This window comes from Theropithecus gelada, chromosome 12 (genome assembly GCF_003255815.1).
Source record: "Theropithecus gelada isolate Dixy chromosome 12, Tgel_1.0, whole genome shotgun sequence".
NCBI classification, from domain to species: domain Eukaryota; kingdom Metazoa; phylum Chordata; class Mammalia; order Primates; family Cercopithecidae; genus Theropithecus; species Theropithecus gelada.
The window spans coordinates 25711671-25777181 of record NC_037680.1 but is presented as its reverse complement, the minus strand read 5'-3'; the positions used below and the strand labels follow the sequence as shown (position 1 = coordinate 25777181).

General features: G+C 35.0%; 2 protein-coding genes and 1 pseudogene across 2 annotated transcripts in view; 1 reads left to right on the top strand and 2 right to left on the bottom strand.

The window, feature by feature from the left end:
- Window positions 1-23456: 23456 nt before the first annotated feature.
- Window positions 23457-25482, bottom strand: LOC112636455 (annotated as a pseudogene).
- Window positions 25483-31242: 5760 nt separating this feature from the next.
- Window positions 31243-37702, bottom strand: LOC112636688 (protein PET100 homolog, mitochondrial-like). Its single transcript, XM_025405505.1, has 2 exons — window positions 37534-37702; window positions 31243-31329 (listed from the first exon to the last, which is right to left on the bottom strand). Exons 1-2 carry the CDS (start codon window positions 37697-37699, stop codon window positions 31262-31264), a joined length of 234 nt encoding a protein of 77 aa, XP_025261290.1. The 5' UTR covers window positions 37700-37702; the 3' UTR covers window positions 31243-31261.
- A 26874-nt stretch (window positions 37703-64576) lies between these two features.
- LOC112636525 (non-histone chromosomal protein HMG-14) overlaps window positions 64577-65511 on the top strand; it is a 1202-nt gene continuing 267 nt past the window's right edge. Inside the window, exon 1 of the mRNA XM_025405251.1 lies at window positions 64577-65511. This exon is cut by the window's right edge and continues 267 nt beyond it. Within this exon, the coding sequence (XP_025261036.1) occupies window positions 64685-64987 (303 nt within the window). The 5' untranslated portion in view covers window positions 64577-64684 and the 3' untranslated portion in view covers window positions 64988-65511.

Below are 65511 nucleotides of genomic sequence, written 5' to 3'. Positions count from 1 at the left end.
CCCGTCTCGGCCTCCCAAAGTGCTGGGATTACAGGCTTGAGCCACCGCGCCCGGCCACAAGGAAATTTTTATAAGACTATCAGTAACTTTCTCAACAGGAACCTTGTAGGCCAGGAGAGAGTAGGGTAATATATTCAAAGTACTGACAGGAAAAAAAAAAAAAAAAAACTGCCAGGCAACAAGAATATTATACCTGGCAAGACTGTCCTACAGAAATTAAGGAAAGATAAGGGCTTCCCCAGACGCACAACAGCTGTGGGAGTTCATTGCCACTAGTCCTGCCTTACAAAAAATGCTAAAGAAATTTCTTCAACTGAAATAAAAAGATGCTAAGAACATGAAAACCTATAAATTCAGTGTACAGGTAAAAATATGGAGAAATTCAGAATATTCTAATTTTTAATTCTAACAAGACAGTTAAAAGGTAAAAGTATATGAATAAAGTGGAGCCACATGATTTGGTAATGAACACTCAAGATTTGGTAATGGATGTAAGTTGTGGCATGAGTAATGTAAAATGTGGGGAGAAAGGAAATTGAAATGTAGTTTTAAAAAATTTGGTTGAAGTTAAGTGGTTATCAGCTAAAAAACAGACTGTTATAAATATAGTAAACTCTATGTAAGCCTCACAGTAACCACAAAGAAAAAACCTGTAATAGATACACAAAAGATAAAGAAAAAGGAATTAAAGCATATGACTACAAAAGTTATTAAAACACAAAGGAAGAAAAGAAGACAGGAAGAGTTAAAGGAAATATAAAGCAGGTAACAATAAAATAACTATAGTAAGTCCTTATCTATCAGTAATTACTTTAAATGTCAATAAATTATCTTCTCCAATCAAACAACACAGAGTGGCTGAATAGATAAAGAAAGAATTTCTAACTATATGCTGCCTCAAGGAACTTTCTTTAGCTTTAAGCACACACATAGGCAGAAAGTGAATTGTGATGATTGGAAAAGATGCTTGATATAATTTCAGTCTTCTTAGATTTGCTAAGACTTGTTTTGTAGCCTAACACATAATCTGTTCTGAAGAAAGTGGTTGAGAAAAAAGTATATTCTGCTGCTGTTTGATGGAATGTTCTAGACCCTTTTAGTATATAGCATTGTTCAAATGACAAATATGTTGGATATACACAACATGCTCTTGAAAAACCAATGTGTCAAAGAAAAAATAAAAAAAGAAATTTTAAAAAACAGTGTCAGTTAAACAAAAATGGAAATACAGCATACCAAAATGTATGGGATGCAGCAAAGCAGTTCTAGAAAGGAAGTTTATGTCAACAAATGCCTATCAAAGGAGAAGAACGATCTTAAATAGCTTAATGTTATGCCACAACGAACTAGAAAAGTAACAAACTAAGTCTATCATTAATAGAAGAAAGACATTAATAAATATCAGAGCAGAGACAATGAAATAGAGATTAGAATACCAAGAGAAAATATCAACAAAATGAAGAGTTGTGTTTTTTTGAAAAGATAAACAAAATCAAGAACCTTTAGCTAGACTAAAAAAAACAGAGAAAGACTCAAAGAAATAAAATTAGAAAAAAAGGGGAAACATTACAACTGATACCACAGAAATACAAATAATTATATAAGACTACTATAAATAATTATTTACCAAGAAATTGGATAACCTAGAAGAAATGAATAAATTCCTAGAAACTTAAAACCTACCAAGACCAAATTATGAAGAAATAAAAACTCTGGACAGGTCAATAAGGAGTAAGGAGATTGCATCAGTTTAAAACAGTTTCTTATCAAAGAAAAGCCCAGATCTATGGCTTCACTGCTGTATTCCTACAGACATTTAAGAGGAACAAATATGAATCCTTTTCAAAGTTTTTTTTTAAATATTGAAGAGGAGAGCATACTTCCAAATTCATTTAATGAGGATAACATTACCTTGATACCAAAGACAAACAAGAAAACTACAAGAAAAGAACATCACAGGCCAATATCCCTGAAAAACATAGATGTAAAAATCTTCAGCAAAATACTAGCAAATAAAATTCAACAGCACATGAAAAGGACCATTCAACATCACGAAGTGGAATTTAGTACTGGTATGCAATGATAGTTCAACGTATGCAAATTAATAAATGTGATACAACATGTTAAGGAACGAAAAACAAAAATCGTGCACTTATCTCAACAGATCCCGAAAAAGCATTAGGCAAAATTAAACATCCTTTAATCATAAAAACTCTCAACAAATTAGGTATAGAAGAAATGTAGTTCAACACCATAAAGCCATATATAACAGTCCTTCAGCTAATTTGATACTCAATAAAACAAACTGAAAGCTTTTTCTCTAAGATCAGGAACAAGACAAGGATGCCCACCTACTTTCACAACTTCTATTAAATATAGTACTAAGAACAATTAGGCAAAAAAAAAAAAAGAAAGAAAGAAAGAGAAGAAATAAAAGGCATTTAAATTGGAAAGGAAGAAATTAAATTATGCCTATTTGCAAAGAAATAATTTTGTATGTAGAAAACCCAAAAGACTCCACCAAAAAAAAAAAAAAAAAAAAAAAAAAAAACTATTAGAAAGTATTAGAACTAATTCAGTAAAGGTTCAGAATACAAAACTAACATACAAAAATCAGTAGCATTATTACACACTAACCATGATGAATCTGAAAAGGAAATTTAAAAAAAACTCATTTACAATTGCTATTTTAAAAGCAGTCAAAAAACTTAGGAATTGATTTAACAAAAAGGGTGAAAGATCTGCGCACTGAAATTTATAAAACATTGATAAAAGAAATTGAAGGCACGAATAAATGGAAAGATATCCTGTGTTCATGGATTAAAAAAAATCAATATTGTTAAAATGTCCATACTACCCAAGTGATCTACAGATTCAATGTAATCCCTATCAAAATTCCAATGACATTTTTTACTGAAATAGAAAAATAAAATCCTGCAATTTGTATGGTACCATGAAAGAATTCAAATAGTCAAAGCAATATTGGGGTGGTACGGGGGTGTGGAAACAAAGCCAGAGGCATCACACTATCTAACTTCAAAATCTACTACAAAGTGATTGTAATCAAACACCATGATAGTGACCTAAAAACAGGCACATAAACCAATGGAACAGAATGGAGAGCCTGCAACATACCCACATGTTTATGGTCAATTGATTTTTCACAAGACTGCCAAGAGCACGTAATGGGGAAAAGAGTTTCTTCAATAAATGTGTTGGAAATACTGGATGTCCACATACAGAAAAATGAAATTAGATTTTTATTTCATACCAAATAAAAATATCACCTCAATATGGATTAAAGGTTTAAACATAAGACCTGAACTATAAAATACGAGAAGAAAACATATGGGAAAAGCCCCATGACATGGATTTGGGAAATTACTTTTTTGAATATGACCCCAAAAGCACAGACAAAATAGACAAAAATAGACAAATGGGATTACACCAAACTATAAAGCTTCTGCACAGCAAAGGAAATCATCAGCAGAGCAAAAAGACAGTTTATTAATTGGGGAAAAATATTTGTAATCCATGCATCTGATAAGAGGTTAATATCAAAAATATATATATTAAACACTCGATAGCAAGGAAATAATCCTACTGAAAAACGAGCAAAGGACCTGAATAGACATAAAAAATGGCCAACAGGTATATGAAAAAATGTGCATATTACTAATCATCAGGGAAATGCAAATAAAAACCACAATGAAATATCACCTTATACCTTTTAAAATGGCTATTATGAAAGAGACAAATGCTAATAAGTTTTGGTGAGGATTTGGAGAAAAGGGAATTCATGCCCTTGTTGGCAGGAATGTAAACTGGCATAGCCATTATGGAAAACAATATGTAGGCTCCTCAAAAACTTAAAAATAAAGCTGTCATATGATCCAGCAATCCCACTACTGGGTGTATATCCACAGTATATGAAATCACTGTTTCACAGAGATAACTACACTCCCATGTTCACTGAAACATTATTCACCATGGCCCTGATATACAAGCAACCTAACTGTCCAACAATAGATGAATGAATAAAGAAAATATGGTATATATACACAATGGAATACTAGTGAGCCTTAAAATGAAGGACATCTTGTCATTTGGATGAACCTGGAAGTCATTATGTTAAGTAAAATAAGCCAGGCATAGAAAGATAAATACTGCCTTATCTCATGTGTATGGGATATCTAAAAAATCCAACTGAGAGAAGCCAAGTAGAATGGTGGTTGCCAGGACACAGGGCAGAGAAAAGTCAGGGAATTGGAGAAATGTTGGCTAAAGGGTTCAAGGTTTTAGTTAGGATGAATACATTCTGGAAATCTATTGAACTACATTGTCACTATTGTTAATAGTATTGTATTATTACTGATTAAAGATTAAATCTCAAACTTTCTTACCACAAAAAAGTCATGTGTGTGATGTGCCGAATATGTTAATTAGCCTGATTTAATCCTTTCACATGAATATATCAAAACATCACTTTGAGAATTATATATATACAATTTTAATTGTCAATTATACCTTAATACAGCTGAAAAAAAGTTGAAAATATTCTAGCTTCAAACATTATATAAATGCTTGCGAAGTTACAGATAAATAAAATTTATTTAATAAAAAATAAAATTAATTTTATTTCTCATTTTTATTTGAGTTTTATTATTACTAAACTGAACACATTTTATAATGTTAAAAAGCAGGGGTCGAATTGACTATCTTTTATTCTAAATACTTCTATGGTATATATCATGGTATAAAATTAAAGAAAACACCCACATCTAAATTTTGTAAAGGAGTCAAAGAGAAATATTTGATGACATCAGGTCTTTTATATGTTAGCGTGAGACAGTATTAAAAATTTGTGTTTCTTTTAAAATTTGTTTATAGATTATATGGTCTCTTTTTTGTTCATTGCTTTAATCCTTTCAGATGAATATTTCATATCATACATATATTATGATACATATGTATCATATATGCAAATATTTATATAATGTTTGCAAGACAGAACATTAAACTTTTTCCAGTTTTATTAAGGTATAATTGAGCAAATATATATATAATGCTCAAAGTGACGTTTTGACATAAATAATCATGTAAAAGGAGTAAATAGTCTTGTCTTAATTCAAACTTACAAAAAAAGTATGCTCTTAAAGGGGGATGAGGAAAGAAAAAGAGAAACATCATAACCCAATAAAAGTTCTGAGGTGAGAATTCTGAAATGGTATGCTATTCAGAAAACTCATATTGATCCACTTGACACATTCAAGTTCATCCTAGAAGTTCAATTCTTACACAAAAAAGCCCGCTGTCTAGGAGACATCCCAATGGAATAGGAACTTTTAGTAAAGATTTAGCAAAATGCTTTCTTTTCCTATAGCAGAAATAAAGAACAATCTCCCTAGCGGAAGATTGTTTTAATCTTATCCAATATTCAAATAGTTTTCATCATTCCCCCTCCCTGCCTAGGAATTCCATTACTAAGAAGGTGAGTCAATACATATATATACACATGTATTCCTCACTTTGAATGGAAAAGGTTAAATTCCTAATTTTCAATAAATGTTTTATATTTTGTAATCCTTTGATGAACACTTCCCCCTTTACCATATGAAGGCATACTTTGTGAAAGGTAAGTGAATTACCACATAAACTTCTATTTAAGTTAGTTTCAAAATGAAGAATCTGGGAATTCACAGCATGTTTTAAACTGGCCTACATGAGATCTTTCTACTCATATACTTAGGTAGATTAATTAGAAATTTGTATTGCTTTCTTAAATTCCAGAAGCCATAAACAAACAAATTCAACAAAAGCCAAGTCTGATAGCCATGAACAAGATAAAGGAGTTATATTATTTAGAGTATCACAACAGTAAGTTCTGTTAGTATGGAACATAGACTTACTATTATTTTTAATCATAGTTCACTTGTTAACACTAGAAATTAAGCAAAATAAATGCTTTGAAAAAAATAAGCTTACAGAATTTGTTTTTTTGTTTTTGCAATTCAATCTCATACTTGTTTAATTCTTGGGGAAGTTGCTTTGTATAGTTTTATGTTACTGCACTCAGCAGAACCTTTTACATTTGCGCTATTATAAAAAAGATGTATATTCTTTTCACTTTGGATATTCTAGAACTAGGATACAGCAGGATTTTATATATTCATTTTACTTGCAAGGTATCACATGAGATGTATTACAGCAGATGAGGAGGAGATCACTGGCCAATAGGCAGTCAATAGAAGAGCCTCAGGCAGCTCGTAAAGTAGGTACAGGGGCTTTGTTGCTGGGTAGCATGGCTTTGGTCTGTTTAAATTAATCCAATTGCCTCAGTTTGTAAATTTAATTTCCACATTCTGGAAGCCGTGTTTACAGTTTTTGTTAATGGAAGATGCTTACTGTGAACTTCCAGAACCCGAAGAATAGAGTCATCTTGCCAGGCATGGTGGCTCATGCCTGTAATCCCTGCACTTCAGGAGGCTGAGGTAGGAGGATCACTTGAGGCCAGGAGCATGAGACCAGGCTGGTCAACATTGCAAGACCTTCTCTCTACCAAAAAAAGAAATAATGATAATAATAAATAAATTAATTAATTTAATTTTTTCTTTTTAAAGAAGAGAGTGTTAAAACCCCATTGTCTCAGCCCAAAAACAGCTTAAGCTGATAAACAACTTCAGCAAAGACTCAGGATACAAAATTAATGCGCAAAAATCACAAGCATTCCTATACACCAATAATAGACAAGCAGGGAGCCAAATCATGAGTGAATTCTCATTCACAATTGCTACAAAGAAAATAAAATACCTAGTAATAAAACTTACAAGGGACATGAAGGACTTCTTCAATGAGAACTACAAACAACTGCTCAAGGAAATAAGAGAGAACACAAACAAATGGAAAAATGTTCCATGCTCATGGATACAAAGAATCAATATTGTGAAAATGGCCATACTGCCCAAAGTAATTTATAGATCAATGCTATTCCTATCATGCTACCATTGCCTTTCTTCACAGAACTAGAAAAAACTACTTTAAATTTCATGTGAAACCGAGAAAGAGCCTATATAGCCAAGATAATCCTAAACAAAAACAACAAAGCTGGAGGCATCACGCTACCTGACTTCAAACTATACTATAAGGCTACAGTAACCAAAACAGCATGGTACTGGTACCAAAACAGATATATAGACCAATGGAACAGAACAGGGGCCTCAGAAATAACACCACACATCTACTACCATCTGATCTTCAACAAACCTGACAAAAGCAAGCAATGGGGAAAGGATTCCCTATTTAATAAATGTTGCTGGGAAAACTGGCCAGCTATATGCAGAAAACAGAAACTGGACCCCTTCCTTACACCCTATACAGAAATTAATTCAAGATGGACTTAAGACCTAAATGTAAAATCTAAAACCATAAAAACCGTAGAAGAAAACCTAGGCAATACCATTCAGGACATAGGCATGAGCAAAGGCTTAATGACTAAAACACCAAAAACAATAGCAACAAAAGCCAAATTGACAAATGGGATCTAATTAAACTAAAGAGCTGCTCAGCAAAATAAACTATCACTAGATTAAACAGGCAACCTACAGAATGGTAGAAAATTTTTGCAATCTACCCATCTGACAAAGGTCTCATATCCAGAATCTACAAGGAACTTAAATTTACAAGAAAAATACAACCCCATCAAAAAGTGGACAAAGAATATGAACAGACACTTCTCAAAAGAAGACATTTATGTGGGCAACAAATGTGAGAAAAAGCTTATCATCACTGGTCATTAGAGAAAGGCAAATCAAAACCACAATGAGATACCATCTCATGCCAGTTAGAATGGTGATCATTAAAAAGTCCAGAAACAGCAGATGTTGAAGAGGATGTGGAGAAATAGGAATGCTTTTACACTGTTGGTGGGGTGTAAATTAGTTCAAACATTGTGGAAGACAGTGTGGCAATTCCTCAGGGATCTAGAACTAGAAATGCCATTTGATCCAGCAATCTCATTACTGGGTATATATCCAAAGGATTATAAATCATGCTACTATAAAACCACATGCACATGTATGTTTATTGCAGCACTGTTTACAATACTAAAGACTTGGCACCCACCCAAATGCCCATTGATGATAGACTGAATAAAGAAAATGTGGCACATATACACCATGGACTACCCTGCAGCCATAAAAAAGAATGAGTTCATGTCCTTTGCAGGGACGTGGATGAAGCTGGAAACCATCATCCTCAGCAAACTAACACAGAAACAGAAAGCCAAACACCACATGTTCTCACTCATAAGTGGGAGTTGAACAATAAGCACACATGGACACAGGAAGGGGAACATCACACACTGGGGCCTATTGGGGGATCAGGAGAAAGGGGAGGAAGAGCACTAAGACAAATACCTAAAGCATGCATGGCTGAAAACCTAGATGATTGGGTTGATAGGTGCAGCAAAGCACCATGGCACATGTATACCTATGTAACAAGCCTGCATGTTCAGCACCTGTATCCCAGAACTTAAAGTAAAATAAAAAATAAATAAAATAAATAGTGATCTTAAATCAGGGTAGAGGAAAGGAGGAGGGGCAAGGGCAAGGAATATGTTTCAGCCTGTGTTCCTCTTCCCATGTAAATCAGAATCAGTGGGGGTAGTGGGATCTACCTACCTTAGAAATTCACCAAGCTGAAGATTTCCAAGGCTGTCAGACCCACTGCATGAAGAAAACTAATTAACAAACATAAACTCTAAAGACAAAGGAAACGTACAATAAAATAATAGATTCAGTGGCACAGGAAGCAACCAGAGTTTCTTTTTTAAAATCTATTGTAGCTTATCTTAGTTTATTTTAATTTATCTATTTATTGATAACTCTAACTTCTAATAAGGTTGTTCCTCTGCATGGCACTATGGTGCAGACAGTTCAGTCCTCAGAAAAGAGCAGGGACAATTTCACACATATTGAATGCTCAAGTACAGCATATAAATAAGTGGATATTGTTATTCATTGCAATATTATTTTAGTAGCAGTAAATGGTTCTTATGACATAAATAAATCCATGAGCATTAGACAAAAGTTGAGTATCTTAGTAAAAAATATGTACAAAATTTTACTGACTTTTTTATTCCTAATAAATTGTGCCCAACAAAACTTTTATGGATAAATGACAATAAGTAGGGCTATTGTCCACTGCATTTCAATTTCCAACATAGTATTTGGAAGTGTATAGGTTTGATGGCAAAAGAAACTTTCAAGGAAGAGCTGTTCAGTAATGAGACTGTAATTTTTCATGATTCTGTTTATGACTTAAGGGGATATTTACTTGTATACTACCCCAGTTTGTGATATATTCATCAAGAACAATAAAGAAACTGACATGAGGGAATTTCAGTTCTCAACACCCTGACATATTTTAAAGCTTAATAGATGAGGTTATTCAAATGCAAAACAACTACATTCAAGTCAGTACATAAAAACATGTTGAAATTTTCCTTTTATCAAAATATGAGGCAACGCTTGCCCAAATTCAAAACAATTACTATTTTGGGGAGATAAACAGCAAAATAATTTTCTGCTTTTGTTGGTGTTAGAATTAGGTGCTATATCAGTGTAACAGCTGAGAGTGATATGGTCTAGTAGTATTTTGATGAATTACATGATTATAGTAAAAATGAGCAATTTCATCATGCTTGAATTAATAATGGTACTATGATTTGGCAAGTACTCTTGCAACATTCTCTAACTCATCACTTCAGAAGACAGACTTATATAGTCCATCCATTGCTTTAGAAAATACAGGCTGCAATCGAGTTTAAAAAGCAGAAGGGCCAGGAGAAACATGTCAGCTTTAGAAAGTAATGCATGTACCCGTTCTCATAACATTATTGCTTGATTATATTACCTCTTACTGGTTATTTTAATCTCTTGCACAACTAACAGTAAATCAGAAAATAAAAAGAAATTTTGGAACATTACAATGTTTACCAAATTTAATTAAAAGTGCTACACACCCCAAGGTACTCCTGAGAGATAGATATTATACATATATGTGTGTTATTTTACATTTAGATTTAAGATAATTAAGAAGGATAATATATAATCAATACAGCATTCATTTGGGTATCAATCAAGTAAAACACACATACAGAACTGAACATTACATAATTTCAGTCATAAAGAGTACAAATTATGAATTGATTTAATATATTCGTAACTAAGTACTCTTCTTTAATGTAACTCACAGTTTGTTTCACAAAATTATTCTGTTCTTTTTCTTTAAAATCTTACATGCCTGGATACATTTTTAAAAGATACACATTAAGGCACTCTTTTAAGGATTTATACTTAAAGCCTGCATTGTAGATCAGAAATAGTCTAAATTAACAGTTTAACATCTTATTTACAGAGATATTTGAACATAAATCTAAATTACAGATTATTCTTCCTTCTTGAAACAACTTGTAAATATTTTAATAAATACCACTGTAATGTAAGTACAAAATGAGCATTGAAAACCAATCTACAGTAAATTTCATATTTCTTGCAAATTTTAAACTGATGCCTTATCTGATATACAGGTTTTATTTCTTTTTGAACTTTTAAATAGCATAAAATTGTGTATCCATTCTTTTAATGTTACTTTTTTTTTTAGCAATCTCAAAATGTATGCTCATTCTGTAATATTTTATCTATAACTGTTTGAGTGGTATCAATAAGACAAAATCTCTTATACTTACTAGAGTAGATTATTTCAAAACCGGTATATCTTATTAAAATTTGCATTACCTGTTTATCTTTGAATGGTCTTTAAAATACGGATGTTTTGAACTTGAGTTGTAAAATAAAACTGAAAAATATTTATGTTTCATTTTTATCAAAGACATTCACAAATGAAGGCTGGATTTTTACGCTATCCTATGCAAAACTAGGCAATGGTTCTGTTCTCCATCATTATTAGGTTATTCACGTGTGGTGAAAGAAGAAGTAAGGTTTGATAAGAACTTAGTTTATTTGATTACCTTAAGCAAATCATATGCTTCAAATTTTGGAATTATATACAGTGTCCTAGAATGCAGTAGTTGACAACTGATAGAGCCTTGCCTCCCAAAATAGAATAAAACTATTTTGAAGACAGAGAAAAAACAAAACAGTGTCATGTTTTCCCAAATCATTTGTTTTAATCAAAGGAAAAATATATTTGTGTTCTTAAAAGTTGTTTTTATCCATAAACATAAGCAAATGTTATCAACTGAGTTCTTTTCTCTGAAATCAACCTTGTGTAATTCATGAGCTAAGAGAACAAGCCATAATTAAGGTCAATGAATGACTGAAAATGGTGTGTGTGTGTGTGTGTGTGTGTGTGTGTGTGTGTGTGTGTCTTTAGAGCTTGATGGTATAAACACGGCATTCTCATTTCTAGTCATGGAGTATTACCTTGGCAGGAAGGATAGTGTTTATATTAGTGCCTCAAAGACGGTGCACATTCGCAAGTCCTCAGAGGCCTGCAGAGTTAGCTTTCTAAAAAAAAAAAAAAAAAAAAAAAAACACTTGTTTGAGTTTTTAAAAAATATTTCATCACGAAAAGCCAAATGACTTTCACCAATTAGGTCAAATTCCTGCAGACTATGTTTTGTTTATAACCCCTGGATTGTTCTTAGCTGTGTTTCTTCCAATTTGAACTACTTGTAAAGTATATGTCCTTAACATTGTGTATGGAGACTTCCTCTTCTTAAAATTGCAGATTATAAAATAACTGAGTAACTTTCTCATTGAGAAAACTAGAAATTAGGAAGTGGGAGCAGTTACTCAAAATAGCTACTTGAAGGCATAATAAAGCTAAAACTTATGAAATGTTTCTAGTTCAGTTTCCAAGAGGAGATTGAAATCCATGAGGTGAGTCACCTTTGGGACCTCTGCAGATTCTCAGAGAGGTGGCTGAAAGACTGAATAGCTCTTCTGAAATTCTTTCATGGCTTGCAGTCACAATTCAGAGCAAAGGGTTCACAAGGACAGTGACCCTGGTATAATGCCCTTATCTCTGAATTGGGACAGAAGGCGAAGTGGACACAAATCAGTCCTCATACAGACCAAACCATAGTCCAGCCTCTAGTCATTTGAATGGCCCTGGAAATATTTGTTACTCAAACTTCTTTAGGATATTCTGGAAAGCTACTTCTCCCAGGTGACACACCAGTGGAAAACAATATCCTAAACTTCAAACTGTATCTACAAATAAATTATCAATTATCGTGTCAAGCATCAAATTATACACAACCAAGGTGAACAAAGAAATATAAATCAGAATAATTTGGAAAAAAGGGAAACAGAAAGACACCCACTAGGGCTCCTGATATTGGAAATATAAAATGCAGACTTTCAATATAAACAATGCTTACTACACTTCAGGTCATTTTAAAGATGAGAATAACAATCTGGAAAAATAATTTGAAATGATAAAATATTAGAAGACAAATATGACTTCTAGAACTGGAAATTCGAAGAAACAAGATTTAAAAGTTTATGAATAGTTTTAATGCAGAATAGCTGTGAATAAAAGAGAATTACACAGGTATGAGAGAGACCAGTAGAAGATACCAAGATACTGGATCATGAGAGACAGCAAGATTTTAAAAACGTATAGAAGAAAGGATAAGAAACAGAGTGTACAGATATTAGATCTAGTGAAATTTTATTTGGAGTGCTTATTTCAAGTGATGCCTTTTCTGTAGTATACAAGAATATCCCAGGACAGGTCTGGACCCTCAGTCCTGATGAAATGTTACCTCCTTATGGAAGACTCCCTTGAACACACATTTTAAAACTTCATTTGCATACCTTTAGAGGACTTTATATTCTATCCTCATATTATTATAATTTACTTTACATAGATCAATTTATTTATACAGTAAGTCCCCAAATTGTTTGTTTTGCAAGGACATTTATGTGCTTAGGAGCAAAAAAAAAAAAAAAAAAAAAGAAAAGAAAACAAAAATGGTGAATGCCATAGATCTTGCATAAAAGTTTGGGTCATCTTACTTACTAAACTCTCTATTCTCTTTTATTCATATTACACAGAGCTGTTTAAATAAAGATTGCTATCTTTTTTGTGAGTAGCAAATTCATGTCTTTCTGTTTGCTTTATTTCAGATATAATACAGGTCCTGTAGTTTCAACCATGGATCAACTGTGTGAACCATCTGTGGATACCTTATGTCAGTGTACCTAAATTAAAAGATGAAGTTATGAGACCTTAATTAATCTCTTGAAAGGAATATTTGCAGTTTTTCATATTCAAAGTAACTGCAAACAACTTGCTCTTGTTAATGGTAGAGGCATGATGAAAAGCCAAATCTTCCATACTGATTCTTTTTAACAAACAAATAAAAACAATCTGCAAACTATATTAACCGCTGAGTTATAAACTGCTTAGTCTCATAATCTTCAGGCATATTTCTTAAATTTATAGGTTAATTTTTCCACTATCTGAGGTAAATAATTGTGATTAGATTACCCATTGCTTTAATTCTACATGCTTAATTAATTTTTTTTCAGAATACTAATACATGTTCACAGTGGAGAGAAACAGAAAATATTCTAAGGCAAATGGAGGTTAATTTAAAAGTACTGGTTATCACACCAAATCAGAGATAAATTTAATATTTTTCCTATAAATATATGTGTGACTGTATTTATGAAAATGGGATTATATTGTAATGGAGATAATACCTTATAGGGCTGCCAGTAAGATAAAATGAGAGCATGTTGCAGAGTGCCTGGTATACCACAAGTGCTCAATAATCTAGCTATTATAAGATAGTATTTACAGTTTTAAAACCTGCTTTTATCACTAGACTGCATATAATGAACATTTGTTGTGGGTAGCTATTCATTTACAACTCCTGTTTCTCTAAAATTATAGAACCATATTTAGTTGTGTGGATAAATATAATTTTTTCCTATTGCTAGAAAAAATTTATTTCTAATTCTTTATAATAATGAGAAAAGGGAAGACATATCCTTGCTGATGATCTTTTTTTAAAAAAACTCTTTTTAATGAGACGTCTTTGGTTAATTTTTAGTATGATATACATCTATATGTTGAAACTACTTTATTTTTTATGTCCCAAACAAAAGAAATATCTCACATTGATTTAACTGTTTACCCTCCTCTCACTCTTTGTGCTGGTATAGTCACATATTTTACAATTACATCTTTTATATTTCCTACAAGATATCATGTTAAACACCAGTTATAAGTTTATTGCCTCTTAGCTGTGATCTGCCCTACATTACCTGCTCATGATACTAGAATTGCACTCCATAATCCAGGGGTGTCCAATCTTTTGGTTTCCCTGGGCCATATTGGAAGAAATGTCTTGGGCCACACATAAAAATCACTATCACTAACGATAGCTGATAAGCTGGAAAACAAACAAACAAACAAACAAAAAAAACCAAAAAAAACCACCAGAGTGTACAGATATTAGATCTAGCAAACTTTTATTTGTTGTGCATATTTCAAGTGATGCATAAATCTCATAATGTTTTAAGAAATTTCACGAATTTGTGTTGGGCTGCATTCAAAGTCATCTAAGTAGCCCATGGACCGTGGGCTGGGCAAGCTTGCTGCAATTAGTTCTCCTTCATCAGTTGGCTCAATAGTAAGCTTTGCAGTGGAGGGGGCTGTTGGGACACTGCAGGGCAAAGCAAGGGAAGAAGCTTGTCTTCTGAGTTCTGCTGGCCTTTCTTTCTGCTTCCTATGACAGTGCTTCCAGCACTGAACATGAAACAATGTTCAGTGGCTCTCAAGTTTCAGATTTTCACCAGAAATCAAGCAACTTCCTGCTCACCATTCCTAGTTTACTGGCTGTGGAACAGCTCTGTGCCATGGCACACAGTGAATGTATTCACCCTTCACCTTAAAGAGGATAAGACCACAGACTTACCCTCTTTAGCAAGGACTGAATCTCAGGCTGGTAGTAGTGTTGGGAAGCAATGGGTCACCCAGGTTTATTTCATCTTGGGTGCTCTTCCTTAGCCTTGGAGATAGAAGGCTATTTGCTATCCCTGTATTATTTAGCATTTTCTTACATTCTTTTGTTATATTTGTTAACCACTTTTTACTGAATAATTTTTTGTTTGTTTGTTTTTTGAGATGGAGTCTTGCTCTGTAATCCATACTGGAGTACAATGGCATGATCTTGGCTCACTGCAACCTCTGCTTCCCAGATTCAAATGATTCTCCTGCCTCAGCCTCCGAGTAGATGGGATTACAGGCCCCTGCCACCACGTCTGGATACTTTTTGTATTTTTCTGGAGACAGGTTTTTACCACGTTGGCCAGGATGGTCTCAAACTCCTGACCTCAGGTGATTCACCCACCTTAGCCTCCCAAAGTGCTGGAATTATAGTTGTGAGCCACCGAGCCCAGCCTAATTAATAATTCTTTTATATTAATGTTTTTCTGCTCAAATTATTACTGTGCTTTCTGTTTCCTGGTCAGAACATGATTTTTTTAAATAACTTTAAGTCATTAATATTCATTTTCATTTACTTACATATTTATCATTTCTGGTCATTTCATCCCAACTTGAAGCTTTGAGTTTGCATCTGAGATCATGTTTCTTCATGGTGATGAAATCTGTTCAGTAATTTTTGAAGTGCAAGTGTGAGGAATGCAAGGAGTCAGGGTTTTTGTTTGTTTTGATCTGAAATCTTTATTTCACCTTCATCTTAAAAGCACATATTGAGTGGATATACACTTTAGTAGCTTTTTTATTCTTTTCAGTACTTTAAATATTTCAATCTATTGTTTTCTAGCTCCCCAAATTTGGTTGACATGTATGTCATCAGTATACGGCTCCCGTGAATGTAATATCAGATCTTGCTTTGGCTGCTTATGGAATTTTATCTTTGTATTTGATTTTTAGCAATTTGACAATGATTGCCTATGATTAGTTTTCTATGTATTTATCCTATGGGATTTGCTGAGATTCTTTCATCTGTGGATTGATACTGTTCTTTGGATTATTACTTCAAAAAAATTTTTTTGCATCATTCTCTTACCCCTTTCATTCTAGGAGTCTAGTCAAAGCTTATTTGATCTTTTGGTTGAGTTCCACCTATTCTTCTCATATATTCTGACTTTTTTGTTTAGAATTCATTTTTCTGTCTATACTTCAGTTTGAATGTTTTCTATTGACATCTTTTCTGAATTCACTCATCTGCTTCTCTGCTGTGTTCAGTATGTTAAGCCCATCCAGTGGGATATCTACTACCAAACTAGTAAGGGGGTTTTTAGTATTTTTTTATTATTAAGATAGAATCTACATAGGTGTATATATGGTGTTTGTCAATGACTATCGACATATATTTATATCTAAGTACAAAAACCATAGTCAACATATAAATCATTCATTCTTATCATCTCAGAAATTTTCTTCATATCCATTTGCAGTCAATTCACATACCTCATAAGTACGTATTCTTCACATTTCTGTAACCATAGATGAGCCCTTCCTGTTCTTGAACTTCATATAAATGAAATCACACAGCATGTAATCTTTTATATCCACATATTTTTATTTAACATCATGTTTTTGAGATTTACTGATGTAGTTGCAGGGACTGGTAAGTTATTATTACTATTACTCTTATTACAACTACTACTATACACACACATACACACACACACAAACACACATATATAGACATATATATATATTTGTGTGTGTGTATATATATATATATATGTCTCTAACTCTTGACCTCAAGTGATTCACCCACCTCAGCCTCCCAGAATGCTGGGATTACAAGTATGAGCCACTGTACCTGGCCACTAACTCTGTTTAAATAGTTTTTGCACATTTTTAAACATTGAGATGTAAGTGTATCACCCCATATAAATTTGCTTCCATTTTTCATTGGTTTCCTTGATTCTTATAAATCAGTCATAACTATTATTATAAATATATATATGTATTCATATTCACATATTTTTCCTTTTTTAAATTTTGGCTGCAGACTACATATATAATATTTTGAGTGTTTTAGATATTTATCAGTTTTTCTTTTGAAGAATTCATAGTAAAATTGAGTCCAGCTATTGTTCCTCAGAATATAATTTAGATAATAAATAGGAAAATGATTAAATGTGGGTGAGAGTATTTATTTCAAATTTTACCTTTTTTATACAGGACATTTTGCTAGGGAAATAACTATTCCATTTTATTCTGAATGATTATGATGTTTGTTAGTCGTCCTTTGTATAAATTGTTCATCTATGTTTCTGTTCATTTTCCCATTAAGTTTCAGCAAATTTCCTAGTTGATGTGCAAAAGTACTTGAATTGCAAGCATTAATTCTTTGCCCGCTTTTGTCTCTGAACACATTACTCACATATTAACCTTATCTGCAGTATCTACTATTCACCACAGATATTCCTCTGGCATTCAACTTTATCTATTGTTTGTAATTTTGGGGTCTTACTCAGAAGTCCTTCTTTACTTAACTTTGACATTTTAGCTAACATAATTCACCATTGTGGACTGTGTAACTGCGATATATCTTAATTGTATCCAAATAATAAACCATTTTCTCAACATTTTCTATCTAACTTGTACATACTTCTGCTGGTTTATTGTGCCACTGCTTTCATATGCCAAGTGCCCATGTATATATGTGTGTTGCTTACCTTTCCATTCTGTTCCGATTTAAATGTTTATTACTGAACCAATTTTACACTGTTTTTAATTCTATAAATTTGGAGTATGTGTTCATATGTGGAAGTATGAGTTTTACAGTTAGCTGTTGTTGTTTTTTTTAAAATAGACTTAGCCAATTATAGCATTCTAATAAAAATGGAGCCATTGTATTGCACAGCTCCAAAAGATGCCCTTTACATAAACTACAAAGTGCAGGATGGTCCCTGTTATTACAATATATTCCATGTGAATGGTGCTCACTAGAGTTAGATGACACAGCAGTTCTGGAGTTTTGAATTTTCACTCTGAATTGTTTTATGTGTGTGTGTTGTGTGTGTATAAATGTGTGTATGTATATTGTTTGTAGCAAGTATGAATGCAAACTCTGGAGCTAAACTACTGGGTTCAAATCCTGGCATTTTTATTTCCTATGTGTGTGAAATTTATTTGCTTCAATTTTGTATTCCATAATACAGAGATAATGGTAAGACCAACTTCAGGGGATTTATATGTTTGATATTATTATTTATCATAGTTTTTAATACTCTCTTTTCTGCTGATAGAAACCACCCAAATGTATTTATCTTTTTATACCCAATGGTACTATCCAAGAGGGTCTTTGTGTAATGAAACTTATCAAGAAATGTGCTTGAGAATATCTTTATTGGGCTTTGCTCATTTAAATGGTAGTTTATATATATAACTATATATTTTGAATTTCTTTTTCTTTGTGATGCTGAAAATATTACTGTTGTGCTACTTAGTACATTATCTATAGATGTTGAGAAGCATAATGACTATCTGTTTCTCAGTTTATTATAGAAGATCTATTTTTTTTCTCCTTGGTGGCCTTTAAAATTGTCTTTATGTTTCTGCAATTCTCAGATTTCACTGCATTTCTAGGTATCAGTCTTTTTATTATTTTTCCTGCTTGCCTTGCCATAAATCCTTTGTATCTGAGTTCTCATAATTTTATTTGTTAAACTCCGCATCAGTAATTCATTAAATTCTTCCAGTTATTTCTTTTTTAATCTGTTTGAATTTTTCGGATATGTAACTTAACCCTTTCCCTTCATTCTGCATTCCTTTATTAGCATTCTCCCTTTGTAATCCTTCTCAATGAACTCCTTCACCTTATTTTCCATTTCTCTCACTAATTCTTCAGCTGTATGTATGTGAACCATATATTGAGTTCTGTTTTCTGTGATGTTTTCACACCCAGACTACTGGTTGTTATTGTTGTTATATTTTATGATTGTTTGTTTCTGTTTCAATAAACAAAGTGTACAATACTTTCTTTTGCTTATTTGAAGATATTTAGCATATTCATTTTAAAGTTAATTTTTAGGTTTGAAGTTTGTTGTCTTCAGCCTATAGGTTTGCTGATTCTTGTCTTTGTCTTATATTTGTTTTTTACTTTCCCTTGCGAGTCTGTATTGTCTTTGTGAGTTAGTCACCTTTACAGGGTTGTATACTTGTGGATGGGAAGATAATTTTTGTCCCGGCCTTTGTCTTTCTTTGTGACTTTAGGGAATAGGAGACATGCCATAGCATAAAGAGCTTTTATGAGATAATCTGTACATTTACTAAGACACTGTCTTTTAAAGGGATATTTCTTTTCTCCCCTTCTCCTAGGCTGACTATTCCTGCAAACGTACAAAATATAGGAAAGCAAAAGGCACATTTCCACCAAAACGTATGACTACCTGAATTGACATTACCTAGACTGTTTCTACTCCAAGTTCTTCTGCCTTGCATTCCTTTCACCTTGACCTCCACCACCCAACACTCTCCCATTCACATACAGCCCTAACCATCTTCTTTTGCCCCCACACATCCACCAACATTTCTATGATATCTGCTGGCTGAGAAATTCATCAACATCTCTTTCTGAAATATCTTCATGTTTGGGTTAGTAGAAGGAGCCAAAATAGCATATTATTACACCAACTTCTCAGGAACTAAAACTTGGAAAAGTTCCTCAAAATATAAATATAGAGACATATAAATTATTCACACCTTAAATTATTCTCACCACTGTAGAATCTCAGAAGCTAAATAGCATCCCAAAATTAGATACGTAAACCTATTCCCAGAGATCTCTGAGGATGGGTAATGTCATATAGCCTTTTCTTGTATTTCCCTATATCAGAATTTTGCACTGAGTAGGGCATCTATAAAACATTACTAAGTTACCAGTGTTTAAATTTCCATGTTACATTGTTGCTAAATCTGTGAGATATTATGACCAAACTGATTGTAATATCTAGGAAAAGCAAAATAAAACAACAGTATCTTAAAGCTTAATTCCAGAATAACTCACGTCAATGAAAAGTTGTTAATATACAATCAGCCTACATTATACATCTTTCATTGATACATTTAGCATATAAATAAGACTTTAATATGTATTGCCCCATACACAAACACATTTTAGTGTTTCTAAAATACTGATACTTCTATTAATTAATCTGATCTGATTCTTTAAGTCCTTTTAAGTTAATACTAAACCAATACATGAGAAGGAAGAGAGGTGAGGATTTCCATAAACTTGGTCAACAGTTTCAAAGAGAAATACAATCCGATTGGGATTCTGATTTCCTCCAGTTCCATAAGGTGAAAAAAAAGATGAAATGAGAGGAGATGGCATTCACCCATCCATTTAAAGTCAGTGCTGTATTTCCAAGGGCTAAAACAGTTACAGTTGCACTGTTCATTACTTTGGAAGTGTCACATATTCTAGTATGACAAGATGTATTATGGATGGGGGTTTTTATAGATGTGGAGAAATCTCTCTCAAAGTTGTTTATTTGATTTTCTCCCCTTCTGCCTCTTTGTACTTCAGCGGCCAACCTTGGGATAATGGGATTACTTTATGCCTTCCACATCAGGCTCTGGATGAGTGCACAGAGGCCAGTGGCAAGAGAAATAAGATGGTTGTAAAAATGCAAACGCTGGAAGTTAAAAAAGGTGCACCCAATAACTTGCCCTTAAATTTAAAAGGAACTAAATGAGGAACTTCTGGACAATTTATCTTACTGTTTACTGATAACAAGTCACTTTGTTTTTATGTGCTCAGTCTAGTATTCCATAATTTATTTGAAAGAAGAAGAGAAATAATGTAGATAAATGATGAAGTGTCAGGGTCTGACACTCTTAAATGAAGCTATTATGGTCAAAGAGAAAACGTAAAACCTGCGGCTCATTATGAGAGTGTTCTACTTGTCAGTTAAGTGAAAAGGCCTGGAATGATTTCCAGTTTATTTGTCATTGCAGTTATTAAAGCTGTCTTTTTGGTGCCATGAAAATGAATTGAAGACTTTATTCGAAGTAAATTTGTACTAAAGCTTTCAGATGTATCTTATGTGAGCTCAGTGAGGCAGGGAAGCAGCTTAAAAGCTGAAATATTACAAGGAGACAACTACCAAAGTCTTTGAAACACACAGAATACATAAGTGTTGATAAATGAAGTGCTTCTTTGACTAGGAAACAAATTTTTGACTGTCATAATGGAATAAGATTGGTAATGGGATATAATATCTACTAATTGTTGGAAGATATTTTATCCCTATGAGGAATTAATTGCCTACATATTTTAGTAACAGTTCTACCAGCCTATCCTTCCAAATATTGATTTCCAAGAAAGGTTAAAGAATGCATCATTTTTTGATAATACATACTTAATACTTAGTAAATATTAATAGAATAAATACATCATATAAACAAAAAAAGTATGTTTTGAGTAATAATAACTGCTAGGCTAAAACAATAATCTCTTAAAAACTTGAAAAGAAGTTCAAAAAACCAGAGTAGCATATTTCATTTTCCTAATCGGAATATCAGACTGCAAAAGGCTGCATCTTACTGCAATATATAAATATATTATTGACATTTTAATCTTACAGGGCTCGTCTTCAAATACCTTACATCCTTACTGAGGTGTGAGAATAACCTGTACTTTAGCTTACATTGGAAGAAAATCAAATCAGATGGACTACTGACATGGTTGAGATGGATTCCTTTTAAGCATTGAAAAAATTCACCCATTTGTTTCCTTCTTTCATGGCTGAGAGGTCTTCGTTTTCCCTCGTGCTACTCTGGCAATCACAAATATTTTTTGCATTGTTTAGTTATGCTTTTTGAAAGTTTAGAAGTGGATATTAATAGGGACACCTAAAGAAAAATGGATAGACTATATCAATTTTTCACCTCACCACATTAAATAAGAAAAATCACTAAAATGAATATTTTATTTCAGGCCCAAGAAATCTCCCAGTCATGCCGTTGACTTTTTATTGTGGATATTACAAATGTGTTGACACATTTTCAGGGTCAGTTTACAAAGAAAACAGATTCTGCATCCTCCTCAAAGGTTATTTTTCAGTGTTTCCATCAGATTTTACAGCCATTTGCAGTGATATTGTCAGAGTACACGGTCTACCAGGCTCTTTATTATATGCCTTATTTTCAGGCATTTAAATGTGTAAAGTCTCCCTCTGAAATCAAATTTGTTTTTATATTTGGAATATTTGAAATATTCCTATAGCTTTGATATTCTAATAGCTACAAATTCCAATGCTATAAAAATAAATGCTTTACAAAATCATAGCTGTGATGTGACAGTGAAGAAAGCTATACAACATAGCAATTGCTAGATAAAGGTGTAGAGGGTTTAGATTTAACGTGTTTGAAAGTCAGATTGTGTTTATACTCCCATTAAGGTTTGAAAAACCAACAAAATGGTGGAATTAGGTTAAATAAGCAATTACTTTGGAAAAATTTGACTAATTGTTTGATTCACATATTAGTATTAATGCATACACATCTATGTTTTTGTTGTTTGTTTTTGAGACAGAGTCTCGCACTGTCGCCCAGGCTGGAGTGCAATGGCATGATCTCAGCTCACTGAAACCTTCGTCTCCTGGGTAGCTGGCTCAGCCTCCCAAGTAGCTGGGATTACAAGAATCCGCCACCACGCCCGGCTAATTTTTTGCATTTTTAGTAGAGATGGGATTTCACTATGCTGGCCAGGCTGGTCTTGAACTCCTGACCTCGTGATCTGCCCACCTCAGCCTCCCAAAGTGCTGAGATTACAGGCGTGAGCCACTGCGCCCGGCCACATCCTCCTTTTATGTGTACATACACTGCATAATCACCTTTGTTTTTGAGCCTATTAGGGTTTTTTTTAACCATTTAAGGAATTTTTATTAAACCAAGAATTTCATAATCCAAGTTACATTTCCTTGCTTAGTTATCAATTCTGTTATTTAAAACATAACTGACATTCTGAGCTATTCCACAGTTAAGAGTTACAAAATTAAAGAAATGCTTTAAATTTTCATACTTTGCTGAAAATTCTTTTTCCCAGGGTCTATGAAACATTAATTTGTTTTTAATTTTAATTTTAATTTTTTTTTTTTTTTGAGACGGAGTTTTTTGCTCGTTGCCCAGGCTGAAGTGCAATGGCATGATCTTGGCTCACTACAACCTCTGCTTCCCAGGTTCAAGCAATTCTCCTGCCTCAGTCTCTCTGGTAGCTCAGATTACATGTGCCCGCCACCGTGCCCAGCTAATTTTTTGCATTTTTAGTAGAGATGGGGTTTCACTACGTTGGCCAGGCTGGTCTCAAACTCCTGACCTCAGGTGATCCACCCCAGCCTCCCAAAGTGCTGGAATTACATGCATGAGACACCATGTCTGGCTTGTTTTTACATTTTCCTATATTTTTGTGTTTTGTTTGTTATTTTCAAATCAATAAGTAATCTAGGACTAGTAAGTTTGCTAGACTTGGTATTTCCTCAGTATATAAGGTTCACAGTTTGTTTTCCTTGTTTATGTTTTGTAAGTTTTTCCATCATATTTTAGTTTTTTGATGTTTAGTTTTCTTTGTTGAAACACAAGTTTTTTGTTTTTTGCTTTTTTTTTTTTTTTCTTTCCATGGTCCCTGATCAATTTTAAGCAGTTGGTACACCAGTAGCACTGTTAACTGCTTTCCGGAGCCTCTTTCGCACAGTAGGCTTGTAGTATAACCACAGCTTCAGAGACTCCAGAGACTCAAGCATATGAAGAAGTTTTGAATTACCAAGCTCCAATAACATGCCAGTGATTTTACCAGCAAGAGTAGTGTGCATGGCTTGAATAAGAGGAAACAGTCGTTCACCCAATATCTGCTTCTGCTGCTGAAGAGGGGCAAATGCCAACATGAAAGCGGTAAAAAGTTTTTGACCTTGGACATGAACAGCAAGCTGCTGCCTGGTAACCTGTGGATGTATATTAAGATGTTGTTGAGGAATGTGAATTCCTGCAGCATATTTGTACTGTGGAATGATGTGGACAGCAGGAGTGGAGCCAGCAGTAGCAGCTACAGGACATGGACCTATTGTCTGTATTGATGAGTTAGCAACACACTGTGTAGACATGACTGGTAACATCTGTGAAGAAGCTGGTCTCAGAGTGGTGGTTAGGAGCAGCTGAGCGGATAGCACAGGTCATATTTTGGAATGGATAAGGTCTGACACTCTGAGCAGCCCAGGGAGGACTTGGTCTTAGTTGAGCAATTTGGCCAGGAGGATAGTATGCAGCAGGTTCTGGGTCTGTGAGACAGCCGCCATGAAGTAACATGAAGAAGGTGCTGGCTGGTAGGGGTTGATTACAGGGTGGGGCACAGATCGTACACTTGCCATCTTCTACACATATTGGTTAGTGAGGTGAGCCAGGTGCTCTTCTTTGAGGTGAGCTAAAGCTACATACAATGGCTTGCTGGCCACAGTTTTACCATTCATTGCTGTAACTGCTTTAGCTACTTTTTCTGCGGAGGAGAAACATACAAAGCGAAACCCTTTGCTGCAACCACCCTCCATCGTAACATTTGCACTAGTGATTATACCAAATGGAGAAAACTCTTTCTGGAGACGTTCATCATCAATACTCTCATCAAGATCTTTCACATAAACCCTAGCACCCTGGTATCTGGTGATTCTATCTTGCTTCATCTGTCCAAATTTGCACTTAAGTTCTGTCTACCCTTCCACTTTTTTTCTGAGCTTGAACAACATATATTTGATTTCCACTGAACTCCTTTCCATTCATCTCATCCATAGCTGTCTGTGGATCTTCATGCCTTTCAAAGCTTACAAATCCAAATCCTTTAGATTTTCCACCTTCATCAGTCATTACTTTCACACTTAAGGTCGGTCCAACTTTGACCTCTTTTGCCCTAGCTCCAAGTTCTGCTGCTTTTCTTTAGGAGACCTAAACCGTCCAACAAATACGTTGAGACCATTCAGGCGCATCCCATTCATTTTTTTTCAATAGCTCCTTCAGCTGCTTCCTGTGTCTCAAAGTGTACAGATCCACAGCCCTTGGAATCACTTTTATCACAAACTACCTTACACGAAAGGGAGTTACCAAAAGCAGAAAATGCATCACACAGTGCCTTCTCAATGAATTTGTCCTGATTTTTAACGAATACGTTGCCCACTCCACTTCTGAGCAGTGATGGATCACAATGAGACCACAGGACTCATACTGGCTTGCCCTTTATAACATCAAAGTTCATGGTGGCCAGAGCACGCTCCGCGTCCGCTGGCTGCAGGAAGTTCACGTACACGTAGCCCAGGAAGCGGAGGGTGATCTGGTCCCTGAAGACCCAGATGGCGAGGGTGGACCGGTTGAGCTGAACTTCTCTTGCAGCATCGCTTCAATCACATCCGGGTGCAGGTCTCCCACGTACAGCGAGGCCGTGGGGTAGCTGGGGGCGCTGGGGTTCATCGCGGCACGGCTGCCCGCAGGGCCACAGGCCGCGGCCCTTTCGTGAGAGGAGGAGAGCGAGTGCCGGGCCGGGGGTCTCGGAGCCGGGGGCAGGGAGCAAGGGCATGCGCTGAGGGACAAAAATCAACCAAATCGGAAATGACTTACCAGCCACAGAGTGAGGTCGGTTGGCCGCCGCTGTCTGCGCGCTGCCGGCGGGGAGCCACGGTGCGGGTCTCCGGTTCGGGCGGCGGGAAGGCCTCAGTCTCCTGGTTCCTCCTTGCAGCTGCTGCAGGGCCGCAGGCGGGGTCGGTCTTGACTGTTGACCGGGTTATTTTATAAAAGCGGAAGAAAAAATATTATAATTCTCTGACGGAGTAGATGCCGATTTGGGGGGAAATTTTGGGAGGTATTTTTAAAAGATTTTTTTAGGGAGAAAGGCCATATTCAAGTTTTTATGTCAAGCTAATTAGTCCTCTGATCAAATATATTTTATCTGGGTTTATTTACTTAGTATGTAGATGTCAAAAACTAAATTAGTTGGATGATAAACATTGCAGTTTTTTTATTGAACTCATGGAATAAAGGAGGAGGCAGAATCATAAAACATACGAAATACATATTAAGTGCAATTAAAGGACGGCATAGGAATTCAGAGGCATCTAATTTAGCTAATGTTTGTAGGCAAGGAAGACTTCCCAATGGAAAAAGATTCCTGACCTTAAACGTTGAAGAAACAGAAGAATTGACCCAGTAAGACTGTATCAAAAGGATCCTACCTGCATTTAGGTTTCCATAAACCAACAATCCACCTAGCTAGTTCCTTTCCTTTCATGACACTAGGCCAAATTTCTTTGGAAGAAAAACCATTGAGCTGCTGCTTCCCCCACAAAACACTTAGAGTCAATGTGGGACTCTAGCCAAATTAGTAACAGGGAGTTCAAAGCCAATAATGTTAGAAATGATTTGCTTTATTATAGATAGCCATAGATTAAAATCATACTAATTTCCCTTCTTTCTCTTTGTAAATATGTATTCACAATGCCTACATACAGAATTAACATATGGTTATTAAACGACAATGGGAAACAAGAAATGTAATCTTTTACTATATAAGTTTACATAAACATAGAAATAACAGAAAATCTTTTTTTAATGCTCCAGGTGCTTTTCTTAAAGTTTTAATTTTCCATTTTTCCCTAAAAGCATGACAAGTAATTTTAAAATTAAACTATAAATCATTTGGTATTATAGTCTCTATTAATGATTCAATTTCCAGATTAGATTGTTTATTATAATATGCCAACATAAGATATTAATGAATATGTGTTTATTGGTTATGCTTAAGTATTATTTTCAGGAAAGTGAATCTGTGGCTCTGAGGCAAATATTAAACAGACATGTGTCAAAGATTTTATTTAACCTGTTAATTAATGAATGGACCAGAAAAGTTAAAATCAGTTCAAAGAACATTTGATGAGGTAAGTATAGAGGTAATTTTAAGAAAACATATTAGGGTGAGATTCTTGGGTTAGGTATAAAACCAGTTAATGTCTTTCTGGGCAATAAATTGTGACTTTCACAGTTATCTCTTCATTGGAGAGAAATGATTTGCATATTTACCTGAGAAAAATCTGTACATTAGGTTGTGTTCCTAAAGAGTCGTAAATTTTGAAAAGTAAATAGAAAAGTAATAAAAGAGCATCTAGTAATCTATTGCTTGTTTCCAAACTTCAGGTAATATTTCTAATAGTTATATGTAGGCACTTCTTCAAAGACATTATTCTAAAATTCTGTCACTACACTAGTACCTAAGTGTGGTTTGATTAAATTGGTGAGTCACTTCAATAATATACCAAAGTAGACAGTGTTGGCTTTTATGCTAAATTGGCTGCTTACAATTTCTGGTTTGGTCAAGATCTTATTTGATATTTGAAATTTTTTAAAATACACTTCCTAAAAATGGTCTGATAAATCTAGGTGCATTATTCCCATTAAAAGAGAAGCTAAAACTTAAGTCATAGTAATAACTATTTTAAAGAGATGGATGAATAAGGAAGGAGTCTCTTTATAATAAGAAAATGCATTAGAAATGTTTTTAGTTATCGCATGCTGGATCTAAACTGAATTATGTCCTTCTAAAATTCATGTGTTGAAACCCTAACCCACAATGTGACTGTATTGGGAGACAGAATCTTTAGAGAGGTAATTAAGGATAAATGAGGTCCTAAGAGTGGAGCCCTAATCCAATATACCTGGTGTCCATATAAAAAGAGGGAGAGACACCAGAAATACGCCCACACGGAGAGGAAAGGCCATGGGAGGACATAGCAACAAGGCGACCTTGAATACACAAAGGAGATTGATCTCAAGAAAAACCAACCTTGCTGGCCTCTTGATCTTGGAATTCCAGGCTCCATGACTGTGAGAAAATAAATTTCTGTTGTTTAAGCCATGCAGTCTGTGGCATTTTGTATGGTTTTCCTAGCCAACTAATACAATCTCTATTCACTAGAACATGTTTTTGGTGAGAAATAAAACTTGTAATTTACAATGTATGTAAATGCACATTAGTCATAATTATTAAATAAATTGGTTACATTAACTAAATTAGCTATTAGACACATTAGTCATAATCACTTTATTCCTAAAAGTGCTTAGGTTAGAAGAACCTGAAAAACTAACCAGAGAAAGCGACATAATAAAAACCACCAAAATATTTCCTATAAAATGTCTTAATTTATCAGCTCATTCCTTTGCCCTTACCAGCATGTCTCTTCCAATTTTTTTAAACTAATTCAACCTTTTACTTTCTCACTTCTCAAAATGCATATTCTCCATTCTCTGAACTGAAACACTGACAAATATCTTGTTTATTTCAATTGCTTCTAAGAGAAAATGCCACTAGTTTCATAGAACCTGACTCCATTGGACAGCTGGTCATGTTTCTTAATCCCAGTCTGCGTTGCTCCTGGCTAGTTCTACTCACCAGAAGGTGTTGAATGAAAAGGGCTGTTTGAATCACAGTCCTGCCTTGCTAAGGCCTTGTTCAGCAATATCTGTTTGTATTTTTACATAGACTTAGAACTATGTAATAGACTAAATGTGACAAGCATGCGACCACTTTCCAGGGTCGAATACTCTTCAGAAAGCCAGATTTGGGGTTTCATTCAGTGATACTTAGTTTTCCTTTAAGAATCATAGACAAATGTTGAGGAAAAATAATACAATCAGAAAGTTACTCATTTCATTGTATTTGCACTCTAAGAAAAAAAATTTAATTAAAGGTCTGACTGAATCCCTGATATTTTTGACATGCTACGTAGTACTGGAAACCCTATTACTTCCTCTGAGCTTTGCTTTCTTTATATTCTTTTTTCCCTTCCAATTTTCCATAGTCTTTTTTAAAAAGTAAGATCTTTTTTTTTTCTTCTACTCATTAATAGTTTGAGATTTGAGACCTCTTCTGGCAGCTTTACCAAATGATAAAAACATGAAGCCTGGTTGTTTAAATCTCTTACGCAAACAGTATGAACTCCTTTTTGTGGTCCAGAAAAAAAGAGTCAGTCACCACCACAGTGAGTGCTGGTTACATGAAACAAAACATGGACACATTCTTATTCACTTGGCTTGTTACTTTGAGCCCCACTTTCAAGCATTAAGAGCAAACGCCATGTAAAATGAATTATATATTCCAAGAGAGAGGAGTGGCAATTTTTTTGGTATGTTTGTCTTTTCTTTTGAAAAGATAAAATCAGCCTTCAGTTTTAGTAGACATTCCTTTTTGAATTGAATCACTGAGTTAGTGAATAATACCGAGTTTGCATGGCCATATGTTGGATGCAAACACGGAGCCAAGGGTAATTGAAATGACTTCCTCAAGATCACTCAAGAGCCACTGGAGGAGTGTTGCTCCCAGAACAATAATTTTTTTTTTTTATTTTGTCACATGGCTATAAGAAACCTATACCTGATCTCCAGGATATTTCTCTAAATAAAAGGTAATCAGTGGTCAGACATGCGGCAAATATATTAGACTGCTGCTTTTACCCTGGTGTGCTATTATTTGGGGCTTATGAATAGCAAATGTAAAGTAATCTCAGAAGGAATTTTATTCTAATGTTCTTTCAAATAATAAAACCTTTTGTTTGAAAGGAATTAGGATGACAAAAACCTAAGATTATGGGAAACCTGGTAGCAGATCTTTCCTTGGCAAGATTAGAGTGAGTTATGACCAGTCGGTGGTAAACAAGTTTCATTCATTTTCCATTTCTAAGTTGAACTTCAGAGGAGCAGTTGCCAACAGCACTGTGGCCAATCATTTAGTCACAATGCATTGTTTTGAAGACATATGGTACCATTTTAACCTATCCATCTAGTATTCTACAACCAGTCCTTCTACCCAGACTGAACATTAGGTGTTCTGATTGTTAAAATTTTAACATAGTCACATGTTGATGGGGAAATATAAGGCTTTTCATTTTCGTCACTACACTGGATGGTAAGTTGTTTTCCAGGAAACTACAAGGTGTTAAAATGCCTCTTCTATTTATATCATCAACATTCTAAATATATTATGTAACTTATACATACATGTCAAACGTTTTCTTCCATAGAGTGATAACATTAGTTACTGTGTATGAATTTTTTTTTTTACTTCTTAATACCAATTTCAGTAGCTTGATTTAAGAAACAAAAACAAGAGTGCAAGAAATAGATTTACAAATAAATGGTTTCCACCTTTTGGGCTTCCTTATGCATCAATAATTTTTCTACCAAGTAGATTCTGTGTGCCTCTCAAAAAAAAGGAACAGTCTTTGTCATGAAAGACGCTCTCTCAAAGTATCTTTGTCCCCCAGATCCCCAAATCATATGACTTCTTAATGATTGCTTTATTTTTTTCTCACTCACTAATGGAAAAATTGTCTTTACTTTTTAAGATATTACGGAGGTGTATATAATGTCTTATGGGATGTTAACTCTTCCTAATCACAAATACATTTAATGATACAGAGAATGCAATGAATAATTTAGCAACGATAAATTATTTTCAAAAGGCAGCTTTATTTTGATGTTGATTTGAGAATTCTACCTAGGAACAAAAACAAAACAAAACAAGATGAAAAAAACCTTGCATAGCTACCTCAAAGTAAATAGTCTGGCACAAGTGTAAATGGGATTCTTCAAATATATTTTAATCAGATTGAATATTTTGATATGTAATAAAATTTGCCACAACTCATGCAGATGTTTTATTAATAATGGGTTTGTTCATAGGATACATACATAGAGAGGCAGGTATTTTTATTCATTTATGGAAAGGGGTTTGATAAGAAATCATTATTTTTTTTCTCTTAAAATTTGTTATAGGGACTATACTTTTTTTTTTTTTTTTTGAGACAGAGTCTTACTCTGTCACCCAGGCTGGAGTGCAGTGGCATAATCTTGGCTCACTGCGACCTCTGCCTCCTGGGTGCAAGCAGTTCTCCTGCCTCAGCCTCCTGAGTAGCTGGGACTACAGGTGTGTGCCACCACACTCGGCTAATTTTTTATATTTTTAATAGAGATGAGGTTTCGCCATGTTGACCAGGCTGGTCTCAAACTCCTGACCTCGTGATCTGCCCTCCTCGGCCTCCCAAAGTGCTGGGATTACAGGCGTGAGCCATCGCACCTGGCATAAAGAATATATTTCTTTGGAACTCCTTCATGATGTTAATTCTTTTTTTTTTTTTTTTTTAACAAGGAACTGAGTATGCGTATATTTCATCAGGGGAGGGGCTAGGACTCCCACTTGGAGGCCTCAGGATTTCTGCTGGGCATCGCGAAGAAGCTTCTCCTCCCGCCGCTTCCGTACCCTCTCTTTGAATTCTTCTATCTCTTTTTTTTTTTTTTTTTTTTTAATTTATTTATTATTATTATACTTTAAGTTGTAGGGTACATGTGCATAACGTGCAGGTTTGTTACATATGTATACTTGTGCCATGTTGGTCTGCTGCACCCATCAACTCGTCATTTGCATCAGGTATAACTCCCAATGCAATCCCTCCCCCCTCCCCCCTCCCCATGATAGGCCCCGGTGTGTCATGTTCCCCTTCCTGAGTCCAAGTGATCTCATTGTTCAGTTCCCACCTATGAGTGAGAACATGCGGTGTTTGGTTTTCTGTTCTTGTGATAGTTTGCTAAGAATGATGGTTTCCAGCTGCATCCATGTCCCTACAAAGGACGCAAACTCATCCTTTTTTATGGCTGCATAGTATTCCATGGTGTATATGTGCCACATTTTCTTAATCCAATCTGTCACTGATGGACATTTGGGTTGATTCCAAGTCTTTGCTATTGTGAATAGTGCTGCAATAAACATACGTGTGCATGTGTCTTTATAGCAGCATAATTTATAATCCTTTGGGTATATCCCCAGTAATGGGATGGCTGGGTCATACGGTACATCTAGTTCTAGATCCTTGAGGAATCGCCATACTGTTTTCCATAGTGGTTGAACTAGTTTACAATCCCACCAACAGTGTAAAAGTGTTCCTATTTCTCCACATCCTCTCCAGCACCTGTTGTTTCCTGACTTTTGAATGATCGCCATTCTAACTGGTGTGAGATGGTATCTCATTGTGGTTTTGATTTGCATTTCTCTGATGGCCAGTGATGATGAGCATTTCTTCATATGTCTTTTGGCTGTATGAATGTCTTCTTTTGAGAAATGTCTATTCATATCCTTTGCCCACTTTTTGATGGGGTTGTTTGTTTTTTTCTTGTAAATTTGTTTGAGTTCTTTGTAGGTTCTGGATATTAGCCCTTTGTCAGATGAGTAGATTGCAAAAATTTTCTCCCATTCTGTAGGTTGCCTGTTCACTCTGATGGTAGTTTCTTTTGCTGTGCAGAAGCTCTTTAGTTTAATTAGATCCCATTTGTCAATTTTAGCTTTTGCTGCCGTTGCTTTTGGTGTTTTAGACATGAAGTCTTTGCCCATGCCTATGTCCTGAATGGTACTACCTAGGTTTTCCTCTAGGATTTTTATGGTATTAGGTCTAACATTTAAGTCTCTAATCCATCTTGAATTAATTTTCGTATAAGGAGTAAGGAAAGGATCCAGTTTCAGCTTTCTACTTATGGCTAGCCAATTTTCCCAGCACCATTTATTAAATAGGGAATCCTTTCCCCATTTCTTGTTTTTCTCAGGTTTGTCAAAGATCAGATGGCTGTAGATGTGTGGTATTATTTCTGAGGACTCTGTTCTGTTCCATTGGTCTATATTTCTGTTTTGGTACCAGTACCATGCTGTTTTGGTTACTGTAGCCTTGTAGTATAGTTTGAAGTCAGGTAGCGTGATGCCTCCAGCTTTGTTCTTTTGACTTAGGATTGTCTTGGAGATGCGGGCTCTTTTTTGGTTCCATATGAACTTTAAAGCAGTTTTTTCCAATTCTGTGAAGAAACTCATTGGTAGCTTGATGGGGATGGCATTGAATCTATAAATTACCTTGGGCAGTATGGCCATTTTCACGATATTGATTCTTCCTATCCATGAGCATGGTATGTTCTTCCATTTGTTTGTGTCCTCTTTTATTTCACTGAGCAGTGGTTTGTAGTTCTCCTTGAAGAGGTCCTTTACATCCCTTGTAAGTTGGATTCCTAGGTATTTTATTCTCTTTGTAGCAATTGTGAATGGAAGTTCATTCATGATTTGGCTCTGTGTTTGTCTGTTATTGGTGTATAAGAATGCTTGTGATTTTTGCACATTAATTTTGTATCCTGAGACTTTGCTGAAGTTGCTTATCAGCTTAAGGAGATTTTGGGCTGAGACAATGGGGTTTTCTAAATATACAATCATGTCATCTGCAGACAGGGACAATTTGACTTCTTCTTTTCCTAACTGAATACCCCTGATTTCTTTCTCTTGCCTAATTGCCCTAGCCAGAACTTCCAACACTATGTTGAATAGGAGTGGTGAGAGAGGGCATCCCTGTCTTGTGCCAGTTTTCAAAGGGAATTTTTCCAGTTTTTGCCCATTCAGTATGATATTGGCTGTGGGTTTGTCATAAATAGCTCTTATTATTTTGAGGTACGTTCCATCAATACCGAATTTATTGAGCGTTTTTAGCATGAAGGGCTGTTGAATTTTGTCAAAAGCCTTTTCTGCATCTATTGAAATAATCATGTGGTTCTTGTCTTTGGTTCTGTTTATATGCTGGATTATGTTTATTGATTTGCGAATGTTGAACCAGCCTTGCATCCCAGGGATGAAGCCCACTTGATCATGTTGGATAAGCTTTTTGATGTGTTGTTGAATCCGGTTTGCCAGTATTTTATTGAGGATTTTTGCATCGATGTTCATCAGGGATATTGGTCTAAAATTCTCTTTTTTTGTTGTGTCTCTGCCAGGCTTTGGTATCAGGATGATGTTGGCCTCATAAAATGAGTTAGGGAGGATTCCCTCTTTTTCTATTGATTGGAATAGTTTCAGAAGGAATGGTACCAACTCCTCCTTATACCTCTGGTAGAATTCAGCTGTGAATCCATCTGGTCCTGGACTTTTTTTGGTTGGTAGGCTATTAATTATTGCCTCAATTTCAGAGCCTACTATTGGTCTATTCAGGGATTCAACTTCTTCCTGGTTTAGTCTTGGAAGAGTGTAAGTGTCCAGGAAATTATCCATTTCTTCTAGGTTTTCCAGTTTATTTGCGTAGAGGTGTTTATAGTATTCTCTGATGGTAGTTTGTATTTCTGTGGGGTCGGTGGTGATATCCCCTTTATCATTTTTAATTGCGTCGATTTGATTCTTCTCTCTTTTCTTCTTTATTAGTCTTGCTAGTGGTCTGTCAATTTTGTTGATCTTTTCAAAAAACCAACTCCTGGATTCATTGATTTTTTGGAGGGTTTTTTGTGTCTCTATCTCCTTCAGTTCTGCTCTGATCTTAGTTATTTCTTGCCTTCTGCTAGCTTTCGAATGTGTTTGCTCTTGCTTCTCTAGTTCTTTTAATTGCGATGTTAGAGTGTCAATTTTTGATCTTTCCTGCTTTCTCTTGTGGGCATTTAGTGCTATAAATTTCCCTCTACACACTGCTTTAAATGTGTCCCAGAGATTCTGGTATGTTGTATCTTTGTTCTCATTGGTTTCAAAGAACATCTTGATTTCTGCCTTCATTTCGTTATGTACCCAGTAGTCATTCAGGAGCAGGTTGTTCAGTTTCCATGTAGTTGAGCGGTTTTGATTGAGTTTCTTAGTCCTGAGTTCTAGTTTGATTGCACTGTGGTCTGAGAGACAGTTTGTTATAATTTCTGTTCTTGTACATTTGCTGAGGAGTGCTTTACTTCCAATTATATGGTCAATTTTGGAGTAAGTACGATGTGGTGCTGAGAAGAATGTATATTCTGTTGATTTGGGGTGGAGAGTTCTATAGATGTCTATTAGGTCTGCTTGCTGCAGAGATGAGTTCAATTCCTGGATATCCTTGTTAACTTTCTGTCTTGTTGATCTGTCTAATGTTGACAGTGGAGTGTTGAAGTCTCCCATTATTATTGTATGGGAGTCTAAGTCTCTTTGTAAGTCTCTAAGGACTTGCTTTATGAATCTGGGTGCTCCTGTATTGGGTGCATATATATTTAGGATAGTTAGCTCTTCCTGTTGAATTGATCCCTTTACCATTATGTAATGGCCTTCTTTGTCTCTTTTGATCTTTGATGGTTTAAAGTCTGTTTTATCAGAGACTAGGATTGCAACCCCTGCTTTTTTTTGTTCTCCATTTGCTTGGTAAATCTTCCTCCATCCCTTTATTTTGAGCCTATGTATGTCTCTGCATGTGAGATGGGTCTCCTGAATACAGCAGACTGATGGGTCTTGACTCTTTATCCAGTTTGCCAGTCTGTGTCTTTTCATTGGAGCATTTAGTCCATTTACATTTAAGGTTAAGATTGTTATGTGTGAACTTGATCCTGCCATTATGATATTAACTGATTATTTTGCTCGTTAGTTGATGCAGTTTCTTCCTAGCCTCGATGGTCTTTACATTTTGGCATGTTTTTGCAATGGCTGGTACCGGTTGTTCCTTTCCATGTTGAGTGCTTCCTTCAGGGTCTCTTGTAAGGCAGGCCTAGTGGTGACAAAATCTCTAAGCATTTGCTTATCTGTAAAGGATTGTATTTCTCCTTCACTTATGAAACTTAGTTTGGCTGGATATGAAATTCTGGGTTTAAAATTCTTTTCTTTAAGAATGTTGAATATTGGCCCCCACTCTCTTCTGGCTTGTAGAGTTTCTGCCGAGAGATCTGCTGTGAGTCTGATGGGCTTCCCTTTGTGGGTAACCCGACCTTTCTCTCTGGCTGCCCTTAAGATTTTTTCCTTCATTTCAACTTTGGTGAATCTGGCAATTATGTGTCTTGGAGTTGCTCTTCTCGAGGAGTATCTTTGTGGCGTTCTCTGTATTTCCTGGATTTGAATGTTGGCCTGCCCTACTAGGTTGGGGAAGTTCTCCTGGATGATATCCTGAAGAGTGTTTTCCAACTTGGTTCCATTTTCCTCCTCACTTTCAGGCACCCCAATCAGACGTAGATTTGGTCTTTTTACATAATCCCATACTTCTTGCAGGCTTTGTTCATTTCTTTTTCTTCTTTTTTCTTTTGGTTTCTCTTCTCGCTTCATTTCATTCATTTGATCCTCAATCGCTGATACTCTTTCTTCCAGTTGATCGAGTCGGTTACTGAAGCTTGTGCATTTGTCACGTATTTCTCGTGTCATGGTTTTCATCTCTTTCATTTCGTTTATGATCTTCTCTGCATTAATTACTCTAGCCGTCAATTCTTCCACTTTTTTTTCAAGATTTTTAGTTTCTTTGCGCTGGGTACGTAATTCCTCCTTTAGCTCTGAGAAATTTGATGGACTGAAGCCTTCTTCTCTCATCTCGTCAAAGTCATTCTCCGTCCAGCTTTGATCCGTTGCTGGCGATGAGCTGCGCTCCTTTGCCGGGGGAGATGCACTCTTATTTTTTGAATTTCCAGCTTTTCTGCCCTGCTTTTTCCCCATCTTTGTGGTTTTATCTGCCTCTGGTCTTTGATGATGGTGATGTACTGATGGGGTTTTGGTGTAGGTGTCCTTCCTGTTTGATAGTTTTCCTTCTAACAGTCAGGACCCTCAGCTGTAGGTCTGTTGGAGATTGCTTGAGGTCCACTCCAGACCCTGTTTGCCTGGGTATCAGCAGCAGAGGCTGCAGAAGATAGAATATTTCTGAACAGCGAGTGTACCTGTCTGATTCTTGCTTTGGAAGCTTCCTCTCAGGGGTGTACTCCACCCTGTGAGGTGTGGGGTGTCAGACTGCCCCTAGTGGGGGATGTCTCCCAGTTAGGCTACTCAGGGGTCAGGGACCCGCTTGAGCAGGCAGTCTGTCCCTTCTCAGATCTCAACCTCGTGTTGGGAGATCCACTGCTCTCTTCAAAGCTGTCAGACAGAGTCGTTTGCGTCTGCAGAGGTTTCTGCTGCTTTTTTGTTGTTGTTGTTGTTGTTGTTGTTGTTGTGTAGCTGTGCCCTGTCCCCAGAGGTGGAGTCTACAGAGACAGGCAGGTTTCCTTGAGCTGCTGTGAGCTCCACCCAGTTGGAGCTTCCCAGCAGCTTTGTTTACCTACTTAAGCCTCAGCAATGGCGGGCGCCCCTCCCCCAGCCTCGCTGCTGCCTTGCCGGTAGATCACAGACTGCTGTGCTAGCAATGAGGGAGGCTCCGTGGGCGTGGGACCCTCCCGGCCAGGTGTGGGATATGATCTCCTGGTGTGCCTGTTTGCTTAAAGCGCAATATTGGGGTGGGAGTTACCCGATTTTCCAGGTGTTGTGTGTCTCAGTTCCCCTGGCTAGGAAAAGGGATTCCCTTCCCCCTTGCGCTTCCCAGGTGAGGCGATGCCTTGCCCTGCTTCAGCTCTCGCTGGTCGGGCTGCAGCAGCTGACCAGCGCCGATCGTCGGGCACTCCCCAGTGAGATGAACCCAGTACCTCAGTTGAAAATGCAGAAATCACCGGTCTTCTGTGTCGCTCGCGCTGGGAGTTGGAGACTGGAGCTGTTCCTATTCGGCCATCTTGCTCTGCCCCCCCCGAATTCTTCTATTTCTTGAAGCTTCTCAGGTGTCCACAGCTCCCTCTTGTGCTGTATGACGTAGCCCTCAAACCACTCGGCCTGATTGGAAACCCAGAACATCGCCACAGGGAAAGTGAGGTAGAGTATCATCCGAAATATCTCCAGCTTCACCCCCATCTCGTTTCTCACCCCCATCTCGTTTCGTTAATTCTAATGAATACGTATTTATTAATTAAGTTTCCTAGAATTATAACTGAAAACACAACTAAAAAGAAAAGGAAAACAACTCCAGCCAGCTTCCCAAAAGGAAAAATTATGGAATTTTATTGAGCCATGGTGAGGAATCCAAGAATCAAGTAAACGACCAAGAATGAAAATCTAGGAATCTCACAGACTTTTAATCTAAAATACTATAGTTAAACTGACTTAGTTCTAAAGATTTTCAGAAACCAACTCCTCAGTTACAAATGTCCAGTTTCTGAGGGCAAAATGTCTGATTTTTCTAGCTTAAATGCCCACATTACAATTGTGTGCCCTGGTGGAAGTAAGGGGCAGATTTTAACAAGTGAAATTTCCAGATATTGAGGGTCAGTGTAAGGTTGGAAGACGTTCCCAAAGCAGGGTAAATTGAATGCAGACAAATCACATTTGGGAATTGTAGTGGATACCAAACTGTATGAGGTCACATGAGCTTGAGAACATGTCCTCGAAGAGTTTACAATTCAGTTTTGCAACATAATAATAAGACTGATTGAAAGATAAATACAAACAAATAATTCAAATAATAGTTGAAAGAAATAAAACGTCTATACTTTGTACAGAGAATAGCAGGTAGCAGGCCAGAAAGATCACTTAAAAGTAGAATGGCTAATGTAGGTTTTGTCCTTCATAAACTTTTCTTTTTTAAAACGAAGTTCTTCTAATGTTTGCTCAGAAAGTATTTTAGGTGGAAGAAATTCATTGGCAGATGAGGTATAATTCCTTTTCCTTGGTTAAAACAGTAAAATTCTGGAAAGAAACTGTCAGGCTGTGACTTTGTATTACACCCGCTTATGAATAGCTGCACAGATTTTATTGTGTGTGATCGTCCAAATGGGATAAAGCTGTGTATGTGTGTTTGATTTATGATACTGTAATATTAAAAATTTGATTCAGGAAAATTGTTTTGTTGCCTTAAGATTTGGGAAAGAAATGTCTACTAGGTTTTATTTATGAGATATTTCTTCATGGGCAAAATAAAATGGACATTGAATGTTGATGATAGGAATTTGATCATTTTTAAAAATGCTGGTTTTGATTTTGTTTAAATTATGTTTATTTTGTTGTATAGATTTTTTTTTTCTTAACTTTTGACACTTTGCCTAAGGACATAAAGTATCTGCATGATGCTTTCTTTGTATATCTGCGTGAAGAAACGGGAGTTTCTTCAAATTTGAATGTTGTTGCCTGTTGATGCGTGGTTATATCCTGAAATATTAACTTACAAATAAGATGATAAAAGAAGCAGCTAACATTTTGCCAGGCAATGCCATCATGCTTACACAAGGGCCAATAATTCTTCCCTGGTAAAACAGCAGCTTGATCCGTGTCAGGCACTGTTCTAAGCTGGCGCCCACAAAGCCATAAAGCTTTCATATGATTCTGAAATTACATATATACATAGAAACACATTCCCAATAGAAGAAACTATTATGTGTTCTTTGATAAAATGTTTTAACTACTCTGACAAGGACCTTATGAGACTCAAATCATGAATATTAAAGGTATAAATTCATCTTCATAAACAAATGATAATAAACTCATGAAGTGTTTTAGAAACTTGTATATCATTCTCAAATTTAGAAAACAGCATCTATTTTAACAATTTTTGGGCATGTCCTACTAAAGGGCTTATGAAAACTATTTTTTTATAGAACAAATCCTATTGATTTTCAAAGAGGTATTTGATAACATGTTTACATTTTGTGAAATTTTTGGTATGATAGGAATTCCAATTGGGTGCAAATGCTTGTGGAATGGGCATATTTCTAAGTCTAGCTAGTATACCTGGTAAATAGTAGAGACAACCCAGGAAGGGTAGGACAAAGGAACACCATATGGTAGCATTCTGTAATTTTTGCACAGACTTTATCAATCAAGTAAACAAACACCTTGACATATCACCTTTTCCATCCTAACAAAAAAGTTCTTATTCTGCATATTAGCTGGCCATTTAAAGAGCTTACAAAAAGGTTAATATATCTGAGTATGCTTTCTTAGCTGTAAATTCCTCCCTTTGGGAAAAAAAAATTTGAAAAGTGCTTATTGTGATAAGAGTATGTGAGTGATAGTTCTGCTTCATCCCCTGAGAAACACTCTCTACTTTCTTCAGGTTTGTATCATCAGGTTTCATCAGTCTTGCCACTAAGATATTCTCTATAAAGTCCAATCTATAGTCTCTTTATGGCAATGAGTCACCAAATACTTAAACTATTAAGTTACTTCATGATCTTTTATCCCCTGAATAAATTACTTAGGTTCTTTATCATGCCTCAGAAGCAACTCAGGCTCTGAGCACAGTTCTAAGCTAGGCAAGGTTTACCCTGTCACTCAGCCTTCTGATGCTGCGAACTTCTTCACTTTGAGACTCTTCTTTCCATCTATAGTCACAGCAGTGTCCTCCTGGCACCCTTTGTGGATACTATTATCAAGGGAGACTCAAAATCTGTTTCCAGGGACAGTAAAGGACTGTTTGCAGTTTTAAATATTTCCTTCCTGACAATGCATATATTTCTACTAAAAGTGAGATCAAAGCCTTGAATTTAAACTTGAGTCTTAACACTTTTGAAAATATAATTTTAAAATATAATCAGGTTGGCCGGGCCACTGGCTCATGCCTGTAATCCCAGCACTCTGGGAGGCCAAGGTAGGCAGATCACCTGAGGTCAGGAGTTCAAGACCAGCCTGGCCAACATGGTGAAACCCCACTCTACTAAAAATACAAAAATTAGCTGGGCGCAGTGCAACGTGCCTGTAATCCCAGCTACTTGGGAGGCTGAGACAGGAGAATCGCTTGAACTCAGAAGGCGGAGATTGCGGGTGAGCTGAGATTCTGCCACTGCACTCCAGCCTGGGCGATAGAGCAAGACTCCGTCTCAATAAAATAAAATAAAATAAATAAATAAATAAATAAAATGTAATCAGGCATTTCTCCAGAAGAAAAAAGTACACACAAGTTTTCACAAAATCTTAGGGAAAGATAATATCTGGGAAAGCTATAGAAGGAATATATGTTTTAAAATCACTATAAAATGAGCTGGGCATGGTGGCTCACGCCCATAATCCCTCAGCCTTTGGGAGGCCGAGGTGGGCGGATCACTTGAGGTCAGGAGTTTGAGACCAGCCTGGTCAACATGGTGAAACCCTGTCTGTACTAAAAATACAAAATTAGCCAGGCGTGATGGTGCAGGCCTGTAATTCTAGCTACTCCAGAGGCTGAGGCAGGAAAACTGCTTGAACTTGGGAGGTGGAGGTTGCAGTGAACTAAGATCGAGCCATAGCACTCCAGCCTGGGTGACAAGAGCTAGATTCCCTCTCTCGAAAAAAAATAAAAAAATAAAAAATAAAATCACTGTAAAATGAATAAACATGTTAGGGCATAATTTTGAATATCAGTGAAAAATTTTTCTTAATTCTAGAGTTTTCCCTTCATCCATCTGCATATTGGTAGCCTGGTATAAAGAAAAATATTTTTCCAAATATTTAATATTTAAAAAGAATATTAAAACTTTTTTTCATTTTCTTATATAATCTCTCGCTAAATGCAGTATTTTATGGTGGTTGGGACACTCTAGAAAGTGTTAACTGATCCACAGCTGGGTGTGGTGGCTCACGCCTGTAATCCCAGCACTTTGGGAAGCCGAGGTGGGCGGATCACAAGGTCAGGAATTTGAGTCCAGCCTGGCCAATATGGTGAAACTCTGGCTCCACTAAAAATACAAAAATCAGCTGAGCGTGGTGTCAGGTGCCTATAGTCCCAGCTACTCGGGAGACTGAGGCAGGAGAATCGCTTGAACCCAGGAGGCGGAGGATGCAGTGAACCAAGATCGTGCCACTACACTCCAGCCTAGGTGATAGAGCAAGACGCTGTCTCAAAAAAAAAAAAAAAAAAAAAAAAAAAAAAGCGTTAACGGATCCAAATTAGAATGCTGTAAGACAATTCCTCTTGGCATTTTCAATGCTGTATTCTTTCTAAATACAAACTTAGGTAAATTAAATAGAAAGCTTAGATAAAGTGTTGCATGTATCCTATAAACTTTCATGCAAATGTGGCTTTATTATTTAAGCAACAAAAGTAAATATGTGGCATACATTAATTACATTAATTAGTAGTATTTGGGAAGTTACATGTAGAAACTGATGTTATATCTTGATAGACAGTTCTTGAACTATAACATCTACAAATCAATGGATAAAGCTAAAAGCGCAAGCTTTGCATTTTTATTTCTTAATCACTTTGTATCAAGATTATTTCAGCATATTTACTAGTATGTCAACAGTAAGATTTTAAGATGTTTCTGTGTATAGTTAATAATATAATCAGTAAAAAGTATTTTACAGGCAAACTCATAGTCATGAAGCTACATATGAATTAAAGGTAAAGTCTGTGACATCTTACTACTCTTTTTTCCAGTGTGATCTATCTATAATTCCCATTGCCTAACCAATCTTAAATATAGATACTAGAGTTAGGGTATTTGCAAAGTACCAAGCTGACAAATAGAGTGTTGGCTATTATTTCTGTTTGGAAGTCAGAGTTTTGAACTGTTCATTTTGTAGTCTGACAGTCATCACTACAATTCCTTGAATTCCCAACGCTTTTCATACGGCTTCCTCAAGGACGGCTATCGTGTCTTAGCTACTGCAATGACAGATGGGATATAACGTGTCATGTGATTGATAACTCTGGAGCCATAGTACTTAATCCTTCTAATACTAATAGCTGCATTATCATAGAGATTTATGAGAATGTCAGTTTCAAGTTCCCAGTTCCATTCATGGGTTTTTAAAACTTCAGCTGCAAAAAACATGCATCCATCCCATTAATTCTAATTATCATGGTTCATCTTCTCAGCAGTTTTGCACTCCGGAACCTTTCAGTGCAAATTAACGTACCAAAAAAGTGTATTAATTAATATTTGTAGCTTTTAATTTCTGCAAGAGTGTTGTCTGGAAGCAGCTGGCAGTACAGGGCCGCTGCTATTGAATCTTTGCCAAACAAGTGCAGATGTAATTTTGTTATCTCTTGCTTAGTCATTTACGCAAATTAATTTGAACAATTAGCCTTTTACTGGTCCTTCATGAATCATGCAAAAGGGATCTGCCAAAAATTGCTAGTTGACAGAAAAGAATTGGTTAATGCTGTGCATTTTGTTGGAAGGTAATGCAGAGGGAAACTCAACATTATTTTAGACTGTAGACAATTGCCTAAATATTCTATTGTAAGATCTACTTAGCAATCATAAACAAACTTGAGAATTCCCCTTAATAAAGAATAAACCTGCATTCTAGAGAAGGTGCAGTTCATAGGAGGACTCAAATCTTTCGTGTAATAGCCAACTTGAATATGTCTTAATCAAGTCTATATGCAAAGTAGGAAAAAAAGTGTTCATTAAAAAGAGAAATCAATGAACTAATATTGGCTGCTTTTCAGGTCACACTCCTCACTTTTATTTACTGTCTTTGTGTATATATGTGTTTGTGTAATTATTTATCTATTATGTAAGGTAGATATACTCCACATTTGTAGCCTCATTTGATAGCTTCTAGGAACCTGAGAAATTAGTGATGCAGAGTACTTTAAAAAGTTAAATATATAGTTATTATATTTAGATGACCTGAGTAAAAAGCACCGTAAGTGAAATAAATGTAATTACCTCAGAAAGAGTAAAGATCTATTTTTTGTACGTTTATAGTAAGTTACCACTATCGTAAAGAACACAAAAAAATAGTAGTTACAAAATTTGCAGTTCTTTTTTTTGGAATCAGTACAAACTGCCTGTGATTTTATGTTTTTACTTTAATTCCACTTTCTTGGCATTTTCAATAACTGAAGCTAAGCTTTTCTCTAATTTTATGTACAAGTGATTGTACACTATTAAAATATCAAATCAAAGCTCACAGAAAAGTCTTTCTTTACTCTGTATAAAATTAGTTTAGAAAGGCCTCAAAAACTTTTTCATGGTGTATGCTAAAGTATATTGACACTTATATGTTTTCCTGTTTTAAAGACATGTGTATGTTCACATATATTATACTTATAATTGGTTAAAATGTGTCATTCCATCTTCTTCTTAACATTTGATTTTGTAGAAAATTGTTAATCTCAGACAATAGCTATCAGAAAAGAGAACTGAAAAAGAAATGGCTTATTTATTTATTTATCTATTTATGCTGGGAGAGGTGCCTCTCCCAGCATAAACAGATCTTAAAAGTACGTGCATTTGAGATAGGGTTAATGAATCATCTACTGTGGAATATTTTTAAAATCCAAGTTACTGATTATTACATAAATAATATAAATCATTTTAATCATCAAGAATATCTAAAACTGCAAAGTGATTGTTTTCAATCAATTGTTGGCTATATAATGAAACTTAAACTTTCCCAAATATACTTTCTGCAAATCTAATATTAATGAAAAAATTAAATCAAATGTTTGAAATATTTTACATTTTCTTTTATAGAAAATCTTATTTTATTTTATCTCTCTGATGGTATTAGTCATCCTTAAATTAATTTGTTTTGGATAATGTCAGGTGAATACAGTGTCACATCAAGCTCAATCTACATCAAGAGACTATTTAGGTAACATGGAAAGTTTTAAAACATAATCAATCTTATGTTTTTCTGTTTGAAGAAGTGACATTTGCTCAGTGTTGAAAGTCTGAAATCTATAAGAAAGAAGAAATATTAAAACAAAAAATAAACAATTCCAATATTTTTGCAAGATAAGTACCATTAACATTTTGGTACATTTCATTTTCATCTTTAATCTTCATATTTTTTGAGAAACATCACCATGACAAAGCAGTAAAGCACTAGATAAGATAAAAAATTATCTTGCTCTTAAAACAACTTTATTAATAATATTTTAATAAATGTATAGTTTTTAAATTTAATTGCCTATTTTGATATTGCTACATGTTAAGTTGTGTCAATTATTTTTAGTTGAACTCTTCCTCTATTTTAGTTAAGTTCTTTAGACCTAAGTCTCAGAAAGGGGATTATTTGGTTCAATAATGTGAATATTTTGAAAATTGATACTTACTGCTTCATTTCTTTTCAAAATGACTGTACTTTTTCATAGAAATAAGAGAAAACTTAGGAGACTGCGTCTCTAACAACAGTAAATATTATCAAAATATTAAAAAAAGAATCTTTAATATTATAAATTAAAATTAAAAATAACAGATACTTATTTACCTCTAATCATTAGCAAAGTTGAACATTTTTATGTGCTATCTGATACAGAATTTTCTCATCTGCAAATAATGATTAAAATATAAAATTCAGTGATTTTTTTTAGATTTACTTGTAATCATTGTTTTTAAAGTGTTTTGTAAAATGCTATATAAATATGAGCTACTATGACTAACATATTAGTGAATGATTGCTATGTATAAAAATTTGATTTTGCGATTATATTACTGTTATTTCAAATTATCATAAAAACAGTAATAAGACCACATGCCTCCAGAATTAGGAGCTATACATTTAAGTTGGCTAAAACCCTCTTCAGAAAATTTGTCTTCCACATTGCATGAATATTTAATCAAAAAATTTAATTTACATATAGCAATACATAAGGTAATAATACAATTAGCAATTTCGAATTCAATCTACATAGTTTCAATTTTTTAATTTCATCTTATCTTGCTAACACTAGCAAATACTATCATATAGTCACTTATTGTTTAAAATCATCCTATATTTAACCTTACATATATAGTAAAATTCCTGGTCTTTAATTATATTCAAAAATTATCCTATATAAAAATTAAAATAGAGAAAAAAATAAGTCAACAAAATTATTTTTATTTTGTACTGAATTGTCCAAAGTAATTTATTGATTATCTTTTTATCATCCACTAAGCTGCATGCACACATAGTCTACATTTTTGTTGCAAACATCAATAATATAGCATTCCAGATATATTTTTTTAAATAATTATGTGACTTGGTATAATAGTCATTATGGTATTAAATAAATATTGAGGGGGAAAGAAAAGGACAAAATACTTCGGTTTTTCCTTGGCTATATAGATGCCTTATGTGTGAAATGAGATGAATTTATGTCATTTATCTGATTACAAAGCAATATATTTTTGATGTTGAAAATGCAAATTTAAAAAATCAGAATTAAAGAAGTAAAAATAATCCCTAATCAGCAAAAGATAAGCATTGGTCATGTGTAGGTGATTATATTTACAGTGTCATTTATCACTTGCATATATTTTAAGAAAATAAACCAGCTATTTTCCACTTAAGTACTTTCCATATTAGTAAAAAGTATTATAAACATATTTTTATATTATTCAATCTTTTGAAGGAATAATTCATAATTTATATAGTCAACTTTTTTTGATGTAAATATTATGCAATGTAAATATGTCTATATCATATATATTTGATATAAATATAAATATTCTGTATTTTTGTAAATATGTGATATTATGGACAGCACTGAAACTGATGATATATATCCATCATTATTTTTTTGAAGTACATTTCTTAGTTGATTTTTATATCATAAAGCCTGTTTTAGCATGTGTCTTAATGAGTACACTGCAGGTTTAATAATACTAATAACTAATTCCTGGTAATGAACACCAAGGCTTTCAGATCTTAATCATCTTACAAGTGGTTAATAGTTTAAAAATCTTAGTTTGTTAGCAAATCCACAACTAGTGTCTTAGTAATGTGTATCTAAACCAAGTCTGTGGTTTATTTCATTGCTGGGTAACTGACTAATCAGAAAAAAATATCTCATACATACATACTGAGAGAGATGAAGCTAGTCTCTCTATAATTGAAAGTATCAGTGGTAAACTTGGCTGGAGCTTGATTAATAGTATATTAAAATCAGAGTCTTCTTGGTAAGTGCTAGATAAGGAGTTTTGGGCAAATTACTTGGTTACCGGGAAGCCTTTAAATTTTAATCATGGAAGTACTTCAGTGTCATTAGAAACCGAAAGGACAATGGGGTCTGCTGGCAAGTTCTCTGAATTGTTGTGCTTTTCAGGCTCTCCTTCTGCTGTGCTATTGAGAGCCAAGCATGGGCTGCAATCGAAAATCCTTTTGCTCCCCATGACTTTGATTGCTATTATTGTAATTTAATATAACACAGTGTCTTCGGATAAAATAGTCCATGGAAATTAGAAGAAATAATGCAGAGGGTTGGGGTGGGGGTGGGACAACTGAAACAGAACTCAAAATTAGTCCTGAGTTTTAAGATGTATATCTTTCCTCAACTCACTGCAGTTGCAGTGAGAAAAATAAGGTTATCAAAGATGTTTAACTTAAAATAAGCAACAGGCCTAAAAGAAAGAAAACTTCATTCCATTTTCAACCCATGGAAATTATATTATTTTACTAGTTGCAAGGTACGTTTTGACATTTGACACGTAGTGTTCATATATAACATGAGATACATATCGTTTATTTTAATGAAAATCCTAATGGTTATTATTAAAATTTTATATTAAATTATACCATGAGATATTTGACTCCCAAAAGGCAAATGAATATTTTCTCCTGTGTATATTAATTCTAGTTAATGTGAGCCTTGATTACTTCAGAGTTCTGAAAAGGTGAACAAAGGATACAACCACAAAAATTAAAGTAGGAATAATCTTAAAAATCATTTAATCCAGTAACCATATTTTGCCAATTAGTAAAAGGAATAATAGAGCAGAAATATTACCTGGTCAGTATCTTATGAAAACAACCTCCTGTTAAGAAAATTTTCAGCACAGTTTACAAGCTGGGAGATTCTTTTGTTATGTTTGACTTCTTTTTAAAAAACATAATGGTTTATGCAGTGTTTCTTTTTCCAGAAAATGGCACAGAGAGCTTGTGAGACTTAGAAATAATTTTCTGAATAATTCTAAGAAACCAATGCCATTACTCTATTCATTGGCAGAATGCATTATGTTCTGGGTGCTATACTGAGTTGCTTCTGGTTTCTCTAGCTGGCTTTAAAATATATCTAAACTTTTCTCTTTTGTATTAAAAAAAGGCAAACCAAGTGAGGTTACTTACAACTCAGTTATGAACAAAGTATGATCTCTTAAAGAACAGATATGAGCTTTTTAAAGCATTGGGGACATAAATATATAGGAGATTATAGGAGAGATATTTAAACAGTGTTTTCCAATGCAATGTGGTAAACAAGTTTGTAGAGGAACAGATGAGATTGAGGATGGCTAGAAAACCCATATACCACATTTGATTATTTTCTATTCATTTCTCTACATAATTTTAATTAGTTAATTAATTTGGTTTAGAAATAAGCATAAACTTACAGAAAAGTTGCCAGTATGGTACAAGTAACATTGTTTCCTGTACCTGTGGAGTATACCTCAGTGTCCTTATGTCCCATCACTCCTGAAATGTTTTAGTTCTTATTTCCTACACAACCACTGTACAACCATCAAAATCAGGAAATTAACATTTATATAGCAGTTCCTTTTAATCCTACAAGGATCTGATCAGAGTCAAGTAGTGTATTTAATTATTACATCTCAATAGTCTCCTTCAACCTAGAACAGTTGCTGAACCTTTGACTTTCATGGTTTTGATGCTTGTGAAGTTTAAAGGTCAGTTATTTTTCAGACGTTATTAAATTTGGATTGGTGCTCCTGATTACATTCAGATTATCCATCATTAAAAAGAGTATCAATGAATTGATGCTGTAGTTTTCTCATTATGTCCCATCAAGGGGCTCATGATTTTTTTGTTTCCCCCATTATTTATGATGCCCATACTTATTGCTTGATCAGAGTGATCTTTGCCAGGAAAAGCCAGGCACACATGCATCATGTGGACCACTAATGGTTTTGCACAATTACTCAGAAGCTTCTTCGCAAATTTTGCAAATCCTCTGAACCATTTTTAAACCTTAGAATAAGTATTCTATATACTTTTAAACTATGTAATAGTCTCCTCATTATATTTATAAGCTTATTTATATCTAGACGGACTCATGGTTTTCTATTATATTCAGCAGCTTCTAATCCATTCCTATCATTTATTTTGATGGTCATGCTATCCTGATTTGTCCAGTGGGAGCACTTCAAGCTAGTTTCTATCTCTTTTTGACTTACACCCATCATTCTTTGAGCATTTCTTTCCTTTTTTTTTTTTGATAAATCAAGACTTTTTGGCTCATCCTGCTCTGGTCCTAGAATCAACCAGATCTCAAACAGGCTCTGTTTCTCATTTTGTTTGGTTTTGTTTTGTTTTAGTAGTGGGTGGTATTTAGAAGCCACAGTCTGATTTCTCTATATTTTCTTATTGTTACTAGGATACCATTGTTCTTAGCACCTGTCAGTGTGTGTGTGTGTGTGTGTGTGGACATATATACATTATACTGATATTTATCATTGATGCAAATCTCATATATATCTATTGAATTTACATCTATGTATTTTCTGCATTTAACTCCATATATGTGCATATATGTGTGTGTTCACCTGTGTATGTGCATCTTCACCACTAATTTCAGTTCCAATCTATTTCCACAGGGTTTTCTTCTAGTTTTTTTTTACTTTTCCATATTGGTAAATTTCCTCTCCATTGAGAAACCTGCCTACCAATATTCTCATTATACTTATTTGATTAAATCCCTATATGTATACAAACTACTGTTTCCACCGCTATTCCTTCTGTGGTGTTACAGCTTGGTCTCCAATATCCAAAGGTCGGCTTTCGTTATGTAAGCCTGCCCTCGCTTTCCTGCTTGATTTCTAGCATCTCCCATGGGGTTGCGTCTCTGCACAGATGCCTTCTTTACCTTGCTTAGGTTCTCATAACCTGTTCTGTTCCCTGCCACCTCACCCCAGGGGCTTCCATCCCTTAACCCGTAAGTCATTGTGCTGTACCTAACGGCTTTAGGTCTGACTATTTTAAAGGGGAAAAGGACTAAGGAAGAAAGGGAAGGGAAGAGAGCAAAATGGAAAGAAAGAGGAAGAGGAAGAGCTGTACATGTTCATCACCTTGCCTATTTATTTGTGCTATTTATGACCATTTTAGTGCACTGTTCATTAATTTTCTTCACACTAAGAGCTGTTAGGAGAAGTTGACTGAATGTCTATAAAAGTGTGCCTTTACAGAAATATGGGGTATTCTGTTTTAAAAGAAAATCCTATCAAGTAGATTAAGATAAGTCACTGGAGGAAAAAAGAGCAGGTAAAGTCAGAAGTACATTAGCGATTGTCAGCTTGGGAAACAGTATATGCTAATAAAAGAGCTGAGAAAGAACATCGTTTGAATGAAGAACAGAATGTGGTCTGTATTTTTTATAGTAGCAGAGGAGGATTGTCCTCTAAATAATAGCAGCCAATGATTCCGGTCCCTTTCCAGACTTTTGATTAGTTATGATAGTAGTGCATAATGATCCCCCAGCTGTCCAATCTGACAGTTTCTTCAACCCTACATATTCTAAGTATCCATTAGCTCAATTAGTCAGGATGTTTTGGGCAGAATTTATTGACCCAAGAGATAGGATGGCTAGTTCCTGTTTGCCTAGCCAAGGGACTGTCAAAATTGTCCTGTGTTAATACACGACTATGTACAAAAGACAGCTTGAACAGAGAACTAAGTAATCTTTAGAACACGCAGAGTTACTAGTTACTTGGAGAGAACCCCTTCTGAGTTCTTGCTCCCACAAGTACAAAATTCCATTTGCATGGATGGTCAGATTTTAAGTCATCCTTGTTGAATAAGCATATTAAGACAGCATTAGCCACCTTTCACCTATATTTAAATATCCCATGTAAAGAAGAAAATAGATTTTACCATTAAATAATAAAAAAGGCAGCTATATTAAAGATGTAAATGCAGTTTATACCAGTCTTAATACACAAGCTGACAGACAGCACTATTAGATTGTGATAATAAACAGATATATTGAACAAGTCTTTGATTTAGAAAGATATCGCTAGAGAAATGCCTCATAGAGAAGGAATCATCTCAATCCAAATTTTCTATGAATGATGCTTTGCCTTCACTAGTACATTGCTGACATGCTAGTACAGTATAAGTTTGGTCAATATAGAAAGTTCTCTGTAGGACAGTAAATGTAAGAATACGAAACCTCTCAACAGGAATTTGGACTCTGATTCCTACTGCTGGAGCCATTGGTCAACCATCTCACAGAATTTTCACTTTTCGTTGGCTCTGGGAATATAACTGGAGCAACCATTTAATTTTCATTTTTACCCTTGTTGCTTTTTATTTTACCTTTCCTTTCTTTTGAAATGGACATATTGATATAGAAGAACTTTCAAGGATGAGTTTATATGTGCTCTCCTTTGAGGAAGTTTGGATCTTTTCCTTGCAAACATGTCCCCCTTGCACTTTACCACCCAATATTGTATTCATGTTTGTGCTGTGCTCTGAATCCTCTGTCTGTATTTGTTTCTTATTATATGATGCTCCTCATGACTCAACAGGACCATAAGAAAAGGCATCAAATGATGCTGTAATATAACCCAATTACTGGATATATATGTATGAGCATGCCAGTTGAGTGTGATTGTCAAATACAAACATTGATTTTAATAACACTCAAGTTTTGAGATTGAGAGAAGTAGGGAAAAAAGAGACAGTAAAGTCAGCAAAGTTAAGATAAAACTTAGGGAGTTCAGTGTATATTCAGGTGATTACAGGACATCATTTTGGATGTGTCCCACGTGTCAATACAAGACTGAAACTCTAGAAAAACATCAGAAAACAGTCATTTTGAGATAATTCACACTTAATGATCTATAGCCCTTGGAGTTTTTACATGTTGGGGAAAAATTAGCAGCATCTTATTCTGTACCCGTAAGGTATCTAGATGAATTTAGAGTTAAGGTCCTTTGGAATGTTCACTTACGGATTTCAGTGGGCAATATGAAAATATGAAAATGACTATCAGTTCTTTTGAAGTTGATAAAGTTATACTTGGAAGTTTTAAAGTTTCAGACTTAATTGACCATAGACAGTTACAAACTTATTCCAATCAGTCCAGTTAAGGAATGAAGTAAGACCGTATTTAAAACAAAATCAGGAAACAGTTCTGATTAGGATGAAAGATCCATCACAGATTAATAAATAAAAGTGTAATGCTGGTACTTCATGTTAGAGCAGGCATTAAATAAATCATGAAGTGAAACATAAGAAGGCTAGAAAAGTTTGGAGTAGGCTAGATAAATTATTTGGAAGGCTCTGTGCTAATCTGCCATAAGTGTAAGAAGCAATTTGGCTGATAGGCAATGAATAGCTTGTGTTTGATATCTGCATTTTTCAATTAGCATTTTCTGAACATGGTTTCTCATTATGATAATAAATAAAGAATTAATTATCACCATGATAGCAGTGATAATGGTACTTTGAACTGTTCTTGTCACCATATGACACAGACTATTACTTGATTTTAAATTTTAAGAAAAATATGTGCACTTAGAAGCATTTGATTCACTTTGGTGAAAGTGATACAATTAAGTTTTTGGAGTTAAATGATGGGGAGACAACATTTTAAAAACACTACTTTCACATTGGTCATCCTTTTACAGTTTTAATTGACCAGTTAAAGCAGAGGATAATTAACAGTATCAGTACAAATGCTTATGTCAAATGGATAGTTCAATTAGAATATTGGCTAGTTTCTTCTGAAAATTTCTATTGTAGCAGATAGAATGTTGTAAGAAATAATATTGCTAATTACCTTTCCAAAACAATATCCTTCACTAGCTCAAGTGCAACAGATTAGATGTAAGGCGTTTAATGAGAATGGCACAGCATACTGGATTTTAATTTTAGATTATTGGATACATGCATGGTAGGCAATGATATAATTTACAAATGACTACATTACTAATTGAGACTAATGGAAACAAAATATAGATTTTTTGGTATTATCATTTTTATAGGGACTAGAAACAATGTTTATTAAAATAATCAAATTAATTATGTAAATGATTATATGTTCTTTGTTTTTCTTCTGGAGTGCTGCATATTTGCCATAAGAAGAAAGGCTGCTGAGTTAAAAGAATAAAAGTTCTGAAATACAGAGTACATATATTCTTGCTGGCTGCCATTCTTTGATTTACACAGTGTACTCTGTGGGCAACATGATTAAAATAACCACTAGACAGTTCTAAGTAAATACCACTTCTGAATCAACCTCTTCTTACTTAGGTAAGCCCTAGAGTAAGTTGTTTTAAACCCTCTGTAGTTTCATTTCTTTATCTGTTCATATAGTTTATTTTAATGAAGTCGTTTTCAAACTTTTCTGACTTAGTCCAGTAGTAAGAAATATATTTTCTTGTATGCACCAGTATATTTTCATATATACATAAAACAGAAAAAGTTTCACAAAGTATGTTTCTTACTACACACCCTGCACACTGATATTTTCTTTTAAAAATTTGTCTATTTTACATATATATATATTTTTTAACATACTCATTATAACTATTAGCTGATGGATCATGGCTTGCAGTTAGAAAGACTCTGGTATAGAGGTTCTTGACATTAGCTCAACATGATCGAGAGATCAGAAGGAAGACATGAGTCAGGGGTTAGACTAAATAATTCTACATACAGTGCATAACATAAGTACATGAGAACTAGGTAGCAGGATTTTTAGAATAATATTTTAATGAAATAGAAGTGTATTTTACTGTCAAACAATATTTTAAATTAGTAAAGAACAAAGGTGGGAAAAATGTCAGTAGTAATTGTCATATAAATATAATTTCAACATCTAACCTGAGTTTTTGGTAATTTTTTATTTATATATGTATAGTTTCTTAATAAAATTTAATAACAATATGCTTTATAAAAGGCCACTTTTTCTCAAATATTATTTTACAATATAATTTTTATTAGCTGCAAATCATGGCAAATCATTATTGAAAAAAGTTAAATTTTAGTACTGATTTTGATTATCTTAATTACATGTGAAAAAAAAACAACTGTGGGATACAAAGGTGTCACCAACATAATAAATTTGATTGTGTGGTTGCCCTAACAGAGTCTGGCTGCTTTCTAGCTACAAGAGGAATCTATGGCATTCTTTTCTAAATTATTATTGAGTCAATCATTAAGATCTAGTTTCTGGTTTTCTATGTTAAAGGTAGTAGGTGGAAACACCTGGATATAAAATAAAGTGACTCGACATTATATAAAAATAATAAAAGGCTGGAGCAAGAGGAGACATTCCTGAACATAAAGTTAAGCCTTTGACTTTTTGGGGAAAGGAAGATTAAATAATCTCAGATCAGGACTCCTTTTCTGCATTGGAAATGTTCAGAAACAGTTGCATTGGAAATGGCCTTGGTCTCAGGATGCATTAATATTAACTGTTTATGAAAGCTTCCCATGCAGAAAAGGAGTCATGGTCAGAGATCATTTAATCTTCCTTTCCCTCAAAAAGTCAAAGGCTTAACTTTGCTATAACTCAATAGCTAATCCACTAATGTGTGTCCTTAATATCATTATTTTAAGTGACATAATTAACTCATATTTTATATATACCTAATACTAGTGTTCAGTTAACAGGTAATGACTCTATTAGTAAACAAAGTTAAATGCTTATTGAAGACACGAAGTTTAACATGTTGCTCTCCAAACCTTCCATTATTTACGCATTTATATATCACTAATGAGTAGTGTGTAAGTCCTGGAATCATGACAAATTTTGCCATTAAGAAACAACTCAGAGGTATAACAAGGTAAGAACTAGACTTAGCTAGTTTGGTGAACTTACATACTCATTTTAAGCCCAAGAATTTTTCTCTGCCAGGTCAAATCCCAGCTGGCTCTGTTGGTTGTCTGAGGGAGCGTCCTGGACATAATCTTTCTTTATTGGATTTTTGAGGAGAGTTTTGTCCTCCTGAATTACACATTTAGATGTTTCATTTATATTCAAATTTTTACTGCCAGAAGAGTTTTCAAGTTCTAAAGGAATCTGTGGACTATCTATACTATATATCATTCTTTAAAATGGTTGTTTTATACTGGTCTGAAATTTTTCTCTTCTTATCTCCAGTATGTATAAATGTGGTTAAATCTGCAGGTACGGCATCTCAACTTGGTTTTAAATGTGAAGGAAGGAATTGCTCCTTTGTTTGCATTTGAGGGACTACAACATGCAATGGCTAAAGGTGTCAGTTTTGGAAAAGACTTTGCCAGTGCCACAACTTACTGTCTATGTGGCTTGGGCACAGGAACTTCACCACTTTGTGACTCATTTCCTGAGCTGCAAAAAAAAAAAAAAAAAAAAAAGATAAATTAGTACCTGTCTTATTGGTATTTGTGAGAACTCGATGGCTAATTCATATGACACGCATTCACAGTAACATTTAGTAAATGTTACCTATCCTCAGTGTCTTATAGCATATAAAAGATGAACATAATTGAATAAATATAATTGGATGGATGAATACATATTATAGCCAAAATTGCTCCCAGATATCTTGTTTGCCCTATTACTTTATGTAATTCTCAAAGATAAAAAGAGCCTATTTTACATTCCCTAAAATACCTAGCGTTTCATGCCACAAATGATATTTAATGAATGGGATGTGAGGAATAAAATTAGCAATAACTGTTATAAGACAAAGCACACTCTATCCTAGAATGAAAATTATTTATAATGATTGAATATGTGTAAGTTGCAGGAAAAGTGTATTCTGCAACCATCAAAATCATGTCTTTTTCAGAAGTGATTTCAAATGTATATTGAATTGTGTATATATACTTATTTATTTACTGAAACATGTATGCATATTGGATTTTACATTTATATTTTTGAGAAATAAATTAAAAATATGTGACTCCAATGGACTTCAGGGCAGTTCACATAACTGCAATGCTATTCAAATATCTTTGAGACGTTGTTCCCAGAATAAATTCATTTTGGCAATGAATTGGAATCCAGAATTAAGACCTTTATATTCAAAGTAATTAGTAGTACTTAGTAGTATTAGCAGCTTGACCCTGAATTTTGTGGTCTCTTCTCTAGACTATGTATAGATATTTGTGTCAAACAGTGTCTAACCAGTGTACAATAGATATTAAATTATAGGGAACACATAATAGAGGCCGTGGAGCAGCTTGGGAAGTGGAATGTGCATCTGGAAGTTGATGAGGGTGGGTGGAAGCTAAGAGGATACTGAACTTGACTCACATACTTATTATAATGTAGCAAGTTGTAAATTGTTTCAGGTTTTCTTAGAAATTTTATAATCGAAATAAAATATATCCCACATTGTCTTTTAAATATACATAACAGGGAGACATGCCTCAGAGTATAGTAAAAAAAAAAAAAAATACGAGAAATTGAAGTCTACATTTGTGGTTTGAACCTGAGTTGTTTTTCTCTAACTACTGATTTGTTTCAACTCAAAAAGAAAAGAACTTCATTTATGTCACAGAGCTCAGAAACAATTATTTCCATAAAAATATAGAATCCATAATTAACACTTTAGACAAAAATATATTCTTAAATAAATATTTTTAACATGTAATTGGAAAAGACAGCCAGATCCCAAGATATACATGTTTTAAAATGATAGGCTCAATAGATGATAGCACAGGGAGAAAGAATCTTAGAAGGCAGAGGTATGGAGACATGACATTACCTCGTCTATTCCTATTGCAAGCATTATTTTTGAGAAAAGAAGTTTTATTATTTTAAAATTATATATGCAAATTTGAATTGTATTATTTTTTCATATTATAAGCATATTGCTTCTCTTACATGATGCCTCCAGAAGTAATGTTATGTTAAAAATGTGTAAAACTTTACGCAACCCCTTTTTTACCTCATTCCATTAGTCAAATTACTGTGGCTTTGACTAATTTGAAGCTAGAAGACAATGGGAGACTATTCATTGAAATATATTTAATTGAACTTCTGATTCAACAGCTATATTTCATTTCCATACACTTTCCTCTCTTCATTTTCCTATCTTCCTCATGGCTATATTTCATCATTGTCCTTCTAGCCATAATTTATTCATTCCACCACTCCTTTCTATTCCTTCTTTTTTCTCTTTTCAGTTTCCCTTTCTCCTTCTCTTCTCTCTCTTCGACAACTCTGAATTTCCGTGGCCTATCCTCTGCATCTGTTTTCTCTGCTCAGGAATGTATGCAAGGTCTTAGAAGAAGAGAGGTGAACAAAGATCAAATAACTATATTGTTGGTTGCTGTTTGTATAGTTCACTAATTAGCAGTAATCTGACCATTTATCTGGGTGTCTAAACCCCAATTTATTTAAATTTGCCTGGAGTTGCATGTGAGCTAAGGAAATCCCAGGAGGCGCACCTCCAGAGCTGAATGTCTCCATCTTTTAGACCTCCCTGCCCTAGAGAAGTATGCTGGTTATCACTTTGAATTTGAATTTTCACTAATCTGCAATTTTTATGAGACCTCAAAATACATATGTTAAATATTGCTGTAAACATTTTAAAGATAATGTTGCTAGAATAATTTTATCTGCAGTGTTAGCAAAATGCTTTTTAATAGAGAGCCAGTATTACTTAGTCTTAAATAGATTTCTTCTCTCTTCAAAAAAATATTCTGGCTTTAAAAGAAAAGATCAAGGCAGGTCGTCGTGGCTCACTCCTGTAATCCCAGCACTTTGGGAGGCTGAAACTGGAGGACCGCCTGAGCTCAGGAGTTCAAGACCAGCCTGGGCAATACAGTGAAACCCCGTCTCTACTAAAATACAAAAAATTAGCCAGGCATGGCGGCGTGTGCCTGTAATCCCATCTACTGGGGAGGCTGAGACAGGAGAATCGCTTGAACCTGAGAGACAGAGATTGCAGTGAGCCAAGATCATGCCACTGCACTTCAGCCTAGGTGACAGAGCAAGACCCCATCTCAAAAAAAAAAAGAAGAAAAAAAATCAAAACAATGGATCACAGAATGATTCTTTGAACATGTTAAATGCAATATAGTAAAAATTTTTTGGTAAAGATTTCTAAGTGGAAAAATTATAAACCAGAGGGCACATCAATTGAAAAACAGCCATATCTTTCAAAAACCATCCTTCCCACACGTAAAACAAAGTGTCTTCTGTTTGCCTTTGGATCACTCATAACAAAGCATTCTGTATTGGTGAGACCCTTTGATGATTGACAGTTTTTTGTTATGTTTTTAAAGGCATTTTCCTTCACACAACATTTTGCAAAACTCATTAATATATTTATAAAGTTTTTAAAAAATTATTATGAACAACTCTGGAATTTGTAAATAAGGTAAAAGAATTAAATGCTCACTAGGAAGCATATTGAAAAAAAAATTTTTTTTTAATTTAGTTTGAATAACAATCTTATTCCCATAGTGGCTGGAATCCTTCCTTGAATTTTTTATTTTGTCACTCTCTCTCTTATAATTCTGCATCTTATAATTCCCTGATTTTTATGTTTCTTCTTTCTACTGTTTAGATTTTTAATCAAAATAATTTAAATGTTCATGTAAGGGACTTTACGGTCGAGGGTGGTGGTGACGTCTGTAATCCCAGCACTTTGGGAGGCCAAGGCAGGCGATCACCTGAGGTCAGGAGTTGGAAACCAGCCTGACCAACATGGTGAAACCCCGTGTCTACTAAAAATATAAATATTAGCCCAGCGTGCTGGCATGCGCCTGTAATCCCAGCTACTCAGGAGGCTGAGGCAGCAGAATCGCTTGAACTCGGGAGGCGGAGGTTGCAGTGAGCTGAGATCATACCACTGCACTCCAGCCTGGGAGACAGAGCAAGACTCCATCTCAAAAAAAAAAAAAAAAGAGGGACTTCACTTATATTGCTACAGGCTCCTTATAAAGTGTCTAATAATAAGGTTTTCTACATCAAGATGAATGTATTTTATTTGAAAGCCACTCTCACCCACTTCTAGTTCGATGATTTTACACAGGGTTGATAAAAAATGTGACAGAGCAGAGGCATCCTATCTGAAGTCTCCATTCTCATTTGTCACTTTACAGAAGTGGAAGCTGGCTGCAAAGTATTCACCAAGCCACAGCTATTGTCTTACTTAATCGATTCTTCCTCATTAACATAAGTAATTGAGGAACTATCAGAGAACTATTGCAACCTATGTTTCTTGGATAAATTCTTTTCCCTTTTTGTACTCTAGACACATTGGTCTTCAGTTACTTCATGTCCTTTCCAAGCTCAGGGCCTTTGCTTATGGTGTTCTTTCTAGGTAGAATAATTCCTGCTTAATTTTTATTGCATCAATTGCTGCTAATTTCATAAATCTCAGTTTAAATATGAGCTTCTTTTGAATGCCTCTTCTAACTACCCAGAATTGGTAGATTTTCCAAATAAACCTTACCAGAAAGAATGCATTTTTTTTTTCTTAGCACTTACTATAATTCCAAGAATTCCACTTGCAGAATTCTTTCTGTAAATCTTTCTATCATGTCTGCTTTTGCTGCTAACCTGAGAAATCCATCATGGCAAAGACTGTGTCTGACATGGTCATTGCTATACCCCTGGTACCTAGAGGAATAATTGGAACACTGGAGTTGTACCATAATTATTTATTGGGAGAAAGAAGACTTAGGGGAAAGGGTGGGAGGGAGGTCAGAGATAAAAGACTACAAACTGGGTTCCGTGTATACTGCTCAGGTGATGGGTGCACTAAAATCTCACAAATCACCACTAAAGAACTTACTCATGTAACCAAAAACCACCTGTTCCCCCAAAACCTATGGAAATAAAAAATTTAAAAAGATAAAGTTATGAAGAAACTAATTATTTTTCAATTAACTTTTTAAAAAGCTGGTACATCAAATTTATTTTGAAAATATCCAAGAACTAATCTTTTTTCATAAAGTCATATTTAGATAGTCTCTGAAGGAGTTGATGGAACAATGAGATTATGGGAAAAGATGAGAGCCTCATATATACCACATTGGTATATAACAATGAAGAAGTAACTAACTGAGGTTTCAGACAAATGAAACATCATAGAGCAATGATCAACATATATATCAACATATATATTTGAAGTAAAATTTTGAATTTGGTAGGCCTTTTGTTCATCCAACAGGCAATGAAATCACTGGGGAAAATCCTGCAGATACAGAGAACTGAAGAAAATTTACCTCAACTGTCTGCAATCTAAGGAACAAAACAGAACAAGGAAGAAATAAAATGGCAGAATGAACTATTAAATAAGTACAACACTGAAGATACAGTCAGAGTTCATGAGTTCCAGGTGGAATATGAAAGAAGAGAAGAAGTAAATTTGTGGAGGTATGAATATACATGCACACAGAGGTAATGGAAAGAAGGTCAGCTGAAGAATATTCTGAGATCGTGAATGTGTACTAAAGAATTTTGAAATACATAACTTATGTTTGTTTTATTTTTGTTTATGTTCATTTTACTGTAGGTAACTTTGATGTCAGTGAGGCAAATAGATGAAAGAAAGGAGGGAATGAGGCAATGGTAACAGTCAAGAGCCTACTGAAACAATTCAGGCAAGAGATGACCAAACTATGCCTTGTGGTATTAGTTAGTAGATAAAATAAACAGAACAGGAAATATCCCCTAGATAATTGAAATGAACACTTTCAAATAGTTATTGTAGAATGATATGAAAAGTTTAAGCAGTGTTTGAGATCTATAAAAATTAAAGTTAACACCAATAAAGTGAAGGAAACTGAAACCTTCAAGTTTCATTATGTGTCTAATATAAAATGAAATATCCTTCCACTTTGATTTTATCAGCAAAACAGAAGTGTACAGAAGAATGGTTATAGCACAAACATATTTCTCTATTGTGTTTTTCCTCCCAAGGACAGAAAAGACACTGCGCTGTGCCCACATCCTTTTGTGTGATTACATATCCTCAATTTATACTTAAGACTTTAAACACCAGTGTGCTCATGGGGTGAAAAAGAACAAGTAGTGAAGCTATCACTCTGAATTCCCAGAAATTTTACTCTGAAATATCAGTTAGCAATCACTTGGCGTGAATTCTCATTCTAAAACACCAGTCAGTAATCACTTGGCTTGAATTCAATATATATATTCTATTGTGTGTTGTGAAAAGCTACAGATATGACTGATGACTTTTGGTACTAGAGTCATAGAACAGTACTCAGTAATTTATATTATAAACCCCCTTATTAATGGAAGATTAGGAGAATGTTGTTTTGACAGTACATAAAAGGTATTTTAGTGTGCATTTATGTTGCTCGCTTGGCCAATATTTGCTCATTTGGACTTCTAAAATAAGGATAAGGAACATTTTAAAAGTTAATGATGTTTATATTTACTAGAAAGATTGGGAAAAATAGCAACTATAAAGAGTAAAATATCATTTATAATCCTTCCATGCAAATATATCCTCAATTAATATTTATATTTTAGCATATTTACTTTTAGTCATATATACATGACTATTTAATATGCTTGCAATCATACTGTCTATAATATTGTCTCTATTTTACTTTTATCATATTATGAGAAATTTCAAAGTTATAAAAATATATTTTATTCTCATTTAATAGCCAAATAACATTCAGAATTATGACATATGAGATTTGGATATATTAATTTGTAGCTAAGCCTGGAGATGTTTCCAAATATTTTTGGTAATGTAAAATAGTTCTTTGAGGTTCATCTTTCTATGTACAATTCGCTTCTCAAATCTCTATGTCTTTAAAATTGAAATTCTGACATAAAATTAAGTGAACACTTAAAAATTTATTGCTATTTACTTCCAGCAGGCATTCTAGAAATTCTATAACAACATATAGTCTAATGAAGAGCTTAGTTAATTGAAATTATTATCTTTTTCTTTTTATAATTATTTGACTCTTAATACATTAATCATTTTGTACTTATTATCTGTAATTTATTCTATGAATTGTTAGTTAATATCTCCTTAAGTAATATTATGTAAATGTGCTAATGCTTTAATGATAGGTTGAACCCCATTTTTACATTAAAAATATCACCTTTTTATAGATAAAATTTTGTATTGTTTTAACTTCTAAAAAAGATAGAAGTAGCTGGGCACGGTGGCTCACGCCTGTAATCCCAGCACTTTGGGAGGCTGAGGTGGGCAGATCACAAGGTCAGGAGATCAAGAACATCCTGGCCAACATGGTGAAACCCTGTCTCTACTAAAAATACAAAAAAAAAAAAAAAAAAAAAAAAAGCTGGGCATGGTGGCATGTGCCTGTAGTCCCAACTACTTGGAAGGCTGAGGCAGGAGAATCGCTTGAACCCGGGAGGTGGAGGTTGCAGTGAGATGGATTGCACCACTGCACTGCAGTGAGCTGAGATCGTGCCACTGCACTCCAGCCTGGGAGACAGAGGAAGACTGGTCTCAAAAGAAAAAAAAAAAAAAGACAGAAGTCATTTTCTCCCCAAAACTTTTGTTCCAAATGATAATACAGTGTATTTGTTTCATAGAGAAGTTTGTGATATCTGCTTTGTATTTAAGTGTTAGTAAATATATCAAAATCTGTTTCTCTGTGTCTGGCCCTGAGTGTAAATGATGGAAACAAATTAAATCTAGGTTAAAATCACACTCTATGTAAAAATCCACTATAGTTGAATTGCTAGAAATCATGAGAAGCCATTGATTACTTATAAAGGCTTTCAAATTGATAAATGATCTTTTTATAAAAAGGGTTCATAGTGTCCCACTTTATTTTGCTTTCTGTGTGATAATTGGCAAAGCACTTTTTTCTCTATCTAAAGCTGAGTTTTGGGATCCAGAATACAATCACAATATGCAACTGAATTTCAATTACCTACAAGTCTTGGCTCGGGTGAGTGGTTTGAGACGGTCAAAAATTTAGGTTCAGAGAATCAAATGTCTCCACATTTGACATTGACACTCGGGAAGAATACCTGGCCATTGGAAGCATTGTTGGGCTTAAATGAAATGAGTTCAATCAGTAATGCCTTCTACTGATGACCCTTGAGGAAGGAGTCTCCATGCAGTAAGTAATTTATTTCTCCCTTTTGTTTAAGACCCTCCCCTACCCCCTACTTTGATGCCTCTCCAATTTCTGTATTTCCAACTAAATAACCCAATAGCAATATAATCGTTTACTTCTGAGTAGAAACTGTTTCTTTTAGAAGAGGCATGCATGAGCTATTTTATTTGCCAGGTTGTGATAGATATTCTCTATTTGCTTCCCTACATTCACTTTCCATCCTTCTCTACCTGGGAAGTGTATCTGCATGAATGACATCAACAAAGCTTCCATTCTTTTGGTTTCCATTTGCTTTCAGCCAATGGAGAAGTACAAAGCAATGAAGAGAGGTTAGGATATTTATTTTCCTGGATGAATCCCATGTGAAATCACCAGCCTTAACTGAAGATTGCCTCATCTTAAGTGGTGGCTTGTTCTACGTGATTCTTGCTCCTTCCTGTTTTCAGTAAACTTTTCCTCCCCTAATCTCTTCAGTCCTCCATGTGCTAGTACTGCTACTGCTGCTAGTCCAAGGTTCACTGCATACTCCTTAGCAATTAGTCATTATGTAATAATTATTGTTTTCTATTAATACTTAGTTTTTTTCTTTTTTATAGATAAACCATATTAGTTATCTATTACTATGTAACAAATTACCTTAAAACTTCTGAGTTCAAAACAGATGAACAATCATCTCACAATTTTCTGTGAGTCAGGAATTTAGGAGTGGCTTAACTGTGTAAGATCGAGAGAGGACTCTCCATGAATCCCTCACATTTCTACATGTATTGAGAACCAAGACACTGATGACCTTTATTCAAGGCTATCTTTTCAAAGATATTTGTATAGTGTTCTGCCTTGGAAGATAGCTATAAGATCTCTTACCTGAACCAAGGATAGCCATCTTTACTGTCCAGTATAAAATATTTAGGTTTCCTGGGCTCAAGATTCCTCTCTTATAATGCAATTCATTATATGTGCAAGTGTCACCTGGTCCTCTGTGATGCCTATGGGAAGTGGGATTTGAACATGTGTGAGAACATGCTAACTCTCTAGCTATTGTTATGGCTGTGAATGCAAACTTCTTTGACTGTGACCCAGGAATCTTGTGTCTTCTGCTATAATCCATAAATATACAGCAGGCTAACATGCTAGCTGGCAATTAGGGTAAAATCATAGACCCTCCAGAATTCTTGACAGGTAGTCCTGGCTCAGGGTCTCTCATGAGGTTGCAGTCATGATGTTGGCCGGAACTGTGGTCATCTGAAGACTTGACTAGAGCTGGAGGATCTGCTTCCAGGATGGCTCACTCACACAGCCGGCAGGTTCATGATGCCTGTTGTTGGGAGACCTTAGTCCTTGCCACATGGAACTCTCCATAGGCTAGTGTGAGTATTCTCACAACATGGCAGTTGGTTTCCCCAAAGTGAGTGATCTAAGAGAATGCAAGATAGAACACATGATGTCATTTATGATCTAGCCTCAAAAGTTACACTGTCATATCTACAGTATCCTATTGGCTTCATGGGACAACCCTGGTCAATATAGGAGGTGCCTATACAAAGATATGAATACTACCAGGTAAAGATCATTAAGGGCCACCTCGAAGGATGGCTACCACATGAACTTTTTCTCAAAATATTCCAATTTGTGTCTAACATCTCTTTCCTTACTGCTACTCTGACTCAAACTTCTTTACATGTACTGGTCACTGCTTAGCCCCTATAGGTATGATTGTATTTGAATTTGCTCCCTGTGCTCTCTTATATTACCCATAAGGTAAGACACTCCTGGGGTCAGTAATTCCATTTACAGAGGAAATGTGAAATTTAAAAGTTTAAATAACTCAGCAGCTCGGGCGGCGGGAGGAGTGGCAGCGGCCAGGCAGCCCAGTTTCGCGAAGGCTCTCGGCGCGCCGCGGCCCGCAGGCACCCGGCACGCGCCTTCCCCGCCGCCAGGATGCCCAAGAGGAAGGTCAGCTCCGCCGAAGGGGCCGCCAAGGAAGAGCCCAAGAGGAGATCGGCGCGGTTGTCAGCTAAACCTCCTGCCAAAGTGGAAGCGAAGCCGAAAAAGGCAGCAGCGAAGGATAAATCTTCAGACAAAAAAGTGCAAACAAAAGGGAAAAGGGGAGCAAAGGGAAAACAGGCCGAAGTGGCTAACCAAGAAACTAAAGAAGATTTACCTGCAGAAAACGGGGAAACGAAAACTGAGGAGAGTCCAGCCTCTGATGAAGCAGGAGAGAAAGAAGCCAAGTCTGATTAATACCATATACCATGTCTTACCAGTGGTCCCTGTCTCCCTTCTTGTACAATCCAGAGGAATATTTTTATCAACTATTTTGTAAATGCAAGTTTTTTAGTAGCTCTAGAAACATTTTTAAGAAGGAGGGAATCCCACCTCATCCCATTTTTTAAGTGTAAATGCTTTTTTTTAAGAGGTGAAATCATTTGCTGGTTGTTTATTTTTTGGTACAACCAGAAAATAGTGTGGGATATTGAATTACGGGAGGCTTTGACTGTCTCGGGTGCCAGCTTAACATTCCATAGATGGGGGGTTAGTTTTTATATCCTATAATACAGAGCATATTAAATGGCAATATGGAGTCAGTCCTGCATTTAATGTCTTGAACATTTTATTTTACTTCTATTCTCATGTTTTTTAGTAGAATTGTTTCCTAAAGAAAACCACTCCTTGATCATGGCGCTCCCTGTCGGAATCGTGTGCACTCTGTAACAGCTTTGGTTGTGGTAGTCCTGTTTTCCTGATAACTTTGTTGCTGTGCTGTG

Coding starts and splice junctions, on each gene's coding strand:
- LOC112636688 (XM_025405505.1), bottom strand. CDS start 37,699: ATGGGGGTGAAGCTGGAGATATTTCGGATGATACTCTACCTCACTTTC. Junction 31,330..37,533: donor AATAGAAGAATTCGGGGGGG/GCAGAGCAAGAT, acceptor AAGAGATAGAAG/AATTCAAAGAGAGGGTACGG.